This window comes from Ambystoma mexicanum, chromosome 12, assembly GCF_040938575.1.
Source record: "Ambystoma mexicanum isolate Mex_15411 chromosome 12, UKY_AmexF1_1, whole genome shotgun sequence".
Classification (NCBI taxonomy): Eukaryota; Metazoa; Chordata; class Amphibia; order Caudata; family Ambystomatidae; genus Ambystoma; species Ambystoma mexicanum.
This window is the reverse complement of record NC_090936.1, coordinates 144,998,933-145,071,021: the sequence shown is the minus strand read 5'-3', so window position 1 is coordinate 145,071,021 and position 72,089 is coordinate 144,998,933.

Sequence of the window (72,089 nt, the reverse complement as noted above, 5' to 3'; positions counted from 1 at the left end):
TCTGTTTCACCCACACACAGATCTGGACACACACTGTTAATGAAACAGGCTGTTCTAAACACTGTCACATAGGTGACTGCATCAACAGGCCATGCAGGCCAACGTTATTGGATATCACACCGTTTCCTGGGGATTCATGTACAGGATGCCTAAATAATAAATGGGGCAGATGAAGGTAACATAACACCATTCCTAGAGACTCTCGGGAGCCTTTTGGTATGAACTTCTTGGGTTCCTGAACCAGGCATCTGACACTGCCTCTCGGGATCTTGGATCCTTGCTTGTTAGAAGAGTGTTTCCATCTTTTGGGAGCCTTCTCCTGGAGTTACGAGGAGATGTAGCTTCTCCGCGAGTAGAGGCTGCTGCCAGCTGGTTTGACCTCTCCCTGGTTACCAGTGTGATCAAGAGATCCCTCCCTCTTGTGGGGTCTTGTTCTCTCCCCTCTCTGTCACCTCTCTACTTTTGCCTGCTACATTCCTCCCCTTCCTTTAACTGCTGCCTAGGGCCAGACAGGCCCTCTCACACCTTCCTCGCTTGGTTATCTTCAGCCTCCCTGACAGACTTCAACCTTTTTCTTTACTGCCTACACCTGGTAAACTTTAGCCAGCTGCTTAGTCTGTCCTGCCATTTTCTTGTGATATTTTTCAAATAACTCTCCCCCCTCTGGTTTTTGATGTCTTCCCTGTTTCTAAACTTCTCTCCAAACTCCTCTCACTACCTACATTACACTTATTGAACTTGCTTCAATCACCCGTAGACATTCTCCTCCTAGCAGCCTGGGATGTTCTCCTCTTACCTCCTTGTGATGTTCCTGTCCTACCACTTTCTGACGTTATCCTCCTACCACTGCCTTAAATGCCCTTGACATCTTCTCAATCTTCATGGCCCTCCTCCTTAATCCCACTAACCTTCTCTTTAGAATGCTCAGCCATCTCCTTGTTAATCCCATCAACCTCCTCTGTACGATGTTCACCAATCTTCCTCTTACTCCCATAAGCCTACACCTTAATCTCACCAAGATCCCCCGTAAGCTTTTCACCAATCTCCTGATTAGTTCATCATGACACCACTTTATCAAAATATTCATCAACTTTCTCCTCTAGATTTTCATAAATATCCCCCTGCTGAACTTCTCCTGACATCTCCTTTGGCTCCTTACCAACCTCTTCCTTGAATTAACCAACCCTCTCCTTACTCTCACCAGCGTCCTTCCTAAATATTAAAAGCCTCTCCTTCACTTAACAAAACCTCTCCTTACTTTCATAAACTTCCTCCTTACCTACCACTAACCTCTTTATGCTTCCTGGTCTCCTCCAGCCACTTCCTTAGTAATTACCACCACCTCCTCCTTAAACTCACCTAGATTCTCAAGGGCTGCCTGCCCTCTGGCCCCAAAGCTCCTACCCTCCTGATTCCTGCTTCAAACTCCCATCTCCAGATCCATCTACACGCCTCCCTGCAGATTCTTCTGGAAACACTGATCTCCTTCCTCTAAACTCCTGCCCTGCGAGACTGATCACGTGGGATTTTTTATTAGTCCTGTGCCATCCGCCACCCCTTGAGTGGACTCCTTTTGAGGATCATCACTTGTGATCAGAATTTAATAAGAGGCTAGAATTGGTGAACCTTTAGAGTTTCACCTGAGCTCACTTTAGGTTCCAGGGTCTGGATCAAAGTGTTATCTACCTGTTTGCTATCTTGGAATCCCCTTTCCCTTCGACACAGATCTCTAGTTTCCCTAGAATGTGTGAACTTTATCATGGTAAATATTTTAACAGTTGTTTTAATCCCAATGAACGTGAATGGAATGCTTCTCCTCTGTAAAATTGCACCTAAGTATCAACTGGCAATGAAAACTATGCCTTGGGCAGTGGGCCGGAAAGCTTGTATCAGTTTGGTGTAAAGGTGTGGCCAGAAATCCTCAAACTGACCACATTGTATCATGCTTGGGCACTCAGGGCTTAGGTAGAATTTCTCTGGAACTTGGATTTAATGATTCCCTACTGCTGTATCTATGGCATTAATAACAGTGTGGGTTTGAAAAGTATCTCTTATGCAAAGGTTACCATTGATATATCAGTGTGTTTGTTTTTCTTCTTGGGGACTTTGAGTCTGGCTATTTGGCTCTTCAGGCACTCTAACAAGGGGATGGGGTCCGAATAAATCCCTCACCCTATCAACCCTGAGGTGCCAGGACTTAGTATCTGAGTGGAAGGAGGTTAGGCAATTTAGGGGCCATAGTGATCTTCCCTCATTATGCCAGCCCTCAATAAGGTGGTCCGGAGGGCAGTCCCCTTCCATGTGACAGGGCTAAGGGAAGGTGATCAGGGATTCCTCTGGGTCACCTGCCTAGAAGTCCCCACGACCAGGCAGGGCACTTTGTCACAACACATACATCCACACATACAGGGAGACCTGGAGGGAAACACTGGTAATGCACTCAAATTGATGGTTACTTGGTACACATGGGCATAATAATCTCAGATTCAGGATTTGTCATCAAGATTTGAACTCTCACCCCTCATGCAGTACACCCTTTGCCGTGATACAAGAAACGTTACCTTGAAGAGGGCCAGCATTTGGTTTACCTAGTCAATTTCCATTCCTGATGGACTTAAGGAGAAACTAATGGCATATCTCGACTCTCGTCATCGTGTGGTTCTAAACGTGGACCGTGCTTCCCATGTGCAAGGGTTTGGTGGATCTGAGTGCATGGTGAAGTGGGCTGTGTTCAAGCTCAGGATCGATTGTGCGGGCAATAGTTGTAAAGATGTTTAGGTGCTGACCCGCAAAAAAATATGTAGCAATGGAGCAGGGTTTGAATCTCACCCCCTTCAGCACCTTGTTTTTAATTGCCCTTGTATTTTTCTTTTCTTTTGCTGCCTTTGTTTTCATGTCTGCAAAGAGTACAGAAAAACAGTGGTAGACAATATGGAGCCCAAGCATGTGTACGGTTGCGGCTGGACCAGGCCTCTCAGCTTGGCGGTGGAGTATTTCTGTGCCCCTTGGTAAACAACAATGTTTTGTTTTCGGGTTACAAGCACAATACTATGAAGCACTGGACAGGATTTGGCATTTTGGTTTTGTGGCAGATGGGATCTGCCACAACCTGTGTAACAACAGTTGATCATTTGAATTAGTCCTTTTGTGGATCATAGTGTTTAGGTTACCCTTGACACCCAATGTCAATTTTTAGTTCCATCTCTTCAAACAGTTTGGTCCATCTTTTAAAATGTTTTTCCTTTCAATTTTGGACTAGATGTGGTTTATTACAAGACTATCACACATTGCTTAACAGATATCAATTCTGAATCTTCTAATGGAGTCTCTTTGTTGAAATGCGTGCTAATGACTGGCCTGCCTGTTTAATTTCTTTCATGAATTTTGTGTTGGGTTGCTGTAACATGAGGGCCCCCAATGCTATAGGATTTTAATGTTGAAGGTATTTGTACCGTGCACCATCAACACCAGAGTGGCCCCCTGGCGCTCTGGTGGATCTGAAAAGGGAAGACAGTAGGAACGTTAGTAGGATTGAGCGGGAGAAAGGCAAGAGAGCGGTCATGTGCTGTTGGCAGCATCAGTTCGATTTGCACCATTAGCTGAGCTTAGGTGTGCTTTTCGGTTGGGTGCCGTCGTGTGAGGCTACGTATAGTATATTTTGTTGTTGGACTGTGGGGAAGTGTGTGTGATTTGTTGTGCATTAGAGGTATGGTTGTGTTTAATTAGAGTTTGAGATGTGTATGCAGAGGTGTGATATTGTTAAGTGGGTTGGTTAGTGGCATCGCTGTTTAGAAGTGACGCATGCTAATCGTCACAATTCTGTCTAGATGTGACGCAAGCTTACATTACAGTTGTCTAGATATGACTCAATGCTAATCTTCACAAATCTGTCTAGATGTGACGCAATGCCAGTATACACAATTCTGTCTAGATCTGACCAATGCTAATATTCACAATTCTGCCTAGATGTGACACAAGCTAATCTTCACAATTCTGTTTAGATGTGACGCAAGGTAGTATTACATTTCTCTCTAAATATGACGTAATGCTAATCTTTACAATCCTGTCTAGGTGTGGTGCAAGCTGACATTCACCATTCTGTCTATAATTAACCTCCGGTGAACCTCCTGCTGAGTGCCAGACACCACCTTTAGCCTCTAGCAAGGTGGGCAATTTCTGTCTAGCTATGGTGAATAATGTCAATAGAGCCTGACTAAGGCAGCAACCAGTGATGGTAGTACTTAAGATGGTACTCTAGGAAGTAGTTCAACTGCAGACTTGTATACGCCTTGGGCCCCTGACTCCTTCCCCATTGCATTATGCGTTGCAACTCATGAGCCCCTTTATCTGCAGTTTGTGCTGCACCTGGAATGACTAAAGCCATCTGCAAAGGAGATACTGTGCAGAAAACAGTGGATCCAGACAGGGGAGGACTCAGAGCACATGCTGTTCACAGATGAGACATCCATCACACTCGAGCGGTTCAACACAACGGCATTTCAGAAGACAGGGTAGCTGTCTAATTAACCACAGGTGAAGCACCTGATGCAAGTCCATGTTTCAAGGGACATCTGCAAGAAAGGCTTAGGACCGGTGGTCATCCTTGACGGCATAATATGGACATCCTTCATCAAGGAGCACATTGTGGAGTGCTGGTCGCACACGTGCAAAGGATTCAGGACACCCAAAAATGGAGGAATAAATAGGACAATAATCCAGAACATTCATGGGCTGCAGGATCTATTTAGGGCCTGTGCCTTTTGTGGGTCCTATCTCCACCTGAATTAATTCTAAAATGATTGTGTGCACGCCCAGAGGGATATTTAAAGTGTATGCATAAGCCCTTGAACTATACAGAGTTACTTAATAGAATAAACATGATCAAGCTCTTTCACATTCTCTTCTCAGAGCTACCTTTGGGGAAGTGAATGGCACAAGGGGGTGTGTTACGGCCTTTGGCCATGCCACGTTTTCCTCAGTCACCATTGTGGCAAAGCGTGACATGGGGTGGGGTGGGCTGGGATAGCTGTAAAAGGGCAAGGAGTTGTGCTGACCCAAAAGCAAAGCTATTGAGAAACATAGACAGATTCCACTGTAATGCTTTGATCAGAACTAGGACTGCTATCATTATCAGCATGGGCTAAGGTTTGAGTGCTGCAATTAGTCATGAATATTGATGACTCCCTGGAATCGTCACTGTACAAAATTTAACAGAGATGGCAGAGGGTTTTGGTTAAATTGTACACATTGGGGGTCTTTACGACCCAGGTGGTAGGGGTTTAACAGGGCCAGTAGAGCTGCCGGTCCCGTAAAACCCATACCGCCTCATTACGAGGTCCGCTCGTGGGACTCAGTAAGGACGCCTGGTAAAACCAGGCACCATAGCTTGTCCCGCGAGCGGGCCATCATGCTAACAACGGGCCCGTTATTAACGGGCTCGTTGTTAGCATCCTCCCCATTCCCATTGAGCCCAATGAGGGCTTGAATGGGAATGGGGATGTACCGGGTCTGGGTTCCCTGAATGGGGAAATACCGGGCCCTCCAAGGTCAGAATGGCCTGGTATTTCCCCATTCAGGGAACCGGGATCCGGTATCCGGAGAGGGGGTAGCCATGCCACAAAAAGCGGCATGGTTACCTCCTTCCTAGTAATGAGGCCCATTGTTTCTGGCTGCACAGTCCATTAAAAATCAGACAGTGTGAATAAGTGAGGGAGGGCTGCTTAAGGTGTGTTCCCAACTACGTAGGGGAGGATTACTGAGAAAAGAAGCCACACAGGGAGTGGGAGAATGTTCTGCAGTTCATCATGTGTTACCTACTCTTGGACGCCCTGCCCATAACGTCATTTTTACAGTTACACTGGGAATATTACATAGGGCCGAGAGGATAGCTCAGGAGCAGCGTGTTTGTTTTGGAAGCAAGACAACACAATTAGCAACACAGGGTCGAATCCCGGGCTCATGCTTAGAAACCTTTAACGGTATTAACCGCGTTATAAAAGAAAAATTATAATAATAATAGCGTATACCGTTAGTGTCTTGTAGCACAGTCCTTAGATTTAAATAGAGCCTGGTGTTTATATGTGTCTGAAAATGTGTTGTGCAAAAAACAGTTTCCATGTGCAAAAAAAGTAGGGGGCACATTAAAACAAATAAGAAAACAATGGTCGGATAATTTACTTGCATGTAAAATAGACTGCTTATTGAAAGCATTGACCGCAGTCCCCTGCGCACTGTACATGTAGGACTTATACATTGGGCCTCATTATGAGTTTGCCGGTACAGTAACAACGGTACCGGTAAGCTTGCCAGTACCGTTGTTACCGTACCAGCAAACTACGCGGTCTGCTCGCGGGTGACTTTTCGCCCGCCAGGTCTGACCTGGCGGGTGGACCAGCACCGGCACAATTATGAATGGTGCCGGTGCATCCGGCCTCCCCATTCCCATTGAGCCCTATGGGACTCAATGGGAATGGGGAGCATTTTTTCCGGTGCCCGGGAATGGGCGATTACCCGGTCCGGCGGGGTTGTACTTGACCTGGTAATTGCCCATTCCCGGGTGCTGGCAAAAAAATTATACCGGCGGCAGCCGTGCCAATTTTACCGGCACGGCTAGCGCCGGATGAGGCCCATTGACTGTTATATTGACCTGAAAAAAGAGGGACTAATTCAAAACAGCACATAACTAATAGTAACAATAAAGTATAAAAAATACTGAGCACTTTCTGTATCATTGGAGTGATTTGGGGTGTAGGGCAGTGGTCTTCAAACTTTTTTGGCCTGGGCCCCCCCTGAGCAAAGTCCGGGCAGGCCGGACCCCCCCCAAAAGTGCCAGATGGACAGTATGTAGAAATCACTATGAACTTTTGCGTGCCGTCACTGCACCCTACTCCCAGTACAGACCCTGGGCTCTCCTCACCCTACTCCCACCACTATCCCAGTGCTGCCGCCCATCCTGCTCCCACCACAGTCCCATACCACAAGCATACACACATCCATACACATTTAAATAAAAAATAAATTGCCATAAACGTACCTCGCGTGGTTGCTAAAATGCCCCGCTCCAGGTTGCTCTGCCCGTATGTGCGAGGAGGCGCAGGAGCACCCCCTCGCACATACATACATGCAGTGCCCCAGCTAGCATTTCCAATGAGCTATGTAAGGCTGGCGAATCAAAACACCCCCAGCGTTGCATGGCTCAGTGAACATGTGCGGCTGGTGAACTGAACTTTCAAAGGCAAACAGTGTTTCCCTTTGACAGTTCAGTCAGCACAGGAGCACTCCCTCAGCTGGAAAAAGCAGCTGAGGGAGTGCTCCGTGTTTCACTGGGCTGGCTCCTCGGCTCCTCCATAATGGGTGAGGTGTCCAGTGGGTGGACGCCCCGTCACCCATTATGGATGAGTCGGCAGGCTTGGACTGGCCTATAGGGCAAAAGGTAGATGACCATACCAAAAATGCAAAATGCTAGTGCAGGCCAGTAAAAATGGGCCACTTTTTTGGCCAATGTGGGCCAGTTTGAGGAGGTACTTCACTATGCAGCTAGTAGTTTTGACCATTGTTGCTGAATAAATATTCTTTAAATATCACCATTTGTTTACATTTGAACAAAAAACAACCTCTTTGGTACTATTCAAACAGTCTGTGACTAAACACCGAATATCCATTTGCAACTGCTGGCCATTTTTTCATTGGTGCCCAAGACCTTTTTATGGCCCATTCTGACCATGTGAGCTGCCCCTTCCCATTTCCTCCAATCTAAAAAAAAAAAGTGATTTATTTTTATTTTTTTACATTTCATGCTGGGCTCTGGCGCCCCCCCTTGGGATGCGGCGGCGCCCCCCCTGGGGGGGCGCCTCCCACAGTTTGAAGACCTCTGGTGTAGGGTTTGCTATGCTTAGATATTGTTGCAGCATGAGTGTTACGTTTACTTTATATTTAACAGGGATAAAGAGGGCTTCTGAATATCTAAAAGTCTTTCCTGATTGTGAGAAATATGAACAATTAATTGGTGTAGCCAATCAAAACCTGGTGCCTCGTTGATTGAGTGATCAACCAGTTGATCAGGCATTTGTCCAGTTGATGAGGTGCTCACAAGGCCCAAACCCTGGCCACCAATCCATTATGGGTAGCTAGCCAGGAAAACAAACCTGCATCCTCTGATGTGACGCCTGAATGCCTCTGTGCTTCAATTCATGTTTACGTCACACACATGGATAGCTCAGGCAGTAAATGTACTGTTTAGTGAATGCATTCACTGGCATCATGTGCTTAGTGCACTGTACGGGCAGAACAAGCACCTTGACCTGTCAAAAGCAGAGAATAAATGCTATCAGTACCACTACATGTTGCAAATCACTCACTGTGGTTATTTCCTGCCTAAAACTAAATATTATATTAGATTAAACGAATATAATAAATAATAAAAATAATAAAAACATTAAAAAAACTGCAAAGTAGACCTTGTAATATCCTCTGCATATGACATTTTGGAGCAAGGGTGTGTTGCAGTAAGATATTGTTGCAACATGAGTATTATGTTAATTAAATATTTACCAGGGAAAAGAGGATTTCAGAATATCTGAAAGTCTTCCCTGATCGTTAATGTTAAAGGACATTTGTGCCGCTCACTATCACCATCGGAGTGGAGTTCTGTTCTGTGCATGCTGGGTGACTACTACCTGCCACTCGTTAGCATTCTCCCTTCCATTGTAGACTTTGATAATATTTTTGGCACTAACTTCGCTTCTCCCTGTTCTTTCTCCTCACGCTTTGTTCTCGCATTCTATTGCATTAGCTGACTATTGTGCACTATGGTTTGCTGAATTTCTGACCACGGCTTAGTCTCCATCCCCACCAACTTCTTTAGCTGTTTTGCACCTGCTCAGGTAACCCTTGGCATAATATGTGGTAAAATAACCCCACTGTTTTGTCCCATGGTCCTCTCGTCTCGAGACGCCATCGCTCTTGAATGTCTTGAATGTATTGAAGTGGGTCTTCATCTTCATGCATTTTGCATGTCATTATCGCACTTATATCAGAGGTCTCTGGGTATTGTACCATTAGAGCTTGCCATACGGCTGCTCAGCAGTTATTGAACGGCGCGCCAACATGTGCCATGTTTTGTGCTGTCACTCAGGGCACCCTGCTCTTCTTCATACATCCTCTGCTACCTCCAAAAGAATGGCTGAAGGTAGACTCTTCATGTACCCACTGATAATGTCGTCCCTGCTGTCAATCTTTCAAGCTCATAAATCCATTTCCCAGTCCCATCACTCAACAAAGATTGCTTACATCTTAAGTTGTCTTTATCATTTTGTTGACATGGAATATACTGAGGCCGCCCACCACCCTTTTTCAATAATGGGAACTGTGTCAGTCTCGTTCCATCATCCTGTCTCCCCATGTCTTTAGTGGTGGTGAATGCCCTTGTCATCTCTATACATTTCTATCCTGGTAGGGCCATGAGCTTCTGTGCATATGGAGTAATGTCGTCTGCACTGTGCAATCTGTCCCTGGGATACGTCAGTCAGCCTTTGTTTTCTCCCTCTTTTCTCCCCCTGTCTTCTCTGTCTCCCCACGCTGTGTCTATGTCAAGACTTGCTTCCCTAGAGCGGCGATAAGGCCTCCCCTCTTCGTCATTGTCACTTTCCTGTCAATCCTCGTCCGACCCCATGGTCCCAATACTACTGTCACTGTCTCCATCTCTATCGTCCTCGAAACTGAGTGTCCTTAACATTGGGTCTTCCCACTGTTTTCACTTTAGTAGATCTGTACTCCCACGTTCCCCACTCAATAAGCATCCATTGGCATTCCTAACCACCTGTGGGTCAGCCGCACTGTCTTTCTTGCTCCTGTAAACTTCCCCTAACCTTCTTCGTATTCCTTCCCCATGCTCATCATCTAAATGTGCCAAGTCTGCTTTAATCTCCACCACCTTCGAAGAGCATCTCTCTCTGCTTTCATCTCTTTCCTGCTCATGTCTCCGCTCCTCTTCTTCCCTGCGTCAGCGCTCTTTAACGAGCTGCTCTACTTCTACCTTCCTTATCTCCTTCTTTATTTGCAATTGCCTTTCTCGCTCTTCTTCTGCTTTCCTCCTTGATATCTCCCCTAGCTCTCTCTGTCTTCTCCTTTCTTTTTCTTCTCTCTTTGTCTTGATTCTGCTTGCTCTATCTCTTTTCACAACCTCTCGCTTTCATGCTTTTCTTCCCTTTTTCTCATATGTACTTCCTCCATTATCTCGCCCATTCCTCCGCTTCCTCCTCTGTGTTTTTACGACTTGGTACTTCCTTCCCCGTGTGCTCTGTCTCACTTGTGGCCTTCCCATCCAGTGTGAGCAATATCTGTCTGCCTACCCATTCATTTGAAACTATCGATTCTTGGCCCACACTAAGGCCTGTCCTTCCCAAGTAATTTTCCTTTAATTTTGCTTGCAGTTCACGGTGCTCCCTACATTCGCTGCTGATATCCAGCACTTATTTACTCCATTGTTTTGCGCCACTAAGTGTATCTTCACCACTATATGCTAGAGGTGCGAAGGTGGGATTGGTGTATCCCGCCACTGTTTTCAACTCCTTTATGGGGTAAAATCCCTTACTTTCTGCTACCGGACCTTCATCCACGGTTTGAAGAGGAGGAGGGGGAGCTGAGGGCGGTTCGCTTCCCATATCGCGTTGACTCAGCATCCAATGGCGCTGAATCAGGTCCCCTTCCTCGTCCTGAAACATTTTCCATAACTCTAGTATGGCCAGTTGCTTACTTACTTTGTTCCCCTTAGAGGATGCACATAAATAAGTGGTCCTATGTTGCTGCACACATTTGGAAAAGCTTCCGTCTTTGGGCAATGGCTTTGCCAACTTGCCCTCTGTATCGCAAATCCATTCTGCGCTATACTTGTGTATTTTGTCTTTATATGGCGGGAGGGACTTGCATAAGTGGTGTATCCCTCAATTCGTCACTTTATTTAACACTTCTCAAAACTTACTTGACCTCAAATCGGGATTTCGACACATCCAGTTTACCTTACAATTTTGCAATTCACAAGCAACAAATCTTCTCAACAGCCTCTCAGACTCACCACCATCAACACAGGGGGGCTTTGCGCACCACCCCCCACTGCGTCCTCTGCCCAAAGGCTCAAAGCACAACTCCACGCATGTGCTTCTCAAGCTCTGATCCAATGGCCCAACACTGGTCCTCGGCTCACTTAATAGTTCAACAACTGAAATTCACTGTCTTTGGTGAACCTCAAGTCCTATTAAACAACCTCTCAGGTGATGTCACCAATACCCAAGAGGAAAACATTCTCGATATCTGTCCCTTCAATATATATATCCAAAGTCAACGGGAATCATTTAAGCCACGTAATCTATGCGGACGATGTGGTTCATTTAGATGGCACCGAAATAGGACTCCAAAGACTGCTGATAGCATTGCAAGAATATCTAACGGCTAACCAGTTGGCCATAAATGTGAAGAAGTCGCAAGTTGTTCCTTTAGGTCCGAAAAGTAAAACTAAGAAAGGTGTTTTCAGGTGGAAAGTGTATAATGAGCCACTGACCAAAACAGACGCAATTCGCTACTTGGGAGTCCCATTTAACATCTCAATAAGAGAGTGGAGTTGGACCAACAAAGTCGTTCGTGACTGAGGATCTTTGCACTTCAAGGCACAAAACGCCACGTAAAATATGGCAAATTCACCTTACAGCCTTTAATAACCTTTTATCGACAAAAAGTGACTCCTGTCGTATGCTTTGGCAGCGAAGCATGGTGGAATATCGATGCCAACTTCTGGCCCCAACTAGAGGGGATATTTTGGCAAAAGGTACTCAAATTACCTCAGTGAGTCTCAATGGTGGCAATTAGACACGAGCTGGGACTTGACTCTCTACATTCCCTTGTTCTATGGAAATCTATAACAGTCCTTCAAAAAATGAGAATAATACTTGTAATGAAATCTTACCTGATCTTGAATAATAAAAGTAATGTTTCGTCGGCCTCCCTGCTAAATAGTTGGGAGGAAAAATTGATGTCAATTCTAGATGCAGCGGATATAAACATGTCCCTTGTGCTGCAAATTCCTCAAGTGGGAAAGAAAAGTTCCGGCAATGGAACTGGATAATCAACATGGACAAAAAATGTTATTGTCATCAGCAATAGACTTGGGAATGTCAGCGCAAAAAGTGGGGGAACTGCTGAAGTATCTTTCTAAATTCCCTTCACCTTATCATCGGAATCAGTTCTTAAGATTACATCTAAATCTTTATAAAATTCAGGAGAGGTTGATGAGAAGAAACGACCCGGCGACTAAGAGTAACATTTGTCGTTTTTGTCGGACAGAGGTGGAATCAATTAAACATTTGATAATTGAGTGTCCTAAAAATGCTGATCAGCGCTCGCTTCATCTAGCACGCTATGCCCCAAAAAATGGAAATATGCTTGAATGGTGGAGCTATTTAATTTCGGGGACAAATGCTCACTTAACTTGTGCTGTCATCAATTTCGTAGACATGATTTTACCAAGTTCTACCTGAGTGGATTGACTACCTTGGTTGAGGACATGTGCACATGATTGTTTATTTTGAAGGCAAGAATAGAGGATTTGAAACAAAGTAGATAATATGCGCAGGTCTGTTATGATAAAGGAAAGTTATGTAAGGATTTTTCTTTCTTTTTTTATGATATTGTAGATGAGAATGAGAATGACAAAAAACTTTGTGTTCTTGTACTAAACTAAGGTCAATAAAATAAAAATAAAAAATAAAAATATATCCGTTCTTAATCACAAAAACACAATGACAAACATGACGTAACGCACATGGCCGTCTTCCTGCCTCACAAACAGGGTAAACCTAGAAATCACGTGGTCCCTCTTCTATAGCGTCGCCACATAGGAATGCATCTCTAAGAGATAAACTAGGAAACATCCTTCCATAATATAGGTTGCTTCATCCGCTAACACCTGTATACAGACAACCAAACAAAATCCTCCATGAACCAAGCTGAATTGCCTAACTCACAGGGAAACCGTTTTTTTCGTTTTCAATTTATTTTTCATCTGTAAAATAAGCTGACCTTTTAAGCTAACTGGAAAAAAGGAATAAGCACTGTTGCACACCAATGTTGATATATGTTGTAGAAAATTAGGGAAAGTAGTGAGGTGCAGAGGAGAGGGACACAACCCTGACACTAGGTTGTGAAGGTCAAAAGAGCAAAGAGACAAAGGATGTCCACAGGTTGTGGATCTCTCGCGTCCCCTGCACACTCGATTTTTTGTCCAAAGACAAGCAATAGGTAAGTAAGTTTCACTGATAGTTTTCAAAACATATTGCGATTAGCAAATAATCCTCTTGCAAGTGATTGAATAGGGATAGTTAATATTGTTATTCCAAAGACTTAATGATTCAAGGCTAGTTTAGTTAAATGAAACTTTCATAAAAATATTGCAGTCATCTCTTCTGTTTCGGGAATCGCGTAGAGCTTGTATAACTGTACTGAATACTATCACATGCAGAGACTGATATCTGTATATCACAATATGAATGGTATATTGTTATAATAGATTGTATTACTGTACATGAACACCAATATCAATTTGAATAAGAAGTAGCATGTATTAATAAATTGTATACATTTTTGAAAGTTGTACAGAAGAGATGACTGCAATATTTTTATGACAGCTTCATTTAACTAAACTAGCCTTGAATTATTAAGTCTTCAGAGTAACAATATTAACTGTCCCTATTCAATCACTTGCAAGAGGATTATTTGCTAATCAGAATATGTTTTGAAAACTATCAGTGAAACTTACCTATTGCTTGTCTTTGGACAAAAAAATCGAGTGTGCAGGGGACGCGTGTGATCCACAGCCTGGGGACATCGTTTAAGCTAATTGCCCAAAATGACCACTTAAAAGACGGGTAATCCTTACACAAAACAGAATAGCACAAAATACAATATCAAGCAGAATATTTCGTTCCCACCACATTTGCCGTATAGCTGAGTCTATACTTACACTCTGTGAGGCCCCTCTGACTCTGACTATCCCACAATCTGCCACTCTGACATCTGGTCTGCTAGGCACCTCACAGGAAGCAAGCAGGAATTCCCTCCAAAGGTGGCTCCTGTCCACCTCTTCTCTTTTTTCCCCCAAGTGTGGATATAATCGTCGGTTTACACGGGTCACCGCGTCATAATCGTCGGTTTACACGGGTGCCCTTGGGCATACAGTGGGATGAGGCAGTGGGATGAAGCAACCATCCTCTGCTCCGACTTGTGGAGGAGCGGCAGGGACTCTATAGCAGTCACCCCAATTAACAGCACAGAGACACTTGGGCCCATCCAAAACTCCCTGCCGCAAGAATGGAAGACACACCCATAGGGCAAAGTTTACTGTCTTTATTATCTAACAAAATGACAGGGATCACACCAGAAAAACATACATTCTCCAGAGCTCTCGTCTTCTGGGCATGTTTCACCTGGTTTTATCCAACTGGGATGTCACAAAATCAAGTTCGGTCCCTGAAACCTAATGGGTGTTCAGATTGGTCAGTTTAGCTGAACTATATGCACAAGGGTTAGTTCTACTACTGGGTAGCCATATCTGGTGGCTCTCCCTGGGACCACCTCTACATTCTACAAAATACAAAGTTGCAGGACCGTAGGGAGACTATTGGCTCCTGCAACATATTGGGCCTAATTCCAAGTTTGACGGTCCAGAAATAAGGGTGCCGGTAGCAACATATCGGCACCCTTTCCGGACCACCAGACTACGCGATTGCCTGAAGGGGCCGAATCTTCCAGCATATCTGACCTGCTGGGAGAACCGGCCCCTGCAGGCATGGTTTTCATGGAAGCACTGGCACCGTTAGCAACGGTGACAGTGCTTCCATGTCCCCATTCCCGTGGAGTCCTAGTGGACTCCACGGGAATGGCGCCTTACAATTTCTGCCACCTGACATCCCAGCCCATTGCCACATGTAATATACGGGTGGCACCGGGGTATCAGGCGGCGGAAAAAGTGTTATGAGGTTGGCAACAACCGCCAGTAGCACCAGCATTACTACCGACCTCGTAATGAGGCCCATTATGTCTTCATGTGAAAGGTGACACTGGATTGGGCAAATGTATCCCCCCAGTGTTGTGACACTGGACAGTTACCAGGCTGAGTGTACCTTTTCGATGCAATGAAAATAAAAATGGAGGTGCTGTCTGTTCCCTTATGTTGCATCTCTGATCACCTAAGTCTGGGAGAGTGCATTCACTTGTTGGTTCGTAAGCAGCACTTGTATCTTTCCACCTCTGGTTCAATGGGAATAGCTTCTCTCCATCTACCTTGTATGAATAGGCATTGTTCTGCTCAGCTGGGTCACGTGTGTTGAGACCACGAAATGAAGCTCTCTAGATTGTAATTATGAGGATTTTAGCCTACATTTCTTGCAGGTGGCTTATCGTCTTGATAACCAGAACTTTCCATCTCCCCTCGTCCTCGGCTGGGGTGCATCGCATCTGCCTGCCTCTGCCTGCAGCGATCTTGTCATCCCTTACATGTATTTAAAGTCTGTCTCCCCCTTTCCATTAACCTCAGTGTGCCTATAGCTTCCATATTCACCCTTATTGCTTTCCATTTTAGTGGCAATAAAGCATGTGCAAGCTAGGCATATGTATACTTTCTGTGCTGCTGTTCAGCTTTGGCGAAGGATATAAATATATATAGAGATATGTATGTTTGTCAGTCATCTACCTGCATGAGTCATAAGCATGTGTTTCGTATCTATATGCAATAAATTAATGCATGTTCGTGTAACATCGTGAATGGATGGCTATGTACTTTGTGTAAAAGTGAGAAAACGTCGGGATGTCAGGGATGACGTCAGTGATTTCTCAAATTGTGGTCAATGAACTTGTTGGATTGATGACATCTTCATCTCCTCCATATCATCGATTGGGTATGGGTGTAATGGCTTTCTGAGAGAATAACGTTTATCACCTCTGCTATACATTGATGATGGCGATGAAGGGCCTAAGAGTGAGGTGCACCTGTCGTTTCTCTGTCTGCGGCCTGAGAGTAGTGTGGGGATAATGAGGGCCGTGCTTGGACCTCCATCTTCAGGTGGATGCTTAGTTGGCATAGAAGTCGACTCTATCTCTGGTGTTTTGCTACCTCTTTCCCTAATGGTCACTCAGGAGACCACTGATGTACCCTGCAATAAGCCCTTCAAATGCCTGCAGTGCTCTGCAGTCCACTGTTTGCCAATATATTTATCATCCTCTTTGCTCATCTCCAGCTATCACTGCCTATTTGTGCGACTCTGAAGTATAGATCGTAGGTGGTTTTCCTTGGGATAGTTGGCGCCCCAAGTAGCTCTCCTTTGCTTGAAAACACTTCCCATGTTGTGTGGGTTGAGTTTATAATGACATCTTATGTATCAGGTTGGCTATTCCTTTCTGTTTGTCTTGGCTTGATGATGCCTGGCCTCCTTACTTCTGGTTTTAATAAGTGTGCTCTAGTAACTACATCTCATATGGTTGAGCCCACTTAGGCTCTCTTGTTTGAATAAATGTGCTCTAGTGTCTGCATCTCAAATGGGTGAGCCCACTTAGGCTCTCTTGTTTGAATAAATGTGCTCTAGTGTCTGCATCTCATATGGTTGAGCCCACTTAGTCTCTCTTGTTTGAATAAATGTGCTCTAGTGTCTGCATTTCATAGGGTTGAGCCCACGTTGGCTCTCGTGTTTGAATAAGTGTGCTCTAGTAACTACAACTCATATGGTTGAGCCCACTTAGGTTCTCCTGTTTGGCATTTCTCTTCTGTCTCTGGGCACAGGGCCTTTTAACCATTGAGTGCCTGAGAGAGGGGGCAAACATGGTTTTATCAAGAGGGCTGACTGGTAACAGGCATATTTGCAATAAGCAGAGGAAGTCTATGGATCGCCATGATATAATTGAATCCAAAATTACCGAGGGAGAAATAAACTTACCTTCCGTCGGCACACAGTGAAGTGTGCTGTCACCTCGTCATCCCTCTGCGACACTGGTTGCCTTCACACACATGGAAGGGAACCAGGCTGCAGGGTACTTTCCTTTTTTTTCTTCTTCTTTTTTTTACTTTACCTGTCCCCTGCTTTCCTTTTTATGGAAGCCGGGACACCCCGCCACCCCAATGTCCCACAATGTCAATCAAGTGGAGCAGGGGACACTCCCGCAATCCCCGCTCACCTTGATCGACATTTTTTGCATTTATTTATTTTCCAATGCCGTAGACGGCATTTTCTACCGTTCTATTTTTTTCCATAGATTTTTAAGGATACCGAAGTCTATGGGTGGGGGCAAAACAGGGCGATGTTAGAATATGAGGGTAGTGATAAGGCAATCCATGTTCTATATACATTTGTGAACCAGGCAGGGGTCTGGAAATGATCCAAGGCTACGCTAATTTTGGGAATGTCGGGACTCGGGGCTAGCTAGCCTTTTGGGTTGTGACAACTGAGCTTTTATACAGGGCTACAACCAAACGACCCGGGCTATAGCCCCATCAGCCCATCCCTGAGCAATGCCTCTGGAACCAGGTCTTATTGCTGCATGGCACAGACATCGGCCATCGGATTGAGGCTACTGAACAACATCAATGGTGGCAAGGAGTTCAGGGAGGGTCCTAAATAAGCCTCAGACTGTCTCCATCTTTGGAGATCTGCCCGGTCACTTGACCTTTCTCTCACAAACCCTCCTCCTACCAACCTCCCTCAGCTGGAGGGGCAGCCACTGCTCCTTAACCATGATGGTCAGCAATTTTTTTAAGACCGTTTAATTACAATAAGAAGCCCAGATAGGAATCAATGATCCCCAACTTAATCCTCCCTAACTGCAGAGTGGGGGGAGGATGCCCCGACCACCCATGTCCACACAACGCTAGTCCAGAGAGGAAACCAAGGTAGGTAAGGACCCCCCACGGGATGGGCAGGGAGCGACTATAATCCTCTAACCTAACCATGGCCATCCTCACGGTGGGGGGGAACAGGCCTCCATCAACCATGTACACATACCACTAGAGTACTACAGAGGAAAACTGCCGCCCCGCAACGTGCCTGCCAACTAGGCGGCCAAACAATTCTAATCACACTGGATAATCACAGATGTTGAGCGCAGAAACGCAAAGCTAAGAGGTAAGAAATAACCCACTAACCCAGCTCTAAAACCTCAGTTTTCCCTATACACCCTCATACAGAAACTCACACAACCACCTCTCTGCACAGCAATACGCATGTACTTCACCACACTGCAACAACATTCAAACAACACATAATCTGGCACAACATCACATGGGAGTTCACACCCACCCAAAGCTTGCACTTAAGCTCAGCGAACAGTGCAAACCAAACAGAAGCTGCAAACAAGACATCAAAATCCTTACTTTCCTATTCCCACTACACCCTACTAACCCCACCACACACCCTTTTTTTCACTCCCTCCTTTTCAGATCCACCAGAGCGCCTGAGGACCACTCCATTGGTGACAGTACGAGTACCTTTAACATTAACAATGTAGGTGTGATGCTAACGTCCGTCGGAGCGTGGTTTTGTGGTGGCCTTGAGATATGCTCATGTATCCTTTTGAAGTGTGGAGGCTTCTTTGACAGATAAAGTTGTTAAGCCTCTCTTCTTATAAAAGCAGAGACTAATCTGTGGGTGCCAAACCAACTGTCCAGAAGTGCCAGTGCCAAGATATGTCAGTTTACGAGTGACTGCTGGGAACACAAACAAGGAGCGTGGTAGACGGAAAGGGGACACTTCTGTTTTCCTATTGCCAATCCAGTTTAGGCACTGGGTGAAGGATGAGATTGAGGCACTGTGTAAAGGATGAGATTGAGGCACTGGATGAAGGATGAGATTGAAGCACTGGGTGAAGGATGAGATTGAGGCACTGGGTGAAGGATGAGATTGAGGCACTGTGTAAAGGATGAGATTGAGGCACTGGGTGAAGGATAAGATTGAAGCACTGGGTGAAGGTTGAGATTGAGTGCAAAACCTGCTTGCCCCCAAGAACACAGATGAAAATGAGGACCCTGTGCTCCCTTTCCAAAATGTGTTAAAGTAACCATGGAGAGATATTAACCAAAGCAGATGCAAGGCCCACATGGGGGATTGCCCGGGGCATGATTGCATGCCCTGGATTACCATATTGGCAGAGAGTGCATCCAGTAGTACTGCGCCCCGTGGGCAGTGGAGCCAGAGCTACTGAAACTGGGCCATGGCTACAATCTTGTCATTCACTCGCTTGTGCAAATAACAGTGCACCATTGCACACCAAGGATAGCAGCGCTGTGTATGAGGTGTGCAATACCCACACGACAAAGGTGTAGGGCCATGAAATGCCTCTGCACTATAAATGAGGATGCTGCATCTAGGGCATGGCCACCAACCATGCCCATGTACCCTATCTACAGCCTTGTTTACTGACCGGAGGGCGGGGTTAGAGCAGGGCGTGGCTGCATTCCAGGCCCTTTAAACTGTACACTCAGCATATATCCTACTGCCCACTCTGGTAAATCCCTGTGAGCACATGTTTATGCTATGTGGGCATGTCTGTGGTACATTCTCTATGTGCAGTGCTAGTAGAGCAGGACTGCATTGATATTTACAAGAATGCTAATGATGATGATGTCATATGCAATGGTACTGTTGTCATGTGTAATGTTCTGTGTGAGGTTTTGGGCAGTGCCGGTGGGGTGTGATGAGTTATGGTTCCACTACTAAGCATAACTAGTGCAGGCCAGTAGCTGTAGGTTTTCGATCCTAATGGCAACATCTCCTTTACTCTGTTCTCAGAATATACATTAGTGAGGTGGTGAATGTGCCTATGTATCTATGGTTCATAGGTAGGGTTTATAGAACTGAGGGAAACTTATTTTCATTTCCTACTAGGTGATATAGCCGGTGTTGCCGGTCTTATATTCCCTCATAGGTACCGGCGACTGTGCAAACTGTGGTGCAGATTGGTGAAATGGTGTGGAATTGTATAAGGAACAACGCTTCACCAAGTCACAAACCCAAAAACACATTTTGACTTTTGCTGAAATCTGGGGAAAGGGGAGGGGGTTGTCCAAATGTAATGTAACCAGTAATGTCCAGAGGGTTCTAACAGGTGACTGTGAAAAATATGGTGCAGATTGGTGAAATGGTGCAGAATTGTATTGGAAACATACATCAAGCCACAAACCCACTAGCCCACACCTACATTTTCACTTTTTGCTGAAATCTGAGGTAAGGGGTGGGGTGTTCAGATGTCATGTAGCCAACGATGTCTGGAGACTCCTAACAGGTGACTGTGCACGATTTGGTGCAGATAGGTGAAACGGTGTGGAATTGTATAGGGAACATATGCGAAGCCACAAACACACAAAACCACACCCAAATTTGCACTTTTGCTGAAATCCATGGAAAGTGGTGGTGATTCCTTATGTCCATGTAGCCAGTAACGCCCAAATGGTCCTAATAGGCGACTGTGCTTAATGTTGTGCTGATTAGTGAAACAGTGTGGAATTGTATAGGGAACATACACAAAGCCTCAAACCCATACATTTTCACTTTTATATACAGAGATGAAGACTCCGACATATATTTTTTCACTGCGACAGAGAACAAGCATTGACAGAGCATACACTGTTACCTTTTGTGTAGGGATGGGGTAAACATGTGCCAGCCACAATGGTACCACCTGTCCATAAGATGGCAATAGCTGGAAAATGCTGTGAACAGCAGGTCATATGATATCTGTGGCTAGCAAATACCGATCTTATACCTATACAAATACCAAAACTGCTGCCTTTGCCACTGATTGTTTTTAAAAGGACTTTGAAGGACCAGATGTGAGGATGCATAAGCTGCTTACAAATCAAGTAGCTTAGGGCACATTTTTATTTTAGCATTAGCACATTTACAAATTCAATTAAGCCAATAACTCCATGACTGCTTAGAAATCACACTGACAAGCCCTGTGCAGCACATCGTTTGAGGTTATTACTTGATAGACCTAGCTCAAAGAGATCCTAGGAAGATATGTTTTTGGCCTGGATGCGCAGGTAGTTGATGAGGATGGACGTACAAGTTACTGGGTGGATAAATAATCAAATGACACTCAAAAGCCATGTGTCCCTCCTCACACACCATCTCCTTCTCATCTGTTCTCAAATGCAATAGTTTCAGCTTACAGAAGGCGCTTATGTGCCACCTAGGAGTCAAAACTAAAAATACTTTGGCTGGATTGACACAACAATGGAGGTGTTTGTTAGACACTGGTTCAACTTAAACTCTTTTAGTGAACACCTGTGCACCAGAAAGTGTACAATCTGAACCAGAATAGATAGGTCATTGGCAGTTGGCCTGTTTGTGACTGAATGAACTCAGAACTATTAATGACTGTCCATCTCCCCTTTTCACTAAGCGCAGCATCAGCTGAGACAAGCAAAATGGTGCCATTGTTTTAAATGGCTGGTTGCCATATTTGATTTTCAGTAAGACGACCATTTTTCCTTCCTTTCGTAAGCAGGAAAACACTGATCTGATGAATGGAGAAAGAAACCCGGGAGGATAGCTCAGCAGCAACGCGTTCACCTTGGAAGCAAGACGACATGAAGCAACACAGGTTCGATCCCAGGGCCACGCTAAGAAACCTCTGGGTATTGAAGCATGTTATAAATACACAACTAAGACAAAAAAAACAATTACACAACTAAAAAGAACAAAAAAAACCCCAACAATTCCTGTAACAGCGCCTCAATGCCCTTGGGCTGTGTGAGTACTTTAAAAATGTATATAAATAAAATAAAATAAAGCCTTTTTTAGCCAAGATTGTAGTATATTGCACGTTCAAAAATCAGTATTTGTTTCTACAACGCCCCCATGCCCCGCAAAAGAAACTGCCAAAGTAATGCACCTTGGTGGATCAAGTCATTGTGTAGGTTGTTTCCAATTACTCAAATGCAATAAAACATGTATTGGCAAAGCCAATAGTTTTGTTGTTTGTAATGGCATGGAATAACCATTTGCCCGGCACAACCATGGTGGTAGGACCTGGCCATATGCTGGAAAATGGTGTGATAACCTGGGCATACGATAACAGCGACTGACAAATGCCTATCTAATAGATAAACCAACACTGTTAGCTTTGTCAGTGCAAGTTTTTAAGAGGATTTCAGTGCAAGGAACAGATACAAATCAAGTGGCTGAAGGCACACTTGGTTAAGACATTTTTATTACACCAGGAAACCATTTACATCTAGAACTCAGCCATTAACGCTCAGCAGAATGCTAATAAATAACACTGGCAGGCCAAAGTGTGATGTTGCTGCTTCATCGAGATCCCTCGAGGGAGTGTGTTTGGTGGGGTTAGGGGGAGATAGTGGGGGAAAGGCAATAGGGATTCAATGGGTGGGTAAATAATCCACCGATAAACTGTGTGTATCTCATCACATTATCTTCCTCTGAGCTGTACACCAAGGGTAGAGTTTTGGCTTAAGCACCACCTTAGTGCCAAGCCTAATAAGGCTTTATGTGTTAAGCAATGACATATTTACACTGTATTAATTGATGGAGCTTTATTCCTGTATCATAATAAGATATTCTATGGGATTTAGTAAATGTAATAGACTAGCAGGTGTACCCATGCTTCGCACAGTAATTCCTCCTTCAGTCCGAGTTTGAAGTTTGTTCAATGAATGAATATTGATGATGATGTTGCATGTTTTTTTTGTGTTATCCAGATAGCAACGCGTGGAGGTGACCATGTATCGTTCCTTATGGTGAGTTTGATTTGTCCTGGCAGGCCCTTTTGATTACTACTGTGTTTGAGAATTGTAGGATATGTGTGATTTGACAGTGGCAGAATTGTTCACGGCGAAACTAACCATAGTCTATTTCACAGTGAATAAAATTTTGCTGTGGCCAAATCCAGCAAAACCTTGACCCCAACCCCTCATACATCACCTCAACCCCCCTTTACCTTTTGCTTCTTCATTTCCTTCTGACCCTGCAGTGTCAGATCCGTCCCACTTACGCGGGTTGGATACGACGCCGCAGGGTCCAGTTTTCTCTTTTTTTCCCTGTACCCTGCCTTCAGTCCTCAGGAAGCAGGGACACCCCGCCACCCCCCAAGTCAATCACTACCAAACATGGGGTGCAGGGGACAGTCCCACAAACCCCCACTCCCCATGAACGGTATTGATTGTCCAATTTGTTCGAATTTGGTCAAACAAATGCTAGTGGCCAAATTCACCTAATCTACCATGCATTCAAATAAATTCAAACAAATTGGGCAATACCAAATTGTATTTGATGGAGAGTTATGGGGAGTTTTATTTGTACCGGACGGCCCCCTTTCCCTACTGCCGTCATTGGTATACTATTATCCCTGAACCAATGCTTCTTTGTAGACAATATTGCAAGTCCTTCCTATAGGAGCTAGTGTGAACAAATTGTCTTTGTTTCTAACTCTGGCCACATAAAGCTGACCATGAGAAAAGCATGAATGCCTTAAATCGATTCCAGCTACTTTGAGAGGGAGCATTGAGATTGTGTAGCAACATTATTGGTGTCCCAATCTACAGTCGAGGCAGCAGTGACCTCAATCAAGTGACCGGAATCATGTAAGCTTGAAGTGCCATACCCGTATGTGTATGGCGGAAGCATGTAAACTTCGCACTGTTGAGATGGCATACATTCATGAACTTCCGTGGGAAATGAAGTTTCTGTAATTATAGGGAGAGATTTGCCACGATGTGATGGACAATGTCATTGCGGACACTATTTAAGAGACATGCACCTTTTTCTGTCACCTGCATTACAACAAAAGCACTGTTTTGTGTCACCCCACTGACTTCAAAAGTGAGTGCCACTAGTTTCAGCTAGAATGCTGATAGTGTGGAAAGTTTAAGAACAATGAACTGCTAAAATTAAAATTTGGACTACGGCAGAGCTACGGCGTGATGAGCCATATGGCAGGGGTAATATTTGCAGAACGGGTTGTTAGACCATATATGGAATGTACGAAATGACATGCTAGTCGTGAGGTTCGAATTACAAACAAGTCTGGTTTATTCATAAAATATCTCAGTCGACCGATCAGGTCTCAATGCCTCACGACATGTGTTCCCAGACACTGTGAAATGACAGAAAGTGAGCAGTGCCAAAGCAGTCATATATATATACATAATACATCATCCTTTACAATATCATTCGGCCCGCCCACCCTTATACATGACGAACAAGCTAGGGTTCAGTAATTGACAGTTATAACAAGCCTTCATTCAGTCTAAACATTAGTATTCTAGCAGAGGCGGCAGAGACAGTTTTCTGTTATGGGGAAAACGAGGCACTGGTGCAGGGAAGGATATCATGTTCTAGCAGGGAGACATTCCAACCAACATTACCTGTTCGCTGCGGCTCATGAGCTAAGGGTCAGGCAGTTCTGAGGCAGAGAAAATACCATCCTTCATGAAGGAGCACCGTTAGTTGCATATAATTCACATTTAACTGCCTTTTACAACAGCACTTGCAAGACAAACCGGCACCTGGGGTACTGATTAGGCGTGGCTCTTGCACAGCTTCAAGGACTAGGAAAGAGGAAAACAATGTATTTCTGTATGGCTCTACATTCCTGTCTACGTTAGCATTTTCAGATTTCAAGCTGTGGCCTTGCACCGTGTGAGATCTGAAGCATAGAATATAATTGCAAAGCGTTACGAAAACAAAATGGCAGGCATCTACAAAATGGACTCCCAATGGCCACATTCAGGTTTCACGGTTTGCAATGTTTGTCACATGATGCGATTTGCTTATGGCCAACATACTATTCATACGTTTGGGCTATGCGATTTAATTTACGGTATAACAAACTCTCCTTTTGTCCATAAGCCAATGTCAACATCATCCAAACATTGAGTCCTCATCAGACCAAGTGTCACTTTCGGAACTGTCCATGTCGCTATCACCATCATCATCTTCAGAAATATTGATTGACATAACCTCTTTGATTATCTCATTATCATGTTTGGGACCACCATTTATCATATCAGGTGTGGGCTGCACCATCTTTGTACTAAGTGTCTGTACACATTCACTGGTAATTGTGGAACAAATGCTGGCAAACATTGTATACAGCAACAACAAAATATGAGGATACTGAATATCATAACAAAAATTGCTATTAGTTTCCATCCCCAGGATCGTGACAGGTCCCAGAACCATGAACTTACGTTTAGATTCCAGCTGATCCCACTAATTTGCATACACCTCCACGGTCAGCCAAAATAATGTCAAGGACCATTCTATTCTGAAGTGCAACTAGCCTGATTGCTTTCTGTTCTAATGTCATATTGTAAATTATGTCAGTGGTTCCATTAATTGTTTTCTGTAACACCCTGGACAGTTTTCTTATATTCCATGAGTTTATTGCTTGTCCCCAGAAAGGTATAAAGGATTTTGCTATGTCTCCAAAAATTTGCAGTATAATTTCGTTGTGGCCGAAATCTAGATATTTTTGCTATTTCAGAGGTTTTGGCGAGGAATACACCAGGTAATAGTATTCCTAAATAACAGGTACCTTCCCAATTCCTAGGTAACCATGGATAAGCTTGGTCTCCACACACAAAATAAACAGAACCTCCTATATATAATGGTTTCTCTTCGTGCTCAAGCACAGCAGTATTCATGCATCTAGTAAATGTTCCCACTGAGTGGGATCCTTTTTTCCGTAAGCAAAATGGAACAGAATGTGGACTATGATTAATAGTATAGGATGGAGGCATGGCATCTTTGTTTCCAACTGGAGTCATTTTGAAAGTAATAAGGGACTGGTAAGGCCTAGAGAGTCTATCAGTGGGACTAGGCAATACAGTGTTCGTTTTACTTCTATTTGTAAACACAGAACAACCCAGTGGTGTTAATCCCACTCTTTCGAATTCATTTATGTTTGTTCCATCAAAGTTTCCAGTAATACTATCATTCCATATCCCAATAAACAGTGCTCTTAATGATGCATAGCAGGTAGTACTAAGGGGTAGAGGATGTATATACCAACCCATTCCTCGTTCTCCATGCTGGGGTAAATGCGAGCACATCCAGCAATTGGATCTATTCAGGATAGCACGGGTCATATTCATAATCAGTAATAGACCGTTATTATCAGAACCTTTTCTATGTTTCACATCTCATGGCGGTAGAGTGTAAGAAAGCACATGAGCTGGGGTATTCATAGTTGGAGCATTAACAGTGGCCAATATCGTGTTCATGGGATGCATAGTTTCTAAGTACCAAAACATCAGGATTAATGCATATATGAAACAGATAGACATAACGATCAGGAGCAGACTAGTCTTTGTAGACAAAGTCTTTCTTGTAGCAGGCTCAATGTTAGTGTCTATTGTTCTATCAATGACAACATCAGTGAGGCGGCAGCAGGAGCGAATACAGGCATGATTTACAAAGTTTATTTCAAGACAAGTTTCTCAGCGTCCGTCGAAAAAGTTTTCCACGGCAACACATGAGTAGTCAGCAAAGTTCAACCAAGTTCAGTTCAGCCTGCTTAAGATGGCAGCAAGCTGATGTTTACCTCAACAGTTCCAAAAAAGCAGGAGCAAGTATAAATATCAATTTTTCATAGTGTCGGTACCTTTTTCCCCCGCTTGTTCATACTAGGTTGCAAAGTTCTTCACTTTCAAAGATAGCACCGGGAAACCGCGTGTCAGAGCCCTCATCCGATACAGCTCATACGCTCCCTTTCCCTAGGCCTCTGTTTCCAGCTCCGTCCGTGAGCTAGAAACAAAGGCTGCCGATTACATCCGATTTCATGAATGCAGATTGTACCTTAAAGCTCAAGGTACAGTGTGATCGATGAACAATGCACTGTCGTTGTTTGCCGCAGATGCAAAGACAGTGCCAACTGGCGATGCAATCAGTGATGATGATTCAGCAGGCGAGCAAAGTTGAGGTAAACCTGATGTTGCAATCTCCCCAGGCCCCTTCTCAGGCTTAGGAAGTATTTCCGGCTGAATTTTGGCGATATCTTTGTGAACGATCAAGACTGGTTTTCTCTGTAAATCAGGATTATCGTTCTCTTTCTCATGTGGCAAAGGAAACGGGATTCTTTTTGTGTGTGTTGCGTGGATCCAATGCTTTCGACCATTCACTCGGACTGCAGTCTGCGTGGCCATAAGCACCTGGTACGGTCCCTTCCAGCGCGGTGCAATCGAAGATTTTCTTTCAAAGTTTTTCACGTGAGCCCAATCTCCAGGTTGCGGACAATGTCCTGGGCCCATGTATCTGACAGGAAGAGCCCCCTGCAGCTGCTGATGAATCAACCGCACGTTTTGAGTCAACTGTCTACAATAGTCAGTGAGTAACGGGTATTCAACATCCTTCAATCTTCTCGGACGTGGCACATTCCACACATTGGCCGGTCTTCCCATAACTATTTCATATGGTGATAAACCAGTTCTTGCCTGCACAGATGTGTGCATACACAATAAAGCCAGTGGTAATGCATCAGGCTAGTTCAAATGACTTTCGGCACATATCTTGGCCAACTTATTTTTCAAGATACCGTTTTGGCATTCTACCAAACCGGCACTTATCGGGTGTCTGGCTGAATGGAATCATTTATCGATTCGTAGGCCTGCACAAACCTGTAATATCACGGACGCTATAAAATGCGGGTCATTGTCTGACCATATGACACGGGGCAGCCCAAATCTGGAAAAATATTCTTTTAGCATGGAATTTGCTGTTTACATAGCTGAACAATCTTTCAGGGGATAGGCCTCCACCCATTTACTAAATGCACAGACCACTACAAGGACATATTTATAGTTGTGGCATCTTTGCATTTCTAACAAGTCAAAATGGATGACCTCAAATGGCATAGAGCGAGGACCAAAACTTCCTACTGGTGTCACTGTCCCTTTTCTGATGTTATGTTGTAAGCAAGTCATGCAATTCTGAACCAATCTTTCAGCAGTTTTCTTAAGGTTGTCATTGCACCATACAGAGTCAAGGTGCTTAGACATCTTTTTTGCACATATATGTGTTGGACTATGGGCCATGGTAACCATTGCCATAATATATGCATTTGGCAAATTCCATCTATTATTTTCTTTGTCTACCCAACAACCCTCGGGATCTAATTCTGCTGGACCCTCTGACCATTGTTTTATTTCCTCAGGGTGGCTTCTGCTTGTATCTCTTTAACTGTCTCAATTCCATCCTTTATCATGCAGGACACTCTTTCTGTTGTTTCAAAATACATTTTTGGTTGCAAATCAGTGGCAGTTTGTTTCGCGATTCGGTCGACAAATGCGTTTCCATTTCCTAGGTTACACATCTTTTTATGTGCATTGCATTTCATTATTGCTAACCACTTGGGGACTGCAAGTGCTGACAACAGTCTCACTATCAAAGTGCCATGTTGAATCTTAGTTCCATGTGACATCAGAAAGCCTCTTTCAGCCCATAATTGGCCAAAGTTGTGGACCACCCCAAAGGCATACTGGTTGTCAGTATATATGTTTACACTAAGGTTTTCAGAAATCTCACATGCTCTGGCTAACGCTATTATTTCCACAGCTTGTGGCGAGTTATATGGGATTCGTTTGCTCTCTACAATAGTTTTCAGTGTAGTAATGGCATAAGCAGCAGTTGATATGCCATCTGGCAATTTAAAGCAGGAGCTGTCACAAACAGTTCTCGATCTGGCTCTTTCAGGGGTGTATCAGTTAAATCAATTCTTCCTTGTGTCTCTTGCTCAGTAATAATTAAGCAATCATGCAATAATCGTTTCTCATTCCCTTTTTCACTGGGAGGTGGCAATAACTCAGCCGGATTTAAAGCTTAATTTGAATATGTGGTGCAAATAGGATATTTCGTACCTAGTTAGTCATGCAGATCTGAAATGTTGCGTCTGCATTCTATTTAGAAGAATGTCTACTGAATGGGGTACCAATACGGTTAAAGAGTGACCTAAAACCATCTCCTTGGTTTGTTTTACCGACACAGTTGCTGCAGCAACAGCTCGAAGCAACGTGGCAAAGCACATGCAACAGGATTCAACGTGGAAGAGAAATAACCACATGGTCTATTTCTGTCCCCGTGTTCCTGAGTCAAAACAGCCAAAGCACATCCACAATTTTCATGTACAAGCAACATAAAACACTTCTCATAATTTGGCGTGCCCAAAACCGGAGCTGAGCATAACGCAGCTTTGAGTAGGTCAAAAGCTTTTTGACATTCCATGTTCCATGGCAAAGGTAAGGTAACATCCTTCCTTGTCAATGCCACTATGGGTTTCACAATCATAGAAAAATTAGCAATCCACTGCCTACAATATGAAGCCATGCCAATTAAAAACCTGACTACCTTTTGCGTGTTTGGAATAGGCATATCAGAGATGCTTTCTATGCGTTCTGGTGTCAATATTCTTCCCTCCTTTGATAGGAGGTAGCCCAAATAGGCCACCTCCTGTCGACAATACTGGAATTTCTTCAATGATGCCTTGTGACCGTGTGTCGCTAAATGTATCAATAGTGCAACAGCGCTTTCTTTGCAAATGTCCTCTGAATCTGCTGCTATAAGCAGGTCGTCAATATATTGCAATAATATGCATCCTGCCGGTAATTCAAGCATGTCTAATTGTTCCTTCAATGCTCTACTGTAAATACTTGGACTCTCAGTGTAACGAGTATGTGTAAATGTGAATGAGCGCCCTTCTAATGTGAATGCAAACAAATATCTGCTGTCTGGATGAACGGGAATACCAAAGAACGCGTTTTTCATGTCAATGACACTGAAATGTGATGCAGAAGCTGGAATCATAGTTAAAATCGTGGTCACACCTGGGACTAATTGGAATTGGGGATCTACTACTTTGTTCACCGTACGTAAATCAATTATAAAACGGTAAGGGATTTCATTCCCACCTTTCTTGTAAACTGGAAGAATCGGGCTGTTGCAAATGCTACCAGAAATCTCTTCAACTACATTTCTAGTAATTAAATCTGACACAATGCATTACAATGCTCTTTCTCCTTCACTCGAAATTTTGTATTGCGGAATACGCGGTAATGTAATTCCTTCCTTCAAAATAATTTTTACTGCTTCTACTTCCAAACATCCTACATCATTATCGTTCACTGCCCATATACAAGTCGTCACTTCACTCAATTCAGTCGGCAATGGCAGAGATACAAATTGCGATACGGGAGTTTGTTGTGGCGAAATCGTCAAGTACACTACATTAGGAGAACAATATATTACTGCATTCAATTTCTTCAATAAACTCAATCCTAACAAATTTTTGCTGCAATTTGTTGTCAGAGGAAACGAACAAGATTCAATAAATGGACCCAGTGTGATTGGCACTGGTTGTGAAATGGGGCTAATTACTGGCGTACCTGAGAACCCTACTGAAACATTTCTATGTCCTGACAGTGGTACATTCGGAACCCGCTTATGGTCGATCGAACATTTCTGTGCACCTGTGTCCACTAGAAAAAGGTGCTCCCTATTCCCAACCTTAATTTCTACATAGGGCCCTTTCTGGTCAACGGGAATAGGCGCTGGTTCCAAGCCCTGTTTCGGGCTGTCCTAGGGGAACAGTACATCATCAGATGAAAAGTCTCCAGAGTAATATGCATTGGAGGGATTAACAAAAACATTTCCACCATTCATGGCATTTTTTTGTTGATTCTAATTAACCTGATTATCCTGAAATGTGGCTGCATCTGATTTCTATTCTGGCCCGCTATCCCTGGACGGTCTTCTCGAAATAGTCCCATTTCTAATCTGTGATTGCGGGCACTGTGCTCGCCAATGGCCTTCTTGTCTGCAATAGGCACATTGATGTATACCTATTGGACCCCCTTGCATGTTCGATAATAATGCAAATTGGACTCTAGGCAGTACATTCCTGCCCCCTCTATTGTTTTTGGCTACCTGCTGCAGTAACACTCTGGTTTTCACATCTCCTTTCTTCCTTATTTCTTTATCCTTTTCTGAATTTACTCGGTTCTCATAATATTGGGCCATATGTAATACTTAACTTTGTGATTTTGCTAGCCATGCACTTTCAGATGTCATTATTAAGGTCTGAATTTCCGGTAACAATCCTCGCAAAACTTATCAACAAACAATCTCTACCCAGGTTCGGTACTTCGATCTTGACCAGTAAAATCTGCAAATACATCTTCAAACCAGTTTTAAAAATCTGTTGCTCCTTCCGATTTGCCTTGTAAACAAGCAGTTCATTTATCCCAAACTATTCTCTTCTCAGATACTAAAGTTTTCAATTTCTCTACAATACGTGAAGGCAAAGTTAAAATTACTTGCGGCGCTTTCTCCCCAGCCTTTCTCTCATTGTCAACTCTAATCAAAGTTTCCCATGTATCGCCTAACATCGGCGCATCATTTCTATTTATAATCTGCTTCCATATGTCCGCAGGAAGAATCACAGGGACAACAGATCAATGTCACTCAGTGTAAAAACGGATGAATTCAAAACAGATTCAATTTGCTTATAGAAACCTGCAGGATTTTTCCAAATGTCAGGGACCGTCTGCTTTATAGTGTTCACTTCTTGCCTGGAAAAGGGAACATGTACAAATTGTGCGATATAATGGGCTTCTATCATTCGCCCTGGACTCGCTCCATCATCAGTAATCTCTACTTTTGGGACAAACATGGGAGGCACCTCCCTCATAGGTAATTGCAAAGTAGGGGGTTCTACATCTGTTTGTTTATTAAGCAACAAAGCCAAATCAAGAGAAAAAGCAGCCGTTCCAGTGTTAGACAAAAATGCTCTTTTATAAATCATCATCAAATCAGCAGGACAACAAACCTGCTTCTTCATGCATTCATCCTGTAAATACTCAACCATAACCTGTAACACTTTTCTCTGCATTTCCGGTGTGTATTGGCTAAACGTATCATGCACCTCAATCGGGGAAATGGCGGCATCCATAATCCATTTAAGCGCATCTCAGGTACAAATTCGCATCTCTTCACTAACAGGTTTCAACGCCAGAAGAAATCGCTTCTGAACATATGACATATGCGGTTGACGCTTATTCATGATCTCTTTATGCAATCGATCAAGTTCTCGCTTAAACACAAATATTCGCCCTACCTGTTCTCGTATTTTTGCTGCATTATCTCGCAAATTGGAAAGGACAATCAAATCACACAACTCTTGCGGTAGCACTGTATTAGTCAAATCACTCCACATTTTAACAAGATAATCTCCCATACATTCTAACAATACCTGCTGTTCACCAGGGCCTCTATGATCAGATATGGAACTTTGCACAGTCACTTCATCACCATCATCAATATAGGTCTCAGCCCACCATTTCAGTTCCTCTTTCCGTTCCTTGCTAATCGTACTACGAGTCAGTCTAATACTTCCTCTTTCGGGACCCATTGATGCAGAACTTCCAGCTAAAGCATACAACTCAAGCTCTGAAGGAGGTGGAGGGAATGATGTCATGGGCACAGATGGGACGGCTACTACAGGTGCAGACGGAATCATGGGAATAACAATAGGAGGAGATACATAGGGAGGTGGTGCAACTGTGTCAGTACTTGGATGATCATTTTTTCGCTCATTTAGTATCTTATTTATCAGTTTGTCTGATGTATGCAAATCTTGGGAAGGATATATTTTCTGTATGTCTAACTGGAAGGCCCTATCCATTTCCTAATGGCTTCTGTCTGCTTCTGCTGATCATGCTCTAGCGCTTTCTCTACGGTTGATTGATGTCGACGTGCATGTTTCTCTCTACTTTTCAAGCGTTGATTTGCTTCTTTCCTCCAGTCCCTTACAATGTCGAACGCTGCAGGTCTGGCCTTTTTCCGTAGTAAAACTGATTCTAAATGTTCTATACGTGCTAGTTCGAAGCTCCCATTATTCGGCCACTGAAGGTCTGATACACGTCTGGTCTGCCTATGCCAAACCGCATTAAACACTATTGCCCCTATTCCATATTTAATGTACATATCATGTGCCGGTGACCCATCGGGTGGCACAGCCTGGCCAGTTTCCAAAGATTGTCTACTGCAGTGAAAAAATCTAACTAGACAGGAAGACAATTTCCCAGGCATGGTTAACTCTTACCTGGTCTTACCCTGGGCTTTTGTACTTGCAAGTGCAATACTCAACCAATATCAGAACATTTAAGAATCGGGACATGGCTCACCTGATCAATCAATTCGTCTCTCAGGACGCAATTCGCCCATATACAGGCGCAACCAAGAATCGTCATGACCGCGTGTCTGGCACAGTTTGCCTCGCTTCCAGGACCCTCGCCTCGATGCTCTCTAGCCGCTGCTCATCGATCAGGGATCGGCTGTGTACAGATCTGCAGAGGAGTCTCTAATCACTTCTGCAGGGGCGCCCCGAACACCTTCCGATCCCGGTCCGACAGCCTCGTCCTCGACTCGTCCTTGCCTTCAACATATGCGATGGAGCATCACAGGAAGAGTCCCTATTCGGGTGCCATTTTTGTTAGACCATATATGGAATAAAGGCACAATAATCATATACGAATTGACACGCCAGTCGTGAGGTTCGAATTCCAAACAAGTCTGGTTTATTCATAAAGTATCTCAGTCGGCCGACCGGGTCTCCACGCCTCACGACGTGTGTTCCCAGACACCGTGAGATGAGAGCAAGAAGTGGCAAAACAGTCATATATATACATAATACATCATCTTTTACAATATCATTCGGCCCGCCCACCCTTATACATGACGAACAAGCTAGGGTTTGGTAATTGACAGTTATGACAAGTCTTCATTCAGTCTAAACATTAGTATTCTAGCAGAGGCTGCAGAGACAGTTTTCTGTTATCGGGAACACGGGGCGCTGGCACAGGGAAGGATATCATGTTCTATCAGGGAGACATTCCAACCAACATTATCTGTTTGCTGCGGCTCATGAGCTAAGGGTCAGACGGTTCTGAGGCACAGAAAATACCATCCTTCGTGAAGGAGCACCGTTGGTTGCATATAATTCACATTTGACTGCCTTTTACAACAGCGCTTGCAAGACAAACCTGGCACCTGGGCTACGGATTAGGCGCGGCTCTTGCACAGCTTCAAGGACTAGGAAAGAGGAAAACAATGTATTTCTGTATGGCTCTACATTCCTGTCTACGTTAGCATTTTCAGAGTTCAAGCTGTGGCCTTGCACCGTGTGTGGATCTGAAGCATAGAATATATTTGCAAAACATTACAAAAACAAAATGGCTGGAATCTACAAAATGGACTCCCAGTGGCCACATTCAGGTTTCACGGTTTGCAATGTTTGTCACATGATGCGATTTCCTTCTGGCCAACATACTATTCATAAGTTCGGCCTATGCAATTTCATTTACGGTATAACAGGGTAAAAAATAAAAACACAGAAAAATGTATATTTCATACTTTTTACATTATCTACACCATGGAACCTACCCTCATGCCACATTTCCAGTTTGTAGTATGTTGGGAAGTATGCCAAACATTTCGAACAGACACACACATCCAAATATGGCAGGGGTAAGCATTGCAGACCGCTTGAAAAAATTAAAAATTAGAAAAATGTTTATCTTATACTTATTTAATTGTCTACACCAAGAAACCTACCCACATGCCATATTTCAGGTTTGTAGCATGTTGGGAAGTATGCTGAACATTTTGAATAGACACACAAACATATCCACATATGGTAGGGGTAAATATTGCAGCCCGCTTATCTTTTATACTTTTTTCATTGTCTACACCATGGAACCTACCCACATGCGAGATTTCAGGGTTGTAGCATGGTGGGACATTTCAAACAGACGCACACATAACCACATATGGCAGAGGTAAGCATTGCTGATTGCTTAAAGAAAGAACATCTAAAAATGAATATTTTATACTTTTTACATTATCTACACCATGGAACCTACCCACATGCCACATTTCTGGTTTGTAGCATGTTGGGAAGTACGCCGATCATTTTGAACAGACGCACACACTTTTTCCCTTTTATATATACAGAGATAGAAAGGGGCCAACTCAAGATATAGCTCTTGGGTCATTGTGCATGAAAGCTAAATAGTAAGTGACCTTTCTTTAAAGGGTCCAACCCCCTCTGTCCCCTCATGTGCAGTCCAAATAGAGTCTGCTGCTTCAAAGTTCCAATATATGTCTTAAGCCCATCTAATCTAATTTGAAAGCACTTCTTTTTTTCCTTTATTTTCATTGTTTACAAAAACATAACCTTTTTATAAATTTACATCAGCAGGAAAACGTAAGAGGAAAAACAATTCTTAATTTCATCACAATATTGAATCTCACAAATATATTAAAGCATTAAAATTTAAAACACAGAACATGAAATCTTAAAACCAACAGTAATACATTGCAACTACGTTTCAACAAACAAAATCCTAATGCATACAAAGACTGTAAATCGCCCATGTTCAAGGATTTTATAAAGCACCCACTACCAAGACGACAGAGGTAGTACGCCCACTCAAGTAATTCGACTATTAAGATTCACTACAAAAAAAATGAATTGATAAACAATACTTTTAAAATACATAATTAGTTTAACTTGTATTGTTGGACAGAATACTAATAGATGCTTCATGGACTTAGGCTCATGTGGTTCATTAAAAAACCCTCAAACTGCCTGATAAAATGTCATCAACCTATATCTTGCCAATATTTACTTAGTAGGATGCAAATTACATCTAAATTTTGAGAAGACATTACAGATAAATCTATTACGATGAATGTTTAAATAAAGGGCCACCAATCCCAGCTTTTTATGCTAAACAATAAGATGGTTCAACGAAACAAAGCTGTGAAGTTCATTGAGAGTGAAATTCCAGTCCCATTGGTACAGCATGGTCTTTACTTTACATGGATTTTCCATAAGGTCATTCTTTGTCAGACAAACTAAGCTCAGTATATTGTCTGTGTACTCAGAACAAAGTTTCATACTCTTGTCCCCTTGTCGCATAAAAATAACATTTCAAATCATCATATACTGAATTTTTGATGGGACACAACATTTTATAATAAAACTATAAAAACTGCCATCTTGCCCTACTAACCAAAGACATGACTCCTAGCTCTTATCTAATTGCGGCAAAAGGAACAGAGTTTGGAATTCGCAAAGCCCACTGCCAAATAAGACAAGACCTTCAAGTTTGGGAAGAAAGTCACTGAGCCATAAATGTCAAACTTCAATACCACGTAAATCCTTAGGGACAATGTTATCCTCATAAAACCTTAAAAATGGAATAACTGAAAGGTTCCCATACTTTGCATCAATTTTACATAGTTGGAAAGCACTTCCTAATCACAGCCCACTCATGAATACCTATGTTCTGTTCACCTGGACCGATAGAATTACACCTGGCTGTAAATGTGTACATAAATGTTACAGAGGCTACCATAGGGCAATCATTGCAGTTGATGGTTAAAACCATGTTCTCGTTGGAAGAACTCTTTTGTGGTGCTAAACATTTTGGCAACATCTGCATAGGCAATTGGATTAGCTAACTCATCCGACCCAAAATACAAATGGAAATATCACAAACTGATGGCTAATGACCCCCTTAGCCAATACACTGTTCATGAACTCTGTCCTTAAAATTAAAGCGCAGAGTTAAATAGGGGGCTCCAAGAGCATTGGATAATCATTGGGCCAGGAAATGCCTGGCCATTTGGAAAATGGCAACATTTGGAGACAAAGTGTCAATTTGGGCCACCTAACCCACAACGTGAATGTCATCTCTGCAAACAGCATAGCCGGGGATTTGGGGAGTGGCAGTGTATGGATTTCTAAAGGAAGAGCTTCAAATGTAGGGTGTCCTACATACTGCAGCACTTCTCATCGAAGGGATCTGCAATTTCGACCACAATTTCGAAAACATCACACCTTCTCTTATCGAACTGCACCGACTTTGGTTGGATGCATGCATCTCATTCAAAACCTTCTGCATCATTTACAAGGTGATGGCCCTCAAGTCTCCCAAATACCACTCGGCAAAGCTCAGGATCTCTGATGGCAAACAATTCATCAAAAGCCAGGACCTGAACAGACTGGAAAAACACAGTTGCAGGAAGGAAAGGATCAGAAGAAAGGCCATCACACTCTATGCCCGCAGATGCACCCTACTCTGCTTCCCAAAGCTAGATTGTGCACAATAAATATCCAAATACAAATGAAAGTACATATATATCCTTCTTCGCTCCACTCACTGTCACAAGACTGTAGCGTCCAGATTCCTTCTTTGTCTAGTTCACCTTCATCCTGATATAATGTCCAGCTAGCTGTATGAAAACACATTGGGAGGATAGGGCCTGGCCAACCTATTGCTGTTCTGATGGTGTATATGCCATCCTTCCATATGGGATATAGTGACCGTCTCAATATTTTAAGGTATATGGTTCCACTTCCACTATTCAAGAGATACAGTGACTCTCAATGTTCTATTTAGCAGTTCCAGTTCATGGAGGATCCTCAGGCCTTATATTCTACGCAACAACAGTTTTTTCAACCTAGCAAGCCTGCCTAATGCCTTCACTGCTTACTCTTCTGCCAATCTGCACAAGTGATCTCGGTCTGTGATTCTCCATTGCAGTCTATGTGGCTGGACTGCTGTTGTAGCATCTGCATGGTTTGCCAACGCCTGGAACACTACTCTCCTGCTTTTCATTTTTCTCTCTTTAATGTTCTTAGCACTCCATACCCATCATTATGATATGATATGATATGATATGGCATTTATAACGCGCTTATACACAAGTGTTTCAAGGCGCGACGAGGCAGGGAGGGGGGACATGGGGAAGACAGACAACGATCTTACTAGGCCAGGCTTCATTCAGATCGCGCAAGTGTATTGGAAGGGGGGAAAGGGAAAGTGCTGGGGGCAAGGGAGAGGGGAAAGTGCAGTACATGGGATAGTGGAAAATAAGATAAATAAATAAGGGGCCAGCTGGTGGCAAGTGCAAGGTAAATGCAGAACAAGTGCTCGGAGGGGGGCTGTAGGGATAGAGAGACAGTCCCGCGGTGCAGTGGTTGCCAGGAAGGAAGTGCCAGGAGCAGGTGGCTGGGCAAGGGCCCGAGATCAGTGAGAGTGGCCCGGTGCCGAGTCAGTGCAGTTTCAATCCGGAGTTTAGCAGGGGAGAGGGGGAGAGAAAGCAGAAGCAAAGAGGAAGGTTTTGAGGTGCTTCCGGAACCGGAGATGGTTCTCCTCAAGTTTCAGGGAGGCAGGAAGGCTCTTCCAGAAGGAGGCCCCTGCTGCGGAGAGAGATCTACCCCCAACTCGTTGCTTGAAGAAGCGGCTGATCCTGAGGGAGTTGGAGGCGGATGAGTGAAGAGCTTGAGAAGGAAGATATTTAGGAAGGGAGTGTTGAAGGTATTTCGGCCCCAGGCCCCAGAAGGCCTTGTGGACAATGCAGAGGGTTTTGAACTTAATCCTCGCAGCCAGTGGGAGCCACTGCAGAGATTTCAGTCCTGGAGAGATGCGGTCCCTGGGCTTGAGGCCAAGAACAAGTCTCGCAGTCCTGTTTTGGATGAGTTGCAAAGGGCGGAGAGTAGAGGCAGGCAGATTTAGATAGAGGCTGTTACAGTAGTCCAGCTTAGAGAGAACAAGGGCTCTGGAGACAGTGAGCTTCTGGGGGAAGGAGACGAAAGGAAGAATATCTCTAAGGAGGTGCAGCTGACAGTGTCACTTCTTAGAGATGTCAGAAATGTGAGGAGAGAAGGAGAGTGTGGAGTTGAAGATGACCCCGAGGTTTTTTGCCTTGCAGGTAGGAGCAGGGAGAGAGCCTAGAGAGGCCGGCCAGAGAGCTGCAGGAAAGGAGGGCGTGGGTGTGCCGATGAGTAGAATCTCAGTCTTACTGGCATTAAGGCAGAGGTCATTGGCGGCACACCACTCCTGGATAGCAGACAGACAGTCAGAGATGAGGGAAGGAGAGGAGAAGGCCGAGGGTAGCCTGAAAATGAGTTGGGTATCATTCACATAGCACTGAAAGTTGGGGCAGAGAGCGGCGATGCGGTGGGCAAGGGGTGCCAGATATTGGTTGAACAGCCAGGGAGAGAGGTTAGATCCCTGGGGGACACCACAGGTAGAGAAAAAGATGTCAGAGAGGAAGGACCCAAGTTGGACCTGGGAGGGTCGATTGGAGAGGAAGGAAGTCAGCCATGCCAGAGCCTGACCAGTGATACCCAGGTTATCACGAAGACGGTTGAGCAGGATGGCATGGTTGACAGTGTCAAAGGCAGAAGAGAGATCAAGCAAGATGAGAACACACGGAGTGTTAGAGTCAAGGTTGCAGAGCAGGTCTTCACGGATGTTCAGGAGAGCAGTTTCTGTGCTTCTGGCCACTCTGAAGCCAGACTGATGGTCATGAAGACAACCCACAGACTCAGTGTGGAGATTAAGCTGGGAGATGGCCAGTTTCTCCAGGAGCTTGCCCAGGAAGGGAGTGATGGAGATTGGGCGATAGTTAGCTGGGCAGGAGGGGTCGGAAGAGGGTTTCTTAAGAAGAGGGTGCACAAGGGAGTGCTTAAGGGGGGATGGGAAGACTCCAGTGGCGAAGGAGTGATTGCAGAAGTCAGCCTGGGCAGGAGCCAGGGAGTCGATGATCTGATTGGATCTGATCCGATTTGAACAAATCGTTGATTTGAGCCCAGGGGATGCTCATTGATTGTTGTTGTAAGGAGCCTCCAGATCTTCTTATTGTTTATAAAGTAATTTGTCCCAGCTGCTGTGAGTCTGTAGCTTTTCATGGGCTGGAAAGGCCCAGTAGGCAATTTTCGGTCAGGTGTAAGTCCCCCTTCCCTGCTCTTTGGCTTTTCTCTAGTGTCTCACAGCCCCATAGTAACCCAGTGCCACTGCTTACAGCAATGCTGTGCTTGCTGTGGCACCTGCTGTTCAGCTTGTTTCGGTAAGAATCTATAGAGTAGTTGTTGGTCTGCAAAATCATGTGACTGCAGGTTACCTCTCTCTCTCTCTCTCTCTCTCTCTCTGTCTCTCTCTCTCTCTATCTCTCTCTCTCTCCTTCTCTCTCTCTCTTTCTTTCTCTCTCCTGCCTTGAATTAGGGTTAATCGACTGATGCAGTCTATCTCCGCCACAACACCTGGGATCACAGAGGATCCTGCAATTCTCATTTCTTAAATATAGTACTTTTCCCCAGGATCTCTGGGTTTCCCTTTGGTTGAATATTCAGAAATGGGTATGATCTTGGGAAAGTGTGGCTTCAACTCCACAGTTTCCTTACTATTAGAATCTAAGCCGAAAAGTGGTCATGGATCAGGAGAGGAACTCAGAAGGTCCCACCTTGAACTGCCTCACTGGTAGGCTAGTTTTCCTGGGCTGCCAACCCCCGTCCATGCCATCTGATGGCGTTAGACACCTGAACTCACAGAAATGGGGAAGTTAAGCTGTCTAGTCTGAGATTAAGGAGGTAAACCATTTGATTGAGCTGCTAGAGTTGCAACTGAGTGAAGTCTAAGCAGCAGGATAGGGTGGTCAATGGCGTTGAAAACTGCGGACAGGTGAAGACTGATCAGCATGAATAAGCTGCTAGAGTTGGGAGGTTTCAGTGTGATGCCCCTCAATGAGAACAAAGCTTATTATGTGCTGCAATGGGGGAGGATGCCTAAATGGTAGTAGTCAAGGAATTAGTTCCTTCAACATATTTCTGAAGCTCAGCAGAGACGACCATTTCTATGACTTTGACTAACCAAGGAAGACCAATTATGGGTCAACAGTTTCAAGGATCAATGGGCTCTAAGCAGTCGTTCTGTTAGTAATTGAGTTATCAAGGAATATTTCAATGTGCTGGGTACCAAACCCATTGGCAATGAGGTGTTGATAAATTCCAGCACGATGCTAGCGGATATGTCTGCATGGGTACTTGCTATAAAACAGGGAAGGAGTTTCCAAAACATTGTGATGTCATAATGCTATGAGAAGCTTGAACGCTTAGTTCTCTGAGACCTGTTGAAAGTCAAATATAGGAATTGATGGCGTGTCGTTTGCAATGGTTCAATAGGCAGTTGGTCTGTTCAGTAGGAGGAATAATGCAATGGCCGCTTTCTGGTCTAAAATGAGGAGAGGTTGGCCCCCAATTTCATGATTCTCCGGCATCTTAGAAAAGATGCAGGAAAGAGCGTTTTAAAGACCTCTCAAGGCTAATTTATGGCCTTTCACGTTTCAGGAATAGAATTCCTGCTTAGCAGTAAAAATAGTTTGATGGTTAAGTGGTGGATCAGCAAAACACATGACCTGAAAGGTCAATGTTCATACAAGGGGTGGGTGAACTGGTTGAAATCAGATTTGAGCCAGTCTAGACAATCGGGGTTTGAACCAGCTGGAACTATTCAAATCATTTCGCTGAAGCTCAAAATCACTGGAAACCTTCAAACCGTAATATGAGCAGTTCTAACAGATAAGAGTGTTGGATGGCTTGACTCGGCCGAGTAAAACTTCATGGTAATACTGAATGCAGGGATACTCTTGGCTAAGGAAATTATACAAAAGGGCCATCATTTCCTACCTTGAGCCTTTCTAGGTCTTCTGTGCTTCATCTAAAGCCATCCTTTCTCAAAATCTCTATCTAGTTAAATATATACATACATGTGGTGAAATCCTTTCCAAATCTATATCGCTGTTTTACATTTGGTTTAATTTACTTTTAACAGAAAGCTGGGACTGATTCATCGGGGCTCATTATGGGGTTTGGCAGTATTTCCAGTGAAAAAGCTGTCACACTCATTTCCCGTTACCACAACCCGGTCTGGCAGAATGAATGCCTGATTACAAGTGTGGTAATTGAGATGTTACTCCTCATTTTCAGAGTGCATAGGACGTTATCGGTGTTTTGGATGAAATACTGTAGTGGCAATCCTGCCTGCGGTAATTCCTACACTTTTTGGCATTAAAGGTGAGGATAGACCTCTACACCTCCAGCACTTGACCAAAGGTATATTCTCCGCTGTAACACCAAACCTGGAATTCGGAGGTGCAGTAAAAGTGGAAAGGATTCCATTACCTTCAAAAACATGTCAGTAAAAGGAATGATTGACATTTTTTACCATATCACCAAACTCAAATTGAGCCCCATTGAGCCAATGCTTAGTCAGCAGTCTGTCTTTTTGCCATGTTCATTTGAGAACTTTGCTCATGATAGCCAGTTTTTCTGCTTTCAGTTTCTCTTACTGGTAGAGCCGACTCGACATGGTTTGAATCAATAGTTTCCTATGGTTAGAAAAAGCTGTTGCAAATCGATACATGGCTATTGCTAAAGAAATGTGTTAACCCAATTCAACCATAGTGACCCACTGGTGGAAATTGGATTGAGACGATTCGGGCTGGGTTCGAGTTGAGTCAGACATTTACTCAGCTTGATTCAACTCGCAAGCTATCTCACTGAAGGCTCCATTAGCTTGAGCCAGAATAAGCAATTTCTTGCACTGTGCAAACCGGCATTTGAGTTGAGCACTTTACGGCTCACTCATTCTGCGTTCAAACGTGGCCAATTTACAAGTTGAAGAGGGTTAGGACAAAAGGCCAATGTGATTAAGGCAGAGGCAGAGACAGGGCAGGGCCTAGCCTCTCTGTGGAAAACTGAATTTAGATATGGGCCCAATATCCTCTGTGAAAGCCGCATTTGAAGTGTGCCCATTAGCCACGCTGTGAAAGCTGCATTTAGAAGTGCTACCAATAGCATCTGTGAAAGTTGATTATAGAAGTGTATCCAATAGACACTCTGGAAAGTTGCATTTAGAAGTTCGCCCAATAACCTCTCTGGAAAATTGAATTTAGAAATGTGCCCAGTAGACGCCCTGCGAAAATTGCATTTAGAAGTGTACCCAATAACTTCTGCGAGAATTACACTTAGAAGTGTGCCCAGTAGCCTCGTTGATAAAAGTGAATTTAGAAATGTTCCCTATAGCCTCTGTATGGAAAATTGTACTTAAAAGTTTGCCTAGTTGCCTCTCTGTGGAAAATAGAACTTAGAAGTTCGCCCAGTACCCTATCTGGGAAAGTTGCATTTAGAAGTTTGCACACTCAAAGAGCATATAACCAGTCATACCACACCCCACGCTTACTCTCTCCTTTACATCACCACTCAACTAGAACACAGAGATACTATGACACCATTCGGTATAACTGTTCTCATACGAACATCCGCCGCTTACTCCACATCATTCTATGTAAACACTGCTGGTCTCACACCCTCAGCCAGGCGTTTTCCCCAGGCCTAACGCAGCCACATCCGTTCCGGATTAATCCTGCCAGAACGAACACATTCTCCTGATCTCTCAACCACCACACCTACCGATAAGAATCAGCTATTACACGCGTACCGCACGAGCTGCACACATATCCGGTGCACACACGCACCTTTTTGACTCCCCCTACTCTCTCTACTGATCTGAACTTCGGTTCCCAAGGGCGTTCAACCTACCAGCGCCTTCAGACCATACCAATGGTATATAAGGCGCTATATAAGTGCAAAATAACAATAACAAAAAAATAACAATAACAATGCCCACTCTGCAGCACTGTGTGGGCATTTGCAGATGTTAATGTCACTGCGGTGGGCACAACTTCATTAGCTTCGGGCCCCACTTGTCAGAAAATTCTGGCTAAGCCTCTGGACAAAGGGGCCTTTCTGCAACAAAAGATGATTTCTCTCTTTGGGCTTGGTGTACAGAAGCAGTGTCAGTATGTGTCAAATGACAAAGTGTCCGGGGTTTCTATAGCATGGGGACACTGCTCTCCGCGAGGATCTATAAACACAAAACAGTATCAGGGATATTGCACTCAGCACTTTCTTAGTCCCCATTCATAGGCATATAGTACCCAGCTGCTTCTAAACTGAAGCTGCAGTCATAGATATATAACACACAGCACCTTCTTTGATTGATTGTTTGATTTATTTATAAAGCGTTTTGCACCAAAGAGTATGGTACCCTGCTTCATATTTGTAATTCACACTAGTAGGAACATGACTGGTCCGCTACTTACTGGTCTGTGGTACTATTTATTTATTTATTTATTTATTTATTTATTTATTTATTTATTTGCTGGCCTTTGTTGTGAATAATGGTATTATAAAGGACTAGCAAAAAGTGCCCGTTCGGTGTGGACAGACATGACAACACTCTCATCAATTGTTGAAAATCAATGATCCTGTAGGTTGCTGTTCAGATTCGCTTATCGCTTGTTGTGCTTTGCCCTTGGAAGTAGACTGCACTGAGAATGGGCGAGTGTGGTTGGCTGACATTCCCCGGAGCAGACGTTGGGGGGAGGCAAGAGTTTTTGTGCTGCTGTATACTGGGACCTAGTGTGCTCTCTCCGAGCCTGTTGCCTCACCCTGGCATGGTGCAGTTTGTTGCGGTGCATTGCAGTGCCAATGTCCCAGAAACCGTGCATTCTAGGGTTGAGGACAGGTCATTCTATGACCACATTGATGTCATGCTGATTTCAGGCAACCGTCTCATGAGTGAAGGTGCTGAAATCCTGGGAAAGGAGTGGGGTGACCAAATGTTATGTAGACAGCAGTGTCTGGAGGATCCTAACAGGTAACTATACAAAATGTGGGGCAGATTGGTGAAACGGTGTGCAATTGTATAAGGAACAACGCTTTGCCAAGCCACAAACCCACAAACAAATTTGGTCTTTTGCTGAAATCCACGGAACGGGGTGGGGTGCCCAAATGTCATGTAGCCAGTATTGTCTGGGGTGTCCTAACAGGTAGCTATGCAACGTTTTGTGCAGATTGGTGAAACAGTGTGAAATTGTATAAGGAACAACGCTTCACCAAGTCACAAACCCAGCCATAAACCCACACATTCTCACTTTTATAAATATAGCTATGGCGGTCTTCTCAATCAGTCCGTACCAAGATGGACATGGTCTCCTTCTCCCCGTCTGTCCATTCCGGAGGGCGGGGCCCTGCTCAGTGAGGCAGGGATTTCTTAACCCCTCTTTCGCTGTCTAATGGATATTATGCCCATCTCACCCACAAATGATATCTGGCCTCATCAGAAGTTTGGCGGTTTGGCGGTATCCGGCGGTGAATCCACCGGCATACCACCAATGCAAATAGCGTTACTGCAACTCGGCCCAGCACTATTAGCTATGAGTTATGGTAAGGCTGTTACTCCCCATTTTGTTAAGAGTCCATAGGACTCTATGGGGCAGTATCGGTGCTATTACCGCCAGCGCTAATTGTGAGCAGTAATAGTGCTGCAAATGGTTGGAAAGTGGAAAGATTTACCTCAAGCTTAAAGTAGGAGGTAAATCTACTACTTTCTGCCCAATCTCGGGATCGGGCGTAGTTGTAATGCAGCGGTAATAGCATTACTGCTGCATTTCTGCTGCTCCGCCCAACCCTGATGAGGCCCATAATGTCTTTTTCACCTTCTGCAAAGGAGTCAGGGCCAAAATTCCTCTGACAAGTATGGTAGCCTTGGTCAGGATCTCCAATTGTCTCCATATCCTGAAAACTTACTTGAGGTATCTCCACACAGTCTTGGTCTTCACCTCACGCCACCTGTAGTCTTCGCTCAGGTACTTATGCAGGCTCTCTGGCCCATTGGCTGTCACAATACGCCAGGTGTTCCTTGTTGATCCTTCTTGGACTCCTCCAGTTTCTCCCAGCATTTTCACTTACTTTCTCACTCCATCCTCAGCCAGAAGCACACCAGTCTCCAACCTCTTGCTATGCCCACCATACCTCTTCTAAACTGTGGCTTTAGATAGGCTTTCTCCAAGGTTTGTGGTTGTGTCCTGGTCACTGATTGGTCCAATTCCCTACCTCTTGGTTGGGTCCATATGACTGGTGGAGACTTTCTTCAGGTCTGAGTCATGGTGAAATCATAAAAGGTATTCCCCTCCAGTTTGCTGACATTCATTTTCACAATCTTCCGTAATCAGTGCTCTGAGTTGAGTCACTGATTTGGCGCATTTGACGTTGTTGCATAGAGCCCGCAATCAACTTGAGGTAGATCTGTATGTGCGAGGAGTAGCCGAGCATTTTCCTTCTTTCAACCAGTCCTGCTGATGCGGTGCCTTGAGTTATTGGCAGATGGCGTGCAGGGATTCTGCCTGGGTAGCGCATTCGAGGGGCAGGTAGCACTCTTATTAGGGGGTATTGAAGTGCATGCCACTGCTGGTGCTTTTCGGCTGGTAGGGTCTAGCTGTTTATGCCATGCAAGCTCTGAATTCAGACACTTTAGGAGGAGATCTCTGAACATGCTTCATCTTGGGGGCAGGAGCTATGAGAACCATAAAAGGTATCTGCTCATTCTTGGGCTGTTGATTGGGTAGGTGATAGTCAGTTTGGATTAATGTTTCTCAGCTAATTAATGACTGGTATGATAGTCAGCTAAGAGTTAATGAATTGTGCATACATTATTGTAAGGAGCGCAGATTATGGTGAACACTGAAACAGGGCTCGCACTCCTGAGAGAACTCCCAGTGATAGTTTTAGAGGCAGTAAATCCCTAGTTCACTCTTGGACATGAGGTATGGCAGGAATAATGAAATGAACTATTAAGAATTCTTAATGTCCTGCAAAACAATTGTATGCTGGTTATGCAGAATATATGTCAGCATTGGCACTGTAAAACACATGATCGTACTGCTGGTGGCCAAGGCAGATGACCCGGCCAGTGCTGTACCACGTTTATTGCAGCCAGCCGAGTGTCCGACAATGTATGCCAGCATTGCCCTGCAAAAGACATTGGGGGTCATTACGGGTTTGGAGGTACCTCCAAACCCGTGTCCGGGGATGTGGTGTCGGAATGGGGACTTACCGGAACATTCCGACCTTTGCAGACCCAGTAAATCCCCATTCCGAAAACCATTCCCCATTCCCATTCGAGCCCCCATAGGGCTCAATGGGAATGGGGAAGGAGCTAATAACGGGCCCGCAAATAGCGGGCCCGTTATTAGCTCCTTGGTCCCTTAGCGGGACTCGCTAAGGGACCTCGGAATGCAGCGGTAGGGGGTTAACGGCACCGGCATCCTTACCAGTTACGTTAACCCTTTACCGCTGCACTCGGAATGAGGCCCATTGTTATGCTGTGTCCAATATCTGACAGAATTGCCTCATAAAACACCTTTACATGCTGGGTGTACAAAATGTATGCCACATGTTCCCCGTAAAACTTTGTTTCATGCTGCCATTCCCCATCAAAATATACTAGCATTCACCTATAAAACACACTTTCATGATGGCAGATCCTAACACATAAACAAACAAATAAATGCACACACTATTTGTTTTACACTCACCTCTTTGGGTCAGGGTGATTTCTCCTGTCTACAGATTGGTGATTCTTCTCTTCACATCAGGTAGGAAACACATATGGTTGGGGGGCTCAGTAGTGCAATCTACGCTTCACGCTTCACTCTCAATGCTTCTGAATCAGGCCATGAGTAGGGTCAGTATTCTGACAATCAGCCCTGGCTGAGACAGTCGGGAAGAGCGAGGGGTGAAGGACTTCATTATGTCCTATGGCCTGCACTCTTTGGAACACCTCAAGCACAATAATGGCTGGGCCATTCCCATCACTGGCGCTCAGTTGTCCCTGATGGCATGACCGAGCTGGAAATGCATCAGGGGTTGGTTGTTTTGCAATGGCCTTGGTCCTTACCCATTCATAGCACTGCGGAAGCTGACCTGGGGCATTAGTCTTTGCATTTGCAATGAATAGATTCTTTAAATGAAACTACTCTGCACTGCAAACTCCATTTGCATTACGGAGGGACTGAAAATAGTTCCTCTTGAATGGCTGGCTTTCTTGTTCAGGCCCCTTAAAAAAAACAAGAAAAAGAAGAACAGGAATGCCATAACACTTTCAGCACTGACCCTAAATAAGAAAGAATAGGAATACCAAATAATGAGCCTTTCTTGAATTCTATACAATAATAGCCAGCCTCATTAAAGGTTTATTTCAGGCACACTTCAGGGGGTGAGTTACTGATTTAGTCCGTTCTAAAACGCCTCAACTCACCCTTTCATCCTTCTGAGGTCGATAAATGAGTAGCAACACAGGTTGGGTGATATTGGGTGTATATTTTTTCTATATAAAGCGCTTAAGCGTAAGTGCTATATAATAACACATCATTATCATTTGGTCATGGACGTCTGCTTGCATGTACAGTAATTTGGTAATATGGGCCTATACACACTGATCTTAACGATATATATGGCGATCCATTCGTGTATGAAATGTACATCACATTATAGTGATATCCGTAACCATATTTTCGTAGCATACAATGCTATGTGATTTCACTTCCTGTTTTGTCAACTGGTGAAAGGTCGTGTTCCATCGTTTCCCGCGATATCACTTCGGGGTGGGGTCAAATGACATCACTTCCTGTGATGTCATCAGGGGGTCAAGGGTCATGTGATGTCACTTCCGCTACCCCTGGTATGTTGGTGAAATGACGTCCCTGGGTGCCCTGGAAGGGACAATAACAATGCATGCAGAGCTGTGCTTTCTCTGAATGATGTATTATCCCGCAAGGGGTCACACACTTTCTTCAATACATTGGGCCTCATTACGAGTCCGGCGGTAACCGTGGCGGTAAAACCGCCTGGTTACTGCCGGACTCGTATTACCATTCCGCCTCCGTGACTCACGGAAATACCAGGGCATTGCGACCCTGGTGTCTTGGGAATCCCGGAGGCGGAATGGTGTAAATCCCCATTCCCATTGAGTCCTATAGGACTCAATGGGAATGGGGAAGTGGAAACACCGGCACCATCTCGTGATGGTGCTGGTGTTTCCACGTCCGCCTGCAGGCGGGAGGTGTTCAAACCGTAGGTCAGGCTTGGCAGGAAGATCACCTTCCGCCTGCAGGAGTCGGGATCGGGCGGTCCGGAATTAACAGTAGCGGCGGGTTTACCGCCACTGTTAATTCTGGACCGCCCGACCTGTAATTAGGCCCATTGTGATTATCAACGCACTCAATGCTTTTGTCTGAAAAGTGCGGCAAGGTCCCCTGTCTGACCCTGGGGGCCACCAACAGAAGGCCTAAGGTGTCCTGGTGCCTCCTCTATCCAGTGCATGGTCGGCTTGGTGGTGTAAAGGGGAGGGACCCTGTTTACCCTCCCTTAGCCCCGGTTACATGACAATTACAGAGGAATTTTATGCATAATCCCTCCCCAACTGAAAGAGCCAGAAAGCCCCTCAAGTGAGATGCGAATCCCCAACATAGAAAACACATCAATTCGATGGCAGGTAGCTTTACCCAGAAGGTACCCTTAAACGCATTCTGCTAAAGTTGTAAAACATTTCGCTGTAGAGAATCCAGTTCAAAGTCTAGAGATATACACCTCAAGTGCCATTCATGTTGTAATGTTGCCTCTTTGTGGTTTTCCAGCAGAAAGCTTGCCCACACATAGTACACAATGGGCCTCATTAGGAGTTTGGCGGTAGCCTTGCCGGTAAAACAGGCAAGCTGCCACCAAACTTCTGAAAATATCTGGCACCCCCGACTGCGAAATTACCGGGGCATTCCGCCGCCACCTCCCTGCACCCAGTAATTGCCCTTTTGCGGGTGCCGGAACTGGTAGATCCCATTCCCATTTGAGCCCCATAGGGCTCAATACGAATGGGAATGCCTGTAGCACCGGCACGGTTCATTACCGGCTTGCTGTGCTCACGGGTGCCTTTCATTCCGCCAGGTTAGACCTGGCGGAATGAAAGGCAGCCAAGAGCACAGCTTGGAGTCTGCCGGTCCGGATACAATGGTACCAGCAAGCTTACCGGTACCGTTGTATCCGGCCCGGCAGGCTTGTAATGAGGCCCAATGACTAACCCATTGTCCACTGGCTGAATGTACCTCACAGAGTATACCAAGTTGCACATGTATCAAGAGACAGCATTCTACTCACTATCAGGAGGTTTATGGAGACTGGCAGGGGATGATTACCAGTAGCGGGTTCGAAAACTGCTGAATCAGGAGACCTGTGTCTTTTCCGAGCGGTGTAATAGAAAGAAGGGAATGTTGATGCCAAGATGGCTGACAGGTCTGATAAACTCTTGGTATGGCTCCTAAAGTTCAAAGTAGGCTCAGCTGACTGAGCAAAGGCAACCAAATCCTTGCCCACATCAGTTTCAGAAGATCAGTGCTGACCCTCCCAAAGAGCCCATCCCAGTGAGAGTGGGGCAAATCACTGTAAAATCCAGAGACTTCAGTCACCCAGTCTGGGCTGTTGGAAATGGGGGTTGTGACAGGCAGTTAGAGAGCTTTGGATAGGGACATGAGAGGTGTTGAGGTGCTGGAGGTGAATGGTAAAAGTCATAGCATCAGGAGGCGGAGGTGGTATTGGGGAAGAGGTGGTAATATCAGGAGGTGAATATAGCATAGAGGAGGAATAGATAATTGCAGGAACGAAAGGGAGACTTCAGATGAAAATAGTTAGAAAAACTGCAAAGGTGCAAGGTGGCCGGCTTGGACCAAGGCAGGTGGGAGAGGAGGTATGATATGATATGAGGGGTTATTTATAATGTGCTTAACATCCAGAGGTTTCTAAGCATGGACCCGGTGATTGAACCTGTGTTGCTCGTGTCGTCTTGCTTCCAAGGCGAGCACGTTGCCGCTGAGCTATCCTCCCAAGACCGGAGGGAATACAAGATCCCAGCAAAGAGGCCAGAGAGGGTGTAGTCAGTATGACAGAGGAAAGGGGGTCAAGGTCTATCCAACAGGCCCCAGACATATGCTAAGTCATTGAAAGTGCAGGTGGGTACTCCTAATTCCAATTTACCTCAGCACAGAAACTACAGTTATACATGTGGGTTGTGGACGAGACCCGAAGGCTTATCAAAAGGACTCTGGACGCACCAGAGCTTGGAAAACCCTCAATGTACTATTAAGAGAGATTCTCGGTTTCTGGAACCTCTAAGAAACCTACAGCACCACTGGGAGTTAAGATGATATCACAACAATTGTGAGCGACCTTTTGTTTGCATCATGATTACATTGCTGATTTCCCTTTCTTTTGTGTAAGTAAAAACCCAAGAGGCTTTACTTTATCTGTTAGAGGTATTATACTCTTCAGGTGTTGCAGACATGGATTGGACAGGCAACATATCTAAGGAATTGAACAGTCCATAAAAGCATGAGTGCAGACTATGGCCCTTAGGGCCCTGCATGTAAAGTTGCTGCCCTCTGCGTGTTGTGCAGGTTATGCACAGGCTGCAGTGCCAGCAGAGTGTGGAAGCAAACACCACACCTTTACCTGCTGTCTCAAAGAGGACTGTGTCACAGCAAGAATAGTAGGGTCGTGGAGTTGCATGGCGAGGCTGTCTGACCTGAAGTCAAGACTGAAACAACCAAGGTCAGCTATCTATTCTGAAGAAGAAAAGTATGCGCACATTAAGGTGCAAGGTAGAACACAAAAGATGCCAAACTTTAATTCATTTAGAGCATTTAAAGGCTGCAAAATGGACCAAATCGTGGTCTCCTGTCACGTAAGCCAAGGATGGAAATAAAGTTTGAACTTAGAGTTTCAGACACAATAGCGAGTACCTGCACTCCCGTACATTCTTAAAGACAAGGATGTTCTGCAAGGTCAAGTACAAAGACAATTTCATGGCAGAAGGCACGGGAAATGAGAGATGCTGGGCTAATTGGGTGGTGAGGAAGTTACATGCTCTATCTCCTTGCACCTGGGTCTGGGTTTATATGTGCTGCTAACTGAATCAAATGTTCCAGACATGGCACAAGGGTGCCAACCAATTATATTAGTCCATGTAACAAAGGACCTTATAGTTTGAAGACCAATGAGAAACTGTGTATCTGATGTTTCTGAAAAGACATGTTTTTAGAGGTAGGCATAAGTTATCCATCTAATAACAGACAGCTGATAACAATCCTAGCTCCTATAGAAGTGTATACTTAGATGTCTCCCTGAACAAATCACAACTTTTGATAGGTTTTTTACTATTGCCACGTAGTTTGATGTCACTCTCACACATTTTATGTATAAAGATCTTATTTTGTGTGGAGAACATTGAGAGACTGAGTGTATGTCTGTTGATGTTCATTGTAACCTCTCTGTTTTAAATAATAGTTAATAAAACAGTACTTTGCCATCTTCCTGAGTTGGTTCCGTTATTTTACTCTGGTGTGATCCCATCCATTACATATGCATGTTCCTAAAGGGCCATAAGCTCACATGGAAGCAGTGCGGATGGTTTAAAGATCCAAACTAGTTCAGCTCCAGAGTTTCAGCTGATCGAGTATCCTCCGCCATTAGCTGGAAGATCGCAGTTTTATGTGGAGAGCAGCTGATAGAAATAAACTTGCATGAAGAATCGAGACGGTGGGCAGGTCCCTCTTTGAAGAAATCCCTGCTTGGTTTCCATGGGCGTTCTGCCGATGAAAGGCAAAGTGGTCGGATTGAAGGAGGAGTCGATACCGAAGGCCTCGACTTCATTAATGAATGATGTAATTAAACTAAGGGAAATGGCAATATAAATGGGTGGGATCGTGATGTTTTAAGTAACGCAAAATATTGTGTAGACAAGGATAGTGCCTAGAAATCCTAGTTCAAGGGAATTGGAAGAAGACATTTCAAACTCCAACGGGAGTAGGTGATAATAAGACAAAACGTACAGTCACGACCATGAAAGGTGATGTCTTAACCCCTGTATAGGGTAAAATAAGTAGAGGCAAAAGAAGTATACCCCTTATTATAGACGGTTAATATTAAGGGGGTTACTAATGTGTAATGTGTGAATATTTTAATTATTGTTTGGTGTGTGAAGTATTGAGAAATAACAGAACTGTGTGTTATGCTTGATTTATGCTTGATTCAAAATGGCGCGGGTGCGCAATGCACTATGGGAGTGCTCGGAGCCATGTTGGATATTTACTTCACACCGCAGTGAAAGGCTGCACACATTTTGCTGAAGTGTTAGATTCACAGTGCTGAGACAAACATGCTTTTCCAAAACCTGGTATGCGGTAAAGGCCATTTCTGCTGGGAAAGCTAATGTTGTTATGGCTTGCTACTGTTCTTCGTGGAGCGTGTTTTTAGAGCAAGGAGGCCCTGCGTTCCTTGGGGGAGCTCTCGATTGACCCAGCTGGCAACCGACGGCTGTTCCTCAACTGCGCAGGTAGAAGAGTGGGCACAAGCAACTGCCAGACTCAACCAGTTTCAGACGGGTTTTCGGAAGGGACACTCCGCTAACTTGAATGGTTTGACAGTGAGGGCCCTTGAAGATTCAGCCTGGAAAAGGGGGAATGATGCACTTATCTGGCCTCCATTGACCTTTCATTGGCCTTTAATAAGATATCTAGGAACAGACTGTGGAGCAAACTTCCTAGTTGGGGTCTACCTAGTGGATTGTTGAGGCTCTTAATGGGCCTCTACGAGGATTCTGGTATTTGCGTTAGATTAAACATGGACGGTAGCCTGTCGGAACGCATTAAAGCCTTCACGGGTTTGAGGCAGGGTTGTAATTTGGCACTGTGCCTGTTTATCCTTTACGTCTCAGATGTAGTAAATTACCTTGCAGGGGCAGGGTTGATTGCACCTAGGATAGGATCGATGAGAGTGGAATGGTTGGCATATGCTGACGATTTTTTGTTATTTGACAATTCCTGGACCGGTTTAAAACGGCTCTTGGCCAAATTCACCCTATTTGCTTAAGACAATGGCCTCGTGATTAACCCTTATAAGACCAGGATCTTAGCAATTTCCCGGGGGCAAAAACCTAAACGGAGGGTTTGGTCTTTGGAGAATAAGGCGATAGGAACTATGGACTCTCTAGTTTACTTGGGTTTTCAGATAAGTGCTCAGCCGGGCGGTCTATCACCAGAGAGATCTTAATAAATAAAGGGATGTTCCTGACCAATCAAGTATTAACAATTGATTGGAAATATGGGTGCTTCTCAATCAAATCGGCTCTTAACTTCTATGGAGGTAAGATAGTTCTGAAACTAATTTACGGTCTGAAACTGGTTGATGAATCTATCTGCAATGCTCTCAATCTTATTGAAGTGAAACTATGGCGCAACATATTGAAAATCCCGAATGCTATACCGCTAGCAGCAATAAGATTTGAATTGTTGAAAGATATTGAACATTTGATGTATTGCTTTGAGATTACTTTCTTGTCTTCCTTTTTTTCTTATTTTGATGTTTTGTTCTATTCTATGCATATATACTAATGGATGTATTATATGGATTTTGTAAAGGTGTTTCTTTAAACCAAATTCAAATAAAGAAAATTAAAAAATGTATATCGAGCGCACTGTCAACTGGACCCTCCTCAGCTACCATATCCTGCCAGTGGCTCTGACAGGCCTACCCCCTCTCTCTCTCGCTCTCTCTCTCTCTCTTTTTCTCTCTCCCTCTCTCTACTTCTCTCTCCCTCTTTCGCATCTCTCTCTCTTTCCATCCCTGTCTCTCACTTTCTCTCTGTCGCTCTCTGCCCCTCTCTGTCTGTGTCTCTCCTTCTCCTTCTCATCTCTCTCACTCTCTCTCATTTTTTCCTCTCCTTCTCTCTCTGGCTCTCATTCTATCTTGCTCTCTCTCTCTCTCTCTCTCTCTCTCTCTCTCTCTTTCCCTCTCTCTCCCCCTCTTCCTCTCTATCATTCTCTCTCTCCTTCTTTCTCTCTCGGTTTCTCTCTCTGTCGCCCCCCTCTCTCCCTCTCATTTTCTCTCTCTGTGTCTTTCCTCTCCTTCTCTCTCACCTTCTCCCTCTCCTTATCTCTTGCTCACTCTCTCCCTCTCTCTCTCCTCCTCCCGCTTATTCTCTCTTGCCCTCCCCCTCTCTCTCTCTCTCTCTCTCTCTCCTTCTCTCTCCCTCTCTCCCTTTCTCTCTGTCTCTCCCTCTCCCCCTGTCTCTCTTTCCCCCTCTCCACCTCTCCCTCTCCTTCTCTTGCTCTCCTCCTCCCTCTTCTTCTCGCTCTCTCTCCTTCTCCCTCCCTCAACCTCTATCCCTCTCCTTCTCTCTCCTCTCTGCCTCTCTCTCTGACCTCAACCTCTCCCCTTCTCTCTCTCTCCTTCTCCTTCTCTCTTGCCCCCTCTTTATCTCCTTCTCTCTCTCTCTCTCTCTCTCTCTCTCTCCTTCTTCCTCTCGTTCTCTCTCGCCTTCTCCTTATCTCTTGCTCTCTCTCCATCTCTCTCTCTCCTCCTCCTCCCTCACCGTCTCTCTTGCTCTCCCTCTCTCTCCTTCTTTCTCCCTCTATCCCTCTCCTTCTCTCTCTCCCTCTCCCTTTTTGCATCCCTACTCCCTTTCTCTCTCTCTGTCGCTCTCTCTCCCTCTCTTTGTCTCTCTCCGCCTCCTCTTCCCTCTCTCTTCTTCTTCCTCTCCTTCTCTCTCGCTCTCTTTCTCCTTGTCCTTATCTCTTGCTCTGTCTCCCCCCTCCCTCTTCCTCTGTCTCCTTCTCTCTTGCTCTTTCTCTCTCCCCTCCACCTCTATCCCCTCTCTCTCTCTCATTTGCCCTCTCCATCTCACCCTCTCTCTGTCTCTCCCGCTCCCTTTTCCTCTCCCTCTCCTTCTCTCTCCCGCTCTCTCTGAGAGGGGCTTCAGGCACTCCCCAGCAAGGAGCCTCTCTGTCACAGGCCATGCACAGGCTCTTACCTCCTCACTCCAGCCCCCCCCTTACAGGCGTGTTATCCTCCTCGCATCTTTGCTTGTGGCTCTTACCTACCTCTAGCAGCGGGCTACTCCATTGGGACTGGGACGCTCCGTCCACCTTCCTGACCAGACTGAGCTGCTGTTGGAGGCATGACATTGCACCCTGATCTACTCCCACAGGACCAGGGATCAAACGGAACCATTTTCTCTCCTGATTCTTCCATGACTGTAACAGAGCTCTTCACACACAGCAAATGCCATCCACCACCACTTGTTGAACTCCCAAATGGAGGTCTTACATATGGACATCAAAGGCCACATGAGCACTGGGAGAGAACCTACGGACACTCCTGTCCCATCCACACCTATTTTACTGAAGAAAGCTTCAGTTGGTATATTTATTGTGTTCATAGGTGGTAATTTGATACATATTGTGTGAAAAAGTCATTCAATGTTTAATTTACTGGTACTGTTGATAAAACAGTCATATCTTACATTCATATGTACATACAAATTTGTGTGCAACATTATCATGAAACCAATCAATTCAAAAGTAACAATTCAAAAGAATGAGCTCTACAGGTTTCGAGATAACAATCTCTTTTTCAGGAGCTAAGCATAGAAGGATCAACCCTTCTTCAGTTTTCTACCATCCAGTTCTATCAATAAAATCTGGAAGGAAATGGAAGAAACCTCATTCTTATTACGGTGTGTAGCTTATCTTCAGATAGTAATAGACGTTATGAAACTTCACCTAATGGTGTTCACTGAATTAGGAAAAGGGAGTTCTCACTGCGCAGTCCATCTGTGCCGCAGCGATACAGTATTACGGCGGGTGCCCTGTGAATGATATATTGATAAAGGATGGTCTAAATTCAGATCTCAATTTGATTTTCTGATTCACCATTTCTGTAAAATAGAATTGTTTACCTTTAAGAGCCTCTTGTATTAGCAATAGCTGATGTCAGCATTGTTGTGATAATTAATCAAATATAATATATTGCCGAGGTCCTCAAGTAGTAGGAATCCCTCTCAATTGGTGTGCCTGAATAAAGGATCGGTCTAGATCAATGCACATGTAGTACTAAATATTCGCATACCTCAAGGGTATAAATAGCAGTACATACAAATCTACAAGGCATCCGGACATTAGTTAGATGCTTAATTTCTGGCTGTGCATGATAGTGGCTTGGGCGTCATCGTAGCGCAGTCCCCCTTACTGTTGGAAATGTTAAAATCAATAAAAATGTGTGTAACCGTATGACGGATTATTAAAAGGATATGTAATCTTTCTGGATTTACTCAGTTCGAATCTTGCATTCTGTGGTCTGAAGGACGGCACTCTCCGTTTCCAGCCTACGTGTACGCGAGCATTCCTCGTTGCTCGGATATATTGCTGCAACTGTTGCTAGGCAATTTTGTGCATCGTAGAGCGTGCGATGAGGTAATGACGGTAACGACCTAGTTTGCTGGGATATGTAGTTTTGTGCAAGGCAGAGCTTATGTTATTCTGTGATTCAACTAAGAACATCTAAGTAAAGGAGAAATACGTATACTAATCACTTGGGCTGGAAAGTGCCCGTTAAGTTATACAATACAATTAGAGGTTGTGCAACCTCAAGGAGATTTTGGAAGATTAGTACGGATGGAACAATATTCATATACTCGTTTGAGAAGCTAATGTGTTATTTTATTTAATCTCAGTCTGTAATAGTTCACAGTAGGGATCACGGTTGTTGATGGTAGAGTAATGACACTTAAATATCCTTATCTATCTGATTACCTAAAACCGGTCATTAATCCTCCAGTCTGTAAAATATATCATCAGCGTTATGCATAATGTTAATGAAACTACGAACTAAATCATGTTGGGGTATCTACCAGTCAATAGTATCAGCATATGGTGTGTAAAGTCAGGGGTTGATTATGTATAAAAATCATCTTCAACAACTATTATATCTATGGTTGTCTAAACTCATAACTTATCGGCCTCTATTTCCATATTATACCTAGTCAGAGTAATGGCCAGTTTGTAAATCTTGATAACAGAGAGTTAGAGATGTCATCGATGTAAGTATTTACAGATGTGAGAATTCATGCATAAGAATATACATTCAACATCGAGGATCCGTAATATGGGATAACAACATTGCATGGTTTGTGCATCTTAGTAACAGAGAGTAAAAGATGTCATAGATGCAAGTATTTGCGGACTCGAGCATTCATGTATAAGAAAAATCATTTAACATTAAGGTTCTATAATGTGAGATAACAATGTTTCAGAATTTTGTACATGGCATTGATTATAAGTTGTGTTCGGTATTTCTGTAAGGTATCATAATATGTTTACACAAGTTTTAACAGTTGGTCACGGTGTGACTCCACCCTCTCCATTACACACCACATTTCTCTTACCTCCCGCACCTGCCGCTACCACCTTTTTAATGTTTGCAAAATCTGTTCCTCCCTTACCTTCCATGCTACTAAACTCTTAGGGGCTGATTCATGGAACAAACGTGCGCCGAAAATCCATGCGCAAGCAGGCGCAAGGGAGCGCAAGCGTGAGAAACGCAGTGCACGTGCACGCGTGCGATTCAAGGAAGACGCTGCGTTTGTTTCCCGGTGTCCATGCGCCCAATCCAGCCATGGCACACGCAGGCATACACGGCGTGCGCTACGCACACAGCAAAAGCGCACATAGCGCGACGCACACAACCAAAGTGGGCGGAACAGTGGGCGTAACACGCGGAATGGGGAACAATGCGTGAAAAAGAAGGCGTAACTGGGGAAGTACTGCAGGGAACTACACGGAATGCCCACACGCACGCGAACAACCCGTATTCATGGATCCGAATACAGGAAACCCGCGCTCGGCAAAAGACGCACACAGGCGTCAACGCGTCCGCCACACGAAGGCAGGCGGAAGCGTCCCGCGCACAGTACAAAAGTGCGCGCAAACAACAAACACGTATATACAGCTACGATGAATGCCCCATTTGTCGCAGCACTGATCGTGGGACACCGCAGGAGGAGGAGAATAGCCAGGGCACGCATTTTCGCACCACGGACAAACCTTTTTGGGATGCCTGACGACCAGGTCTATGGCAGGTATAGGTTTCCACCCCACATCATCCTAGACCTGGTCAGGGAGTGGGAAGATGACCTTACATCCCCCACCCTTTGCTCCCAAGCATTGAGCCCCTTGGAGAAGGTGCTCAATGTCCTGCATTTTTTGGCCACTGGGTCATTTCAGCGGACTTCTGCCATAGTGGGGGGGGGGGTCTCACAGGCCACGAAGTCACGCTGCCTACACCAGGTACTGGCAATCATGACAGCGCGCCCCTCAGTCCGCAGGCACATATACATGCCCAGAACACCCGCAGAAAGGCAGGCCGTTGTCCTGGATTTTTTCAGGGTGGCACACTTCCCCAAAGTGCTCGGTGCCATAGATTGCACCCATGTGGCCCTACGTCCACCTAGGGCCACTGAGCACATCTACCGAAACCGCAAGCACTGGCATTCCATCAATGCACAGGTGGTATGCGATGCAAAGGGAATCATCACCTCTGTCTATGCAAACTACCCTGGCTCCACCCATGACAGTTTCATATACAGAATGTCCGCCCTGAGCCGGGCCCTGGAAGCTGGGCAGCATGGCGACACATGGCTCCTAGGTGAGTACAAATGCCCTTGCACATGCATGCACGTCACACACAGACAAATACCCAAACCCTAATAATCTCAACTATTATCACCTCCCCAGGGGACAGTGCCTACCCTCTGAGCAACCACATGATGACGCCAATCCGGAACCCCACCACACCACCCCAGGTAAGATACAACGCCGCCCATATTGCAACCAGGGCCATAGTGGAGCGCACATTTGGAGTGCTCAAGTCACGTTTCCGCTCCCTTGACCCCTCTGGCGGGCAACTACTCTATGCACCACCAGTAGTGTGCAGGATCATTGTGGCAGCATGTGTCCTGCACAATGTTGCAACACGGCAGGGCGTCCCGGTGGACATGGTGGTGCCCCCACATCCCCAACCACAGGCACATGCGCTGCCCATGGGAGGGGACAGGGCACATGGCGAGGAAGCCCGGACCCAGCTTGTGGCCACATTTTTCACCTAAACTCCCACCCCTGCGGAGTGCACACAGGCCTGGCACATACCAGGTGACAATCGATGATGACAAAGAGACAGTCAACTGTCACAACCCTACCACCCTGAGATAGTTGCCATGGAAGTGCCACATCGTCTGCATCCCTAGCTACTTAAACACAAGCTATCCTGTGTGACCAAAAGACATATGACATGATATGGCCTATAAACAAGTATTTCAAGGTGCGATGAGGCAGGGAGGGGGGAACAAGGGAAGACAGACAACGGTACTACTAGGCCAGGTGTCATTTAGATTGTGCAAGTGCAGGGGTAGGGGGAAGGGAAAAGTGCAAGGGGAAGGGGAGGGGGGGGGAGTGCAGTACAGGGGAAGTAGACCAAAAAACAAATACATAGGTCAGCTGGTGGCAACTGCAAAGGTAAGTGCAGACAAGTGCTGGGAAGGGGGGGCTGTAGGGATAGAGAGACAGTACCGCAGTGCAGGGGTTGCCAGGGAGGCAGTGCAAGTGGAGAGTGGCTGGGCCAGGGACCGATGTTGGTGAGGGTGGCCCAGTTGCAGATCCAGTGCAGTTCCAGTGAAGAATTCCGCAAGGGAGAGGCAGAGAAAAAGCAGAGGCAAAGAGGAAGGTCTTGAGGTGCTTCCCGAACCGGAGATGGTTCCCCTCAAGTTCAAGTGAGGCAGGAAGGCTGTTCCAGAGGGAGGGCCCTGCCGCAGAGAGAGATCTACCCCCAGCTAGTTGCTCTGAGAAGCGGATGACCCTGACATGCAAGGTGTGCATCACACACACCTGCAAAACAGGCCATGGCCATCACTGTTATGTCACTCAAACCCTCCCAAACCACAACAAGACATGGCAAGCAATACCCATACACCAACACAGTAACAATAAGGTACACCTTGCCATGTCCAAAATGTACAGTGGCATCAGACAATGATGCCTGACCTGGAATCAGATAAAATGACAGACCAACAACCTCCCACCCAAAATAAGTCATTTCCAAATGCATTACAAGAGTTGTAGACGTAACATAACAATGAATGCCTGTCTACATGCACATTGTGCATTGCAAAATCAACACTGCAGCTTCTGTGTGCTGTGTCCTACTCCTGCAACACACTGCTCAGCGCACAGCACAGTGAACAGCCATTGTGTGTGATGCACACCCTGAGCATCACATCTAAGCAACAGACCACATCAAAAAGCAAATTAGGCATGTACAGGATCCATAATTGGTCACAGAACATGTGCTGCAGGGACACAGTGGCCACCAGAAGGCAAACAGTGTACACGTGGATATGCAAGGGTGGGAGTACATGTAGTGCATCAGAGTGCAAGTGTGTGGGTCTGCAAGGACATGCACTCAACATATGCATGTGCATTCAAGTGACCATCAGTGTTCTCTACACATCACATGTGAACATTCACCATGTGTACACCCCAGCATGTCAAACCACAACTATCCCCTCGCACCTGAAAGGTAAACACAACACATGAACAGGCATTGATCAGCAGAACACAACATGTACATAGGATACCACCATTACAATGTCAGAGTTCCCATCACACTGCAGGGCAAGGCAACTATCAACAACAACCCCCCCCCTCTCTCACAAATGACCATGACCCACTGAACAACTGCACCTGGGTCATGGAGCCTTCAACCCTCAATTCCACCTGGCCACAGGATCACCTTTACCCTTCGTCACCATCTCCCACCTTGTGTGTAAAAAGGTGCCTGCACCCTCAGAATCCACACTCATTTCCAAAATCACAAAATCGAAGGCATAAAAACGAACCAGAACACCCTCCAGTAGATGACTTGACGTAGCAGTACCTCACAAAGGCCAAGTACTACCACAATGATGCAACAACCAAGGTAGCACAGTAAAACAATGTCACAACAGGATGTGAACCATGTGTGGTACATAACATAGGATGATGCACCATGAACGGATGTGTACTGTCACAGGTCCCGTGTACAGGCGCGGGAGTGTCACGAAACAACCACCCCCACCGTGTCCCGGGTGCCTGCAAGGTCAAACTCACACAGGCCACTGAGACCCTGGTGGGGAAGGAGGTTCAGGGATATGCAGTCGGGACAGGAGTTGCCACACTGGATAACTGGAATGAGTGGCAGGAGAGGGGAGGAGGAATGACACATGAAAGTAGGGAATGCACGAAAATGTACTACCTGCATGAACACATACACCATCCAAACAAACTTGGACATCATTGTCATGGCCTTCTGTAGTCCAGGCTTAGGAGTGGTATGAACCAACCACCCCCTCTAGGGTTTTGGTGCCTACAAGTTCGGGGTTTACACAGGCATCCGCAACCCCAGCGGGGAAAGAGGGTTAGGGAACGTTGCTTGGATAGGTACGGGAAGCAGGAACAGGTAGAGGGTACAGGGTTCAAAATTGCATAGGATTCCGGGTGATAAGGGGGAGAAAAACATACCAAATTGAATCACACATACATCCATGCATTAGTGCACCCCCCAGCAAGCCTATGCAGAGCAGTTTGAAAGAAAAACAACAAGACACTTAGCTCTGGTTTTGAGTGCTGGCCTCCTGCCTGCGCACTCTCAGGTCCGGTTACAGGAGCACTGCAATGCTGCAAAGAGAGCCACAGTCAACAACCTGTACGTACCAATTACACAAAAACACACCACCAAACATGCCCCATAGCAACAAACTACTCTACAAACAGACAATCTGGTGTAGATGCTTCGTACCCATATATAACATTATTACCTGTGTGACGGGTCATACACAGTCAATGCAGTAAGTCAGCCGCCGGTGGGTGCGTGGCAAATGGAACACCAATGTGTCACAATTCACACAACATGCAATGTTCCCTGGGTAAGCAGACAGACCCATATAGCAAGCCATGACTTCAGAGCAAGTTGCGTAACACCATGACCGAAACAAAGTTGGCAGTGCATTTATCATAAAGTACATGGAAATGAAAGGCACTGCACCCGAGTATGTCCCTTGCTGTATGTCCCTGTGAGCTGCCCCTTTCCATGTCTCGGAAGGCTAGATGGTTGATACAAGTGCCTCAATGGACCTTGGTGTACCGGAGGGTATGTGCCACTGCCCCTGCAGGTGTCCCAGACAACCTTACAATCAACAGCCATCAGTCCACCAACACATCTGAGCTGCATTGTGTGCTTCAACACCAATATTCGTCCAAGCTCACCCTCAGTGCTGTGACTAAGCCTGCATGTGCAACTCGCCTGGTGCAAGCTTTGCTGTGTTGTGGCCCCCCTGTGCTGCTCACCTTGCCTGGAGTTCCTTGGAACACGTCAGCAGTTCTAGGATGTAGGTCTGCAATCCCTGTGCCTCTGCTTGTGCACACATGTGCATGTGGGCACCAACAAACGTGTCCAGAATTCCGTCGTCCAATGGGCCATGTCTGCTGGCAAAGATGCTCTGGAGGCTCGTCCCCCTGCAGAAAGGGCATGAAACACATGATTAATGCATCAAAGTCATCTGTGTGTGTCTCTTCAGGCATCTCATTACTTCACCATGTCAGAGAGTCACATCATAAATCACACCAGCAGTCCGTCTTTCACATCCAAAGTGTGGAACACACTATCTACGGCATGAATTGCAACAAGCACGTGTACAGTAAAGATAAGAAACATACTACACAATGCATAGCAATTAATGTACACATTAATCATGAAACACCCCATCTAGCAAAAGCTGAACAGTGGACAATAACACCAAAATCATCCCCACTAGGGGTGTAAACACAAGTCACACAGCACCAGACATGCCACAGATATGACAGTCCAAAGCCCTTGTGTTAAAGTTTGTGACACCGAACCATCCTTGCGAGCCCATGGATAAGGGAGGCAGGAGTGGCATATGTGAGTCAAGGACCCCAAGCAGCAAACACATACACAAGACAAGCCTGAAGGGCCCAGCTGGAACAGACAGTGGATGCCTTCAAAAGCCACAAAGCACTGCACCGTCACATGAAAGCACAATAGACAAGCAATTTTAAACAATATTAACTATTAACTAATTACACTAACTATGGAAAACCTACATTACCTAATTAAACTAACTATCAAACAGAAACTTAACTAACTAAACTAAAAGAAAAATCAAAAATGGCCACATACGACCCGGGGGGGAGGGGAGGCACCCAGGAGGGGGGAGTTACAGGGTGCTGCTCAACATCCACATGCGATGATGCTGAGCCAAAAAAAAAACCTCCATGGGCTCAACGCCTGCACAGCCCGACCTATGTGGGAGATAGATGGTCATCTGAGTCTGGCTCATCCTGGAAAGGAGGACGTGGCACAGTAGCCTGGCCACACCTAGCCGCAGCTTGCCCCTCGTCGGCAGCAAGTCTGCCGGACGGGTGAGCCTGGTTCTGTGTGGTGATGTGACGTAGGTCTGCATGCAGAACCTCACGTGATACACGTGCTTCCTCTTGCAAGGTAGCACGTGTAACACGGAGTTCCTCCTGCAAGGCCTGTCTGGACAACCGCTGCACCTCCCGGCAAGCCTGTAGCTCAGCCGAGATGGTACGCTCAAGCTGTTCAAACCTCTCCTCTGCCTGCTGCCTCTGGGACATCATAAGGACACCCAGAGTGGATCTGAGGGAAGCATACTCCTCCCTCAGGGCATCCATGTGCGCCTCTGCGTGAGCAGCAATTGCTTGACGCAGAGACGACATTTCAGCCTGGCGTGCCCTGTCTGAGGCCACCATGCCCAGCCTGAGTGAGCGGGCCGTGGACCGTGCCGCCTGCTGCTGGAGAAGCACCTGCCTAGCAGGGGGGAGCACAGATCGGGCCACACGCTCCATGCTCTCAGCGATGTTCTCCATTGCTGCCCTCTGCCGTTCTGAATTGGCAGTCATGTCTTGCTCCCACTCAGTATACTGCGGTTGCGCACGGCGACCGCGTTGCCGGGCTTGACCCCTGCGGGACCCAAGGACCGGGGGTCCTCGCTGTGTTGGCACTGCCCGTGGCTGCACGACTACATGCCCCCATCGACGTGATGTCCCAGGCACATCAGTGACTGGTGTGGAGGGTGACCCTGCGTCCCGATCCACCATGAGCGGAGGAACCAAGACTGTCTGATCCCTCAGTGCAGGTGTCGCAGACAGAGGAGTGTCCACATCAGAATCACTCACCCCTGACACATGGACTTGATGCTCATCCAACTCAACATGGACGTCAGAGTCGTCATCAAGGCTGGACTCATAGGCAGCCAGAGACAAGATGGACTGTAGCACTTGGGGGTTTTCGTGGCCTACCACCCCACGACCCCCACTAGTGCCGGGTTGATGTAGTGGTAACAACCCTGTGTCTGGCATGACAACACCATCCTCCGCCTCCATCGCGTCATCACCTGAAAAATAGAGAGAAAAAAGGTCACTACACATGTCAGAAGCACACAACACACACACACACACCAACAGCAAACGCATCAGGCAGACATGTGACACACAACATATAACCTGGCATGCATGCTGGGTCAACTTTGAATTGCTTCTGTGATCAGACCTGTTGAAAGGTGGCAGTTTCCATGGAAGTGGGTCTATGCAGTGCAGAAAATGTGTACGCCACTCACTACCTACATGTACAAGGACTCCATGGTGTGTGCCAGGAAATGTGAAGGCAGTGCAATGTCAAATTCAGACATCACGTGCATTGTGCATTCAATGTGTACCATATCTAGAAGCCAAGCACCCCTCCACCCCAGTACCAAAGCAGGGATGCCTAGCATGGTATCAAAAAGCTGACCATACACCTGTGTATTGACAGGCAGTGTTGACTGGCATCAACAGCTTAATGTGAATCAAGTGACAACACTGCAAATGATGCTGGGACAGTAAGCAGGACACATGATGAAAACTCTGGATTCCGCCCATGTGTGAAGAAGACACAGCAACAGTTGGACAGAGTCATTGGCCATTGAACAGGCTGAGGCCTGTGAGCCACACAGATTGTCAGACCCTAAACATGTGTGCAACGCAGGACTGAGCCACAGTTGACATGGGAAGGCTGATGAGATGGCAGGCAATGTATGTAACCAAGGACTTGTATTACAGTGATCATCCAGTCAAGGACACATAGGGGCATGCGTGCAATGCACATGGAGCATGAATGGGCACTCATGTCTCTGCGGGACATCTGACCTATGCACAGTACAAGTGAGATACCCTGGCTGTACCACACGGCATATGTTTGGCAGATTCTACGCTGGAAGTTAGCATCTACACAGGACGCATGAACAAGAAAGTACACATTGGCAAGATTGAAGAACACCAGTGCAAAGGTGGAACTGGGGTGCAGAGTGGCGGAGGAGGGGCAAGGGAGCATGCCTACATGGAGTCCCCGCATGCAGGCAGAGGAGACATGCATGACGGAAGCAATGTATTACTTACACATCAGAACCATGTACACGTCACATGTAGCGGCAATCATGCACAACACATCCCACAAGTGAAACACACACGTCCTCAACAAACACGCATCAACACTCACTGGACTGGGCATCAAAGTCCAGCATCTCTCCCACTCCTTCGACCAATTCAGGTGGTATGAACTCCGCAACGAGTGCCTCATGCGGAGTGAGCTCTTCCTCCTCTGGTGCAGGCCCACCGCCAGTCACCAGAGTCAAGTTGTAATTAGAGGCACGCTTAGCCTTTGTGCTGCGTTTGATGTCATTCCAACGCTTTTTGCACTCTTGCGCCGTGCGCACCTCATGGCCGAATGAACTGACATGTTCCGCAACATGCTTCCAGTGGGTGTCACGTTGGGCAGCCGAAGTCTGACTATTGGCACCCACTAGCATGTCACGGCTGTGGCCCCGCATGTAGTCCACGAGGAAGTCCAGTTCCTGCTTACAGAAAGGCTTCTTCCTCAACGTGCAGGAGGTCGTGGCTGTGTGTGGGGTCCCAGCCTGTGCTGCAGGTGCAACCTTCCTCCTCTTGGACTGTGGCGCAGACCCTGGCTGGCTGATGCCGCCCTGACCAGTATGGCCAGTGGGTTCGGTGGATTGAGCCAAGGGAGTGGCAGGTGGAGGGATGACCAAAGGCCTGACTTATGTCGGTGGCAGCTGGGTGCCCACTAATGGACCCTGCGCAACAACATCAGCTGTGGCAGGGTCATTGACCGCAACGGTCTTGGTTGGCATACTCACAACCGGGGTGCTGTTGGGTGCATCTGCCCTTGCATTTGGCAACACCCGGCTGTTCGGGGCAGCAGATGACATGACTGCCCCAGGGACACTTGTCTTGGTCTGAGCAGCCCGGAATGCCCCTATGGTTTCCCCCCTGGCCTGTTGGAGATCTACCAAGGGCTCTTCAAGTGCCAACGCAGCCTGCGCTGGCAGACCCCGAGCCTGGGTGGCGGTTTCCACAGCTGCACCTGCAGCTACCACTACCCTTGGGCCCGTGGCAGTCGATGGAACGGACTGCCGGGTCACACAGGCGCCAGTGCCAGATGCAGAAGCTGCATCCCCCGGAACCACAGGGGTTGGTGGCATGACTGCACCGACACATGGCACAACATTGTGCTCAAGTGGCGCACCCCTGCCTCTTCCCCCTCTGTGGCCGCCCTGGACACCCTGGAGTCCCCCTACTCCCTGGTCACCATGGCCACGTCCCCGACCACGCCCGCCACGAGGAGTACGCCCAGCTGAGGCGCCCTCACCTTTGGTGTCCTCCCAACCATGGCACAGATGTAGTAGTGCCGGCACAGATGGAGTGGTGCCAATGGGAGGTGTACACCACAATTGACCTGGGCAATTGGGGTGAAGGGGGTGGGAAGCAAGATGTTAACAGCCCCCCTGCACCTGCAAGGCTGTATGTGACCCCGGTGATGTAGTGACGGGTCACGCAAAGCTCAGGCACCCCAAAACTGCAGTAAATCCATGCACGCAACCCTGCAGCCTACGTGCGTGGATTCAACCTCCCGCAGTACGCGGTGGCACCCAGTAACACGAATAACACGTACACGTGGGACACGCAGGCTACTATGACATCGAAAATGGGTGCGATACACAGGGGCACCCGCAGTGGGAAAAAGAGCGTGTGCGTCTCACCGTCTGACTAGCGCGATGCAGAAAAACACGCGTAGCCAATACCCCCGCTAAAAGAAGAGATACGTCCTTGATAGCTGTGAAGTTGTGATGACGCGCGAAAAAACAGGAAGCAGCAACACACGTCGGTCTCCACGAAAGGCACGTAGAGCGAACTGCTGGGCCCGCTCACCTTTAACCCGTGCTGAGGGAAACGCACGCACGCGTCACGTCACATACGCACATGGGCCCTTTCCTCGTATTACACGCGGACGTGCAGTTTTTCACGCGCGCTGAAATGCCCATGCACGCCTGTGCGCGTCACGTCACAGGGGCGCTTGCGCTTGAGGGGCCTTCTGTACAATGAAATTGCGTATGCGTGCAGACGCGCTTACGCGCTAAGGGCCTTTCCTCGAATTACACGCTGACTCGCCGAATTTTCACGTGCCAAATCACTCTGTATCAAGCTGGCCACGCGTAAGCACACGGAAGACCACGCTCCTGCCCAGAAGGCCGAACTACTGCCCCCCAGAGCCCCAAGCACGCTCCCATCTGCCATCTGCTGCTGCCTGACTGCCTGCTGCCCACGTGCCCTGCCATTTGCTGCCTGCACATCAGCCAGGGGTGCTGTTGCTGTGACCACCCCTGCTGGAACAGAAGACTCTCGACTGGGATTCCATCGTTCCACAGCCCAGCACCAGGACCCAGTTGCCCACCCACTCCTGCCTCTGGGGTTGTCATGTCGGGCACTGCAACATCTGGCACCACTGACAACCCCCGGCCAGAGAGGCAGAGGGGCACCAGCTTCAGTGCCACCGAAGTTGGTGTCCTGGTGGAGCAAGTCCTGGGGCAGTATGATGCCCTCTTCGGAAGTTCCCACGCCATCAAGGAAGGACGGACTCGGATCTGAACTGACATCGTGACTGCCATCAACGCGGAGGGGGTGGCAGTCCGCGACTTCCAACATGTCAAGAAGCGCTGGGAGGACTTCAGGTCCAGGACCCTGAACAAGGCCCGGCGCCTCTTGAAGGCAGCGGATGTCAAGGGGCGCCGGGGCCACTTGTCGGAAGATCAGATGAGGGTCCTGGAACGCATATCCCCAGCGCTCCACGTCCAGGTCTTTGAGAGGCAGACCCGTCTGGAGTCGAGCGGTAAGTGTACATGCATCCTGATTGTGAGCTGTGCATGTGGTGATGTTTCAGTAGTGTGCAGGTTGCACATCTGTTTGTATGGAGTCGAGTATGGTGGGGGTGTACAGGGCCGTGGGGCTAACACATGCGAGGGCTGTAATGTGTGAGACATGGATGGTGCTTGTGTGTGCAGGCTTGCATGCCAAATGCAGTTGTGTGGGCACACATGTTTGGATGAATGTGTATGTAAGTAGACATGTCCGTGATGTCACGCATGTATGTTGTTTTCAGCTGCATGTATCAGCACTGTGTACATGTGCATTTGTGTGTATTTGACAAGGGTGCAACAGTGATGCAACATGGATGCATGTGACAGCGGGATGTGGAAGCCTGATTGGCAGATGTGACATGGATGCTCATCTGAACACTGCGACACTTGGCAGAGGTGTACACATGCATGCAAGTGTGGTGGTGTGTGTACATGTGTGGTGCACTTCCTGTGTTGCATGTGATGTCTGGCTCAGCTTTGCCTGCTCATGCTGTTGTATGGGTATGGATGGTGCTGGCAGTTGCGATATGGCTGTGGTATGGCTCATGTGTGCGAGTTGAAATGACATGTGTGTTGGGGATTGTGATGGCATGTCTGAGGTTTGCCAATGCCACTCATGTACAACTGTCATGTGTGTATGTGTCCATTGTACAGTGCCCTGATGCCTGTGTTTTATTTCTCCCTGTCTGCAGCGTCAACTGATGAAGAGGGCGGAGAAGGTACTGTGGAGCACAGCGGCGGGGATCCCACCGCCAGCCGGAGACGCAAGGCCCGGCTCCCCTCCCATGTTGGCATCTCGTCGGGGAGTGAGGAGTCCGGTGCCGTGTCCCAGGCCGCAGCTGCCGGGGGGAGGTCCAAGAGGCGGAGGTTGGAGTTGGACTCCTCGGCAGCAGAAGGGGCAGCTGGGACCCCACAGGGCCCAACGGGGGAAGATGGCACGGAGTCATCCAGGTTGGTGGGGGGTTTGGTGGAGGAGGAGGCCGTGCAAGCAACAGAGACGGGGTCTGGAGGTGGGGATCCCACTGGTGCTAGTGGTGCAGTGCAGGACCAGGGACAGGAGGCAGCACAGGCCGCCGCGGAGGAACCTGTGTGCAATCCTGTCCCTGATCCTGTCCCTGCATCATCTTGCACCAGCAGGGATGCCTACGTCCAGACCCGTTTTCAGGCAGGGGATGAGCAAACGACAACTGGCCTTCCAATGCCTGCAGACATGGCTATCCGGGTCCGGGTTGAGCCTGTCCTGACTGGTGTGGTGTTGCGTCAACGGGCCATGCGAGGTGACCTGCAGTCTTTTCATGAGGAGACTGCACGTCATCTTGAATGGCTCGTTGACCACGTCAGCCTGCTGGGACAGGTCACCCAGGCCGGATTCCTCCGTTTGATGGGGCTTGCTACGACCCCCTCCTCAACTGAACCCCCTTCGCGCCAGTCGTCCTCCGTGCCATCTTCCCACCCATCAGTCACCTGGGTGCCCTGTGGAGCTGCCTCTGACGGTGCGGCCAGGCTGGTGGAGGAGGCATCCCTGCCACAGTCGGGAGTCGGACATCCAGCAGGGGTGGCCACATCAACGACTGCACCCCAGGCGGCGGAGGATGTGCAGGCAGGAGGCAGTGCACGGGCAGAGGCACAGCAGCAGCAGCAACGTGGTGGGAGCCATGAAGGCTCGGGGCCTTCAACATTGGAGGGGCAGGCATCGGCCGGAGGGCAGGAGGACCCAGGACAGAGAGTGTCTTCCGTGTGGCAGCGGTTGGGCCACGCCATTGATGTGGAGCGGCAGCGGGCGGAAGAGGCACGGCTCACAATGGTCAGGGCGGAGAACTCCATGCGGAGGACCCTGAGGCGGGCCGAGTGCCTCGAGGCAATCCGCAGGGGGTTGGAGGTGGACACGTCGACGGCCCTGCGGACCCTCGGGGCCATGGTGGAGGACCGCCTCCGGGACATTGAGCAGGAGTTCGATGATGCCCTGGCCCGGGACATCCGAAAGTGAGCCGTCAGACTAGCCCGCTGCCCTTGTACATAGTTATGTAGGTAGTGTTAGGTTTCCTTTGTTTTTTGATTTATTTTGGACCTTTTGGACATTGGCCACATTTTTGTATATAGTTTATTTTATTAGTTAGTGTTGTTAGATAGGTTTCATTTTTTTTGTTGGGATAATGGACCCTGGCTTGTTCGTCTGTACATAGTTCACTGTTGGATTTTCTTTTTCTTTCACAATTTACCCATGGAGCAATGGCTTTCAATTATTATTTCCCATTGGATTTGCTTTTGTGGACAGTGACTTTGGACACCATTACTTTGGATTATGATTTTTGGTTTTGCTTTTTTTCACAGACATGCTTCTTTTCATTTTTGTACATTCCCATTTCTGTTTCTTTATTTTTGAATCGATTTATGTTTCCTTTAATACATATTTTTTTATCGAACTTCAATGTGTAGTATCATCTCATTGGTTTCATGCATATCATGATATGGGTTTTGAGATTCACTGACACCCATTGGGTGTATGTGAGGGACACATGTTTGTTTCGAAACTTGCAATTGGTGTTCTTTCATGTAATTGCCATTTCTGAGTGGGTGGAGGCAATACTCGGGTGGGTGTTTTGCATTTGGAGGCTGACCATAGGGACCAGGGATCTAGATTGTGATGACATGTTGGCTGGGGAACATGAGTTAGGGCCTGCTGGCAGGTGCCCCACAGTGCTGGGGTGTGGGGGTGGTGGGGACATGAGTTGGACATGGGTGGGGGCCTGCTGGCAGGTGCCCCACAGTGCTGGGGGGTGGGGTTGGTGGGAGACATGGGTGGGGGCCTGGTGGAGGGTGCCCCAGCACTGCTGGGGGGTGGGGGTGGTGGGGAACATGAGTTGGACATGGGTGGGGGCCTGCTGGCAGGTGCCCCAAAGTGCTGGGGTGTGGGGGTGGTGGGGACATGAGTTGGACATGGGTGGGGGCCTGCTGGCAGGTGCCCCACAGTGCTGGGGGGTGGGGGTGGTGGGAGACATGGGTGGGGGCCTGGTGGAGGGTGCCCCTGCACTGCTGGGGGGTGGGGGTGGTGGGAGACATGGGTGGGGGCCTGGTGGACGGTGCCCCTGCA